Source organism: Neovison vison, chromosome 7 (genome assembly GCF_020171115.1).
Source record: "Neovison vison isolate M4711 chromosome 7, ASM_NN_V1, whole genome shotgun sequence".
NCBI lineage: Eukaryota > Metazoa > Chordata > Mammalia > Carnivora > Mustelidae > Neogale > Neogale vison.
In genome coordinates, this window is record NC_058097.1 from 200423414 (window position 1) to 200483435 (window position 60022).

Sequence of the window (60022 nt, forward strand, 5' to 3'; positions counted from 1 at the left end):
TGCTTAGTGCTGCCAGGGAGGGAAGTTGCTGGTCGGTAGTGACAGCCACCATTTATAGGGCAACACCTTTGAGCCCGGCACTGTGCTAAGCGGCTGACAACCCCACAACTGTGACAACAGGGTGCTACACAGATCATTCCTATTTCACTGAGGAAAAAACTTGATTCAGAGAGGTTAAGTAACTTGGTCAGGTCACAGAGCACCAGCAGCATGTGGAGGAACAAGACTTGGACCAAGTGTGTGGAACTCTTGGGGCCATTCTCTTCATGACTGCTCTATATAATGCTTGCAGTGGGGCAGGACCCGACGGGGAGGGCAGGACATGGGAGGGAAATATCCGTGTGTCTTCAGGGGAGTTTTAACATCGAGGTTGCGTGAGAGAACAGGGAGGAGACATCTGGTGGTTCTAGGACACTCCAGTTCCCAGCCGAGGGCTGCTGGGCGAGACCAGACCGGCCGCAGAAGGCTTTGGGCCTTGGGCCCAGGCCTCTCAGCCTCTAGAACACGGTAGTGCTGGCACTCTGGCTGTGGGGGAGGGAGGGAGTCCAGCCTACACACATTCCTGCTTGCCTTCCTGCTGGCTTGGGGGTCGGGGAGATCTGGGGAACCAGCCACTGCAAAGTGGGGCCCCCGGACCAGCCCAAGCCAGAGGCCACACAGGAGCAACTGCTTGGATGCTGTATAGCCGCATGCAGAGCTGACACAGGGCGATAGGCAGACTGGGACTGTGTTTTCAAGGACATAAAGCAACAAGATAAACAATAAATAGGCCATAGTTTACGCTAACAACAGATGAGTCACTGGGACAAGGGTGTGATCACAGGAGCGGCGCTGAGGTCACTGGCCAGGATCACGGCAGGACAGACTGACCATTCAGCAGGGAAGTCCTCCTGCGGGAGAAAAGGGGCCCTGCCTGGCTCCGAAGTTGGTGGGGGGAGGGGGGGACTCCAACCGGCAGGGAGAATGGGCATGTCCTTGGGGGAGAGGTAGCAGACGTCCATACACTAGGGAGCTGGCAGTAAATAGGGCAGGAAGGGGGACACAGAAGGGACATGACTGAGCTTTGTGGCCCAGCTTCAGGGTGGGGCAGTAGGTGATAAAGATCTGGAAGAATGAGGAAGGGTGACCCTTGGTGACCTCTCTACAGCCTCTTTGCCTAAGCAGAACAGTCATGGAAATTTCCACCTGCGTTCTTTTCCCAAAGCTGCTGTCAGCTCCACCTTCCTCCCAGGCTCTGCTGGGCCGCAGTTCTGCCTGTGTAGGCTGTGGCTGCAGGGGCCCGGGGAGCAGCCCTAGAGACTTGGTGACAGCCAGAGAAGACCTGTGTGGCTGTGAACTTGTCCAAACTTCAGGCACAGCGCCTCACGTTGCTACAGAACACCAGGCCGTCCCCACACTGACGAGCCCGGAGGCCCCAGATTCCTGTTCCTGGGAAGGCAAAGGGGGGAGTGACAGCGCCCACCATCACTGCAGCTCCAAGTGGCTGTCTCTCCCCCAGAGCACACGGTAGCCGGCTGCCCTAAGCCCTAAGTATTGGGGGCTTCTTCTTCTTCTCCATCTGAGAAATTATCTGGATGCTCTATTTTCTTGGGTGGGTGTAGCATCTTGTATATTTACTTCTAGAAGTTCCTAAGTGGAAGACTGAGTTCTGTGAAGAGGGCGGGGCAGACAGGGAAGACACTGGAATTTCCACCTCCCTCCACACTTTCCCCACACTGGGCCCAGGCTCCAGCCCCAGTGGGGTTCTTCCTGAACAACAACAGCTGGGCATGCAGGGCCCAGATAGAAGGGAGCCAAATGATGTATCGTGGTGTCCCACACCCTTGTCCACAGCTGGGGAGGGCCGCTCCCTCAAGGAGGTTGGCCCAGACCTGCCTCTGCCATGTCTGCGCATGAGTGAGCCTGACGCTCCTCGGGCCCCACTTTCAGACTCCAGAAGGGGCACCTCATCCTCCCCGTCAGCCCAGCTGTAAACCCCGGGAATAGCCCTGACCTTCAGAGAAGCAAAGGGAACATGTCAACACGCATCGGCCTCCAGGAAAATATCTGCTTGTGTTGTGACAGAGTCACGGGGGGTGCGGACAGGAGATGATTTGAATACGCTGGTCAGAGAGGCCCTTCCTGGGGAGTGACCTCTAGGCAGGGTGATGAGAATGAGTGTCATCTGAGGAGTCAGGGAGGCACCTCCCGAACAGATGTGCCGTCGAAAGTAAAGAACTTGAGTCTGGAAAGGGCCAGGGGAGCTGAGGAGCCAGAGAGAGGGAAACCAGTGTGGGGAACCCGGAGGACCCGAGGCAGACTTCTCTGTCTTCTTTGTCTTGTCCCGTGACCTCTGACTTGGGCTGTGACAGTGGACTCCAGGGCCCTCCCATCCGCCATCTCTCCCAGCTCAGCTGGGCACAGCCCACACGACTTCCCAGGGCACCGGCCGCTCCCAGTTCAGAGAGGCCCAAAGAGCAGAGTCCAGCCTCCTCCTCCAGGTCACTGAAGCCCTGCCAGCGCTCACTCCTGTCTCCCCTTGGTGCCCGCCCCCCTGATTTCTAGTGAGTTCCGGTGCCCTAATGAGCCTCAGGGCCTATTCTAGCTCCATCACTGGCTCCCCTGTCCCATGAGCGCCAGAGAAGGACCTGTAAGGCCATGGGCTTCTGCTTTCACCTGGCCTGTGCTGAAAAATACACCTCAGGAGAAGTTCCTGGGACAGGGTAACCTCTGCCGACCTTGTTCCACAGAACCTGTCTGTCTGGGGGGCAGGCCACAGCTGTGCGGAGGACGAAGGGCACACCCAGTGCGCGTGTGTGCGTGTGTGCGGGTACGGGCGGAAGGTGTGAAATGTTTAACAAGCATCGTGCTGGGTATGCGGTGCGGACCCAAACACCCGCCTGGGGCCTCAGGCCGGTGACTGCTTAGATCAGAGACCCAAGAACCAAGAATGTGGACAGACTCCTCATTCCTTCAGGCTGTTTCTGAAGGTCCATGGGACAGGCCCCAGGGGCTGAGTAAGCAGAGGTCCCAGCACAGATGAGGCTTGACTGGGGCCTCCCACGGTAGTGGGTCACACACACGGGAGCAACAGGGAGGCCCGAGCCTTCGGCCGCTGCTCCCCTCACTCTGGAGCCTGAGTGTTCAGCAGGCGCTCCCTGGAGAGAGACCAAAGGTGGCCTCTGGGTTTCTTCCCTGTGGCTTTGTCTGTCAGGAAGTTCCCGGAAGAGGAAAGTGGGTCCCGGTTTCTTCCTGCTGCCCACAACTGCACCGCACTCCGATGGGCATTCTTGTCTCTGTCAAATCCAGACGCCATTTGTCCCTCTCACAGCACGTTGTGTCTCATCCCTTCCTGCTTCCTCCTAACACCCCTCCCCTCCGCACTCGCACAGAGGAACTAACTGCTGGAAACCTCATGGGGTGACTGAGCTTATTTTTCACAAGTGACTCTGGCCGGGGTGTTCCAGGTCTGGGACCCCTTGGTCCTTCACAGCCCGTCCTGGGCTCGGCGATCAATCGGTCAGTCAGTTCAGCTCTCGCTGAACATGGGCCACACGTGCCCCTTCCCTACTCCGCTTGGGGTTTTAACTCCAAAAGAGATGTTTTCGGATGCATTCATGTAGTCATTGCTCAGGAGACACACATCGAGCTTCTGTTGTGTGTCAGGCACTAGTGGTGGCGAGGGAGACGTCCTGGGCCTCAGTTTCCTCTTTAGTCTCAGGGGCCGCAGCAGCGTCTCCCTCACAGGGAAATGGGGTGAGAACTAGAAGGTCATGGAAAGTGTGCAGCCCAGTGCTCAGTAAGAGTCACAGAACTAAAAGCCATGTGCTGTGGTTACCATCCTGCGGACGTATCCGGGACAACGGAGGGGCCACGGAGAGCACAGCAGACTGTTCTCGGCCCGGCAGAGGTGGTCCAAGGAAAATCTCCCCTGAAGATTAACTGGGACAAGAGGAGTGGCCAGAGGAAGGAGGACAGTGTCGGGAGAGAAGGTCTAGACACGCTGGGGGTGAAGCCCGTGAGGGGCCCCGCAGAGCTCTTAAATTGGGGAGATGAAGCTGAAGCAGCCCCCTCAGAGAGCCATGTTCTGCCCTTTGTTGTCGCTCTGTCCTCCAACAGCCCGTGGTGCTACAGCTGGTGGGCTTCCATTGCCAGGCCTTCCAGAAAGATCTGCAAACAGGCTGCCAGGCCGAGTGCCAAGGACATTATGTGGCGAATAAACTAAAGAAGGGAACGAGCAGCAGGGAGCTCATGGGCTGGGGGTGGGAGAAATGTCCTTCCAAGATACCTTCTCCTTTGTTCCCCTCAGAGAGAGGATTCTATCTCAAATAGAATCTTCTTCGTCTACGTCGTAGACGAGGGTACAGAGAGAAGATGGAGGCTTCTCTCAGGAAGACAGCAGGAGAGCGTTTCCCTTGCTTTTCTGTCTTCGGATGTTCAGTGCCTGAGAGGGAAGAGCCCCGGGCTGCCTCTTCTGACAGCTTTCTGGGGAAGGCCAATGACATGGCTGCCTGTAGTTTCGCTAACTTGTTTTTGCTGGAATTGCCCTCAGCTCTCTGCAGGGTAATAGTGTGTCTGGCGGGTGTCAGGAGTTGGTTTCAGACCTTCTCCTCTGTACGTTTCTAGCTGTTCAAAATCCCCTACAAAACAGCGACCTCTCTTCCCTCCGATGGAACCCTGAGCTGTGTCACCTCTGTGGGACCTTCCAGTGGCCAGAGCTGACCACTGTGCAAAACCCGCCAAACGTTTGCACCATTATTGTTCCAGAGATCAGTCCCGGGAAAGTGGGGGGTGGGGGGCAGCAGGAGGGGGCCGGGAACTGCAAATTCCTAGAATCTTTAGGGGAAAAAAAAAAAAAAGTTTTTTTTGGGGGGACTCCCCTTGTCTTTTCTTTTTGATTTGCATTTCCAGAGCAGTCTTGGGTAACGCAGTATTAGATAAAAATCACAGGATTAGATAAAATCGAACAAAAGAGGTGTAGGGGGAGTCTTACCCAGACTGAACCCTGGACCCCAGACCCAGAAATGAAGGCCATTGATAGCTTCTCTCTTGAGTAAGCGTCACAGGCCTTGCTTAAAAGGGGAGGAGGTGGAGTGGATTCCGGCATTCTCTGGAGATTTCTGGCATGACGTGAGTCTGGAGGAATAGATCAGGCCTTGCTGAGGACAGGCCTGGAGGCCTAACCTTAAATTTTTGCTCCTTTAGTCCTTTTCATTGCCCCGCCTCCTTGAAGGCACAGCCAGGAGGCCTCAAATCTTTCCAGCTCCCTTCCCACCTTTGTTTACTGCATTTTACAGAATTAGCATCATCCCTCCTTTCATCTAATCTCCTCATTTTACACTGGAGGAAACTGCCACTGCGAAGTTATTTGGGTGAGTGCCCAAGGTCACGCGGGTGTTTGTCAGTGGAGTGACTGCCACAAACAGACCAAGGGCTACCTATTTTTAGCCAGGGCTTTCATGAGCGCGGGGGCATGAAACCACTCGCTAAAATGGAGTTGCCCTCTTATATTTGAGTCCTTAGGCCCAGATGAAGGCTAGGTTTCAGATGGCGGTGATGCAGGATATGGAAGCATCAGTGGAGAGAGCAGCTGCCACCAGACGTTCTGACTAAAAGGAACAGGAATGCAGGCCAGAGAAGAGGTGCTTTGAAAATATGCAGTTTTGGGGTGCCTGGGTGGCTTTAGTCATTGGGCGTCTGCCTTCGACTGTGGTCATGATCCCAGGATCCTGGGATTAAGCCCCACATTGGGTGCCCTGTTCTGCAGGAAGCCGGCTTCTCCCTCTCCCACTCCCTGTGCTTGTGTGCCCTCTCTTGTGCACTCTTCTGTCCTCTCTCTGTGTCAAATAAATAAATAAAATCTTAAAAAAAAAAACTAAAAAAAGAAAAAATGCAGTTTTATGTTAAAGGAATCCTCAAGGAGTTGAGAAAAGGGCACATAATCAAATGTATTATTAATATCCTCACCAAGGAACATGGTGCTTTGGGGCCAACTTGTTTATTTATTATCATTATTTTTAAAGATCTTATTTTTTATCTGATATATAGAGAGACCACAAGGAGGTGGACCGGAGGGGCAGGCCGAGGGAGAGGGAAAAGCAGGCTCCCCATTGAGGAAGGAGCCCAGGACCCTGGGATCATGACCTGAGCCGAAGGCAGATGCTTAACCAACTGAGCTACCCAGGCGGTCCCAACTTGTTTAAATACGTTTTCCAGAAAAGAAGGGACTCACTATATAAAGAGGAGAAACGAATGTCAAACAAAAGCTAGGAGAGATGAAGTCAGTAAATGTTTGGGCCTACACAGTAAAAACAAGGGTTAACATCCGTATTCTCTTCCAAAATATCATTCACTTACTAACTAGTGCAATTTCTTTCTGGCCTTAACAACTCATCTCTTTCAGTACAACAGAGTCCTGAGTCCTGACCTTCATTCAAATCTCTATTTCTTTCCCCAAGCCCATGGAGAATTAACCAAAAAACACACGGCCATTTTAAACAGTATGAGGAAAAAGCTGCAATCTGTAAAGAGAATGGAAATGACTAGCTTTGCAACACTGACAGCTTTTTAAAGCACTTTAAAGTTCTTCATCTCTACAGTAGGAGACGCAGAGTGGATGGCACACGAGGTGGGGGGGGGGCTCCCCCACCCCTGGAGAAAACGGCAGCAGAGGCTGAAAGACACCCGGGGAGAGGGCGCAGCAGGGGAGGGAGGCAGCTCGAGGTCGACTTCGGGGGTTTCAAGAATAGATTCTGGTACTAATTAGCTGTGTCTGATTTTAGGCAGATCGCAAACTCCCCAGGCTCCCAGCTCCCCGTTTGTAAAATGAGGTGACCCAACTCAGTTTTCCTCCTTCCAGCGCTAAAATCCCACTAAAAATTTTCCAGTCCAGAGCAAACATCAAGCCTGTGTCTGGAGGGAACCGTCTGCATCTCAGTAATATTCCGTCCTTAAAAGTGGGGAAGAACGATTGAAGTCAAACAGCTCATGGCGGGGGTGGGGTGGGGTGGTGGGGTGGTGATGGGATGCGGGCGGGGAGGGGGGCGAAAAGGGAGGGCCAGTACCTGCTCCCCGATGCCTTCACAACCACTGTCATTTACAGGAGCCAAAGGGGTTTTGAAAAGTACCAAGTTTCTCCAATTCCCATGTCACTATTTAGCTGCCACTCTATCTTGTCATTAACCTCCCTTACCCTCTCCGAATTCACTGCCCTTTCGTAGGTTTCACAATAAAGCCCCTGGAAGCGAGAGAGGACGAGTGTCACCACCTGGTCGTGGGGTCCAGGCTTTAAACCATGGTGTCCCGCCACTCCTCACTGTCTCTGCTTGTTTCCCTTCCAAAAAGTGAGGCATCTGCGAGGTCAGTCTCGGGAGCCCCTCTTCCACCTCGCGCATTCTAGACTAGTAAGACCCGGGGCATGCAAGCACCCCAGGTGTGTTCCCGTAGAGCATTTGATAATTACAAGGGGATCCGGCACGAATTTTCAATTAATGGGGGACTTTGATACAATATGGAGGAATGACAAAGCACAGGAAAGGGGAAGAAAAGGCAGACCTGGGCTGTAAACGGGAGAGGGGAAGGAAAGGAGGGAGGGAGGGAGGCGAGAAGCCCCCGAAAGGGAAGAGCCGCCCGAGTTAGGTGAAAGAGCGGAGGGACAGCCACGAAGGCCGGGACCCAAACCCAGCTGCCCCATCCCCCCACGCCATTCCCTGGCACAGCACAGGGGTTGGGGGCGGGGTGCGCATGCGCGCTGGCGCTCTGCGCCAACCGCCACCGCTCGCGGAGGCGGCCAGGACCGGCTGGATCCGGTTAGAGCCAGCGGTGCCCGCCCGCGAGCCGGCGCCTCACAAAGGGAGGCGGCGGCTCACGGCCCGCGTATTCCTACGCCGGGCGGGTGTGGGGAATGCGCTTCTGGCGCACCCTTCCCCCATCCTTTGTTCCCGTCCTGCAGCTTCGGGCGTTTGGGGCCTCCGGGTAGGCGGCTTTCCGCAGCCCTCCCCGCGCCCCGGAGGGTCTGGACGCGGAGCAGAGTTTGGCCGAGTGGAGAGGGGGTGGATGCGCCCCCCTCCTCCAACCCACCTCGCCAGATTCCGCTTTAGCCCCGTGGAAACCCGGGTCGGGAAGCCCCCGGCGCCATTGTTTCTTAAGTCTTGCCGCCTCGCCCGGCAGTCAAGTTCCCCCTCCGCCGCCCCGAGAAACGAGGTTTTTCTCAGAAACCCTGTCATCCGGTGCTTAGTCAGCTTTCCCTGTAGTTGGGAGACTCCAGGGGGTGCTTTGGAAGCAAAACTCAAACTACAGAAGGGAAAAGCTTTGGGTTTGGAGAAGAGCTTGTGTTTCCCCTGCAACTCCAGTTTAAAACACCTCGGAGCCCAGCCAGAGATTATGAATACAGACCCTAAAAACACAAATTGTAGAAAAGCAAACCCATAAGGAGAGTTTCATGACTAATTCAGGAAATGTTGCAGGACAGGCTGCCTAAGGTCGTTGCGCCTTTGGAGGCAAAACCTTTGGCGTTTGGGGATCAAAGAGGACCCTTAAACTTGGTTTTGACAGATTTGGATTTTGAGAACTTTAATGAGAAGAATCTTAGTTTAGAAACGTTCACTATGGACAGAACAGAAAATGTAGGCATGGTCTGAAAAAGGCAACCAAAAATGTGGGGGTCTAGCTAGTATTTAGTGACTGCAAAGACGGAGACATTCAGCGCAGAAAGTAACTAACACAAGTCGTGCCCCCCCCCATGCGTCGTCAGGTCGCAGCAAGCCCCCAAGTTGGCCCTCCAGCTCCGATGCAGGGGACAGCCGTGCATGGTGGCTTCTTGAGCCATTTTCTAGAAGTGGATTTCCCCATTTAGTACAATTCTTGAGCAGATAACCCGGAACATTTGGGCTTCTCCTAGAACAGGAAAACCAGAACTTGTCCAGGATAACCTGAGAACCAGCTCCCAGGACCTGAGGCGGTTTGAGAGGGACAAACGGAGGCTTTGCCCAAGATGGCTGCGGTCTGTAGATCAGGCTGATGCTCGGTTATAGAATGGCAACGAAGGCCATTTTCACCTCCATTCAAAAAGCACTAATGAGTACCTCCTGCACTCCCGAGAAATTATAAAAGGTATTTGAAAAGCTACTGAAAAAAATTCCCAAGTAATGGCTGAGTTTAGGGGAGCGGTTTCCTCTACTTCAATGTGATTTTTGTTTTTGCTTAAATCTTCAGCTGACATCTGGCTACTTACTTTTGAATATTTCCGGGTACGCAGTCGGTAATCAGGCTGCCTGAACTGTCACGAAAAATCTAGAAAGCCTTGTAAAGCTTGATTCTATTTTTAACCCGTCCGAGGAACTACTTTTGCTTCCCTCACAAAGGCGGCGGAGGGTTATTGAGATCGCGGCGTGAGGCGACCACGGGCTATAAATACGCCTCTCCGGGACGCTGCGGCAGGCGTTCAGGCAGCGAGAGCAGGAGCGGCTGGGCAGGCAGGAGACACTGCTTGAGGAGACTGCAGATAAGTTTTTCTCTTAAATAAAAGCTAGGAATGACTAGGATTCTTTAGGAAATGTAAATAGCGATAATACTTGAGATACTGCTTAGTTTTAAATTCTTAACCTTTTAAAAACGTAAACGGAAAGTATGAAGATCTTAAAGAACAGTTTAAGAAATAAAAAGCTCTTTATAGAACCAGACGGAGGTTAGGAGGTGAAGCTTCTTAATGGAGTGGAGTAAGCCTAATTTTTTGAAAAATAGCTAAAAGGACGGCAAAGTCCGACATTCAGAGAATTCGTAAACCGAAGGGCAGCCTTTTAGGTTGAAGTTAAATGTAAATTATCTAAATAGAGCTTAAATGTTTCTTTAAAAAAGTTGTAGATGCTTAAAATTAAAAGTCTTTTAAAAAGGTTAACTTAAAGGCGTTATAAAAGCCCTTCATGGCGCCGCGAGCTCGGTTGCGTCCTTTGAAACGTACATGTTCGGGTCTGACTCGCTAAAAACTAGCGGCAGGATGTAAATTTGGAGATTAGAAAACTGGAGACCTCAGAAGACAGAAGTGCAGGAAGGTGAAGACTTACAGACAGAACTACAGGAAGGTGAAGAAATTTAGAGAAGATAGGAAAATTGGAAGAAAAACGCCTTTTAGAAGACAGAAAAAAATAGACCTTGAAGGCAGGAAGAAGAAGAGAAACTAGAAAAAGAAGGCACCTAAGGTCTCAGTTACAAGTTGAGAAATAAGGTGGAAAATACGGTCAGGGAAGGTATTTCCGGTAGAAAAAGGAGAAGAAGCTAGGACAGCTACTGAACACGAGATAGACGCACGAGGTAGACGTCAAAAAGAAGATAGAAAAGGTTTAAGCCAGAAAATTCGCTAAAGCACAAGGACAGGAAAACTACTAGTTTTTAAAATTCTTAGTGGAATTTCTGCTAAAAGCCCAGGAGTTCGATTTCTGGTGGTGCAGAAGCTAGTTTGGAGAAGAGGGGGGCAGCTACTGTAGCCCGGGACCGGCTTAGAAGATTATCCCGAAGCTAGAGGGAAGGTTAAGAAAACCGCTCTTGACAGCTTTTGCTACTAAAAGGACTGAAGTTACTTAAGAATTCAGGCAGAATATTTTTGGAGAGTTAAAAACGTGAGTTTAAATGCAGTAGCGTTTAGTGTTCTGGCGAATTTAAAGAGTCCTAACGAGCTAATTCAAGATCAAGAGTAACCAGCAGCTTAAGCTTTCCCCATTGGACTTGAGCTAAGAAGGTCTCCAATCCCGAGGACTAGCGTCAATCGGCAGCGGACCCAGGGACCGCGCAGACGTGGAAGCAGTGGTGTAGGAGGCGAGGAGCGGCAGACAGGATCCGGGCGCCGGTGTCGGAGAAGCTAGGACTGAGCAGCGAGCAGCAGTTCAGCAGTTCGTGGTGAAGATAGGAAGGAGAGCGGAGTCCGGGAGCCGGTGCGGTTTGGTGAAGGAAGGAAGGAAGGAAGGAAGCAAGCTAGGAAGACAGACGGAGCCCGGCCCGAGCGGAGGTGGAGCTAGGCGAGGAGCCCGCGCGGCGGCGCAGACGCTCGCGAGCAGCGGGGCGGCGGCAGGCGGAGGCGGAGGAGGAGGAGGAGGCAGGCTAGCGCGTCCCAGCGCCGCGCCCGGTGCGCCCGGCCGCAGGGAGAGCCAGTGGTGTGGGGAAACCCGAGAGGTCGGCTCGCGGGGTGTTGGAGCCGCAGTGTGGTAACCTTGCCTTCGCCTGCACGGTAACGGGGAGTTGCGGCCCGAAGCGCTGAGGGTCGGGGGGCAGTAGGCCGGTCGGGTGTTGCAGGTTTCTCTTTTTTTCAGGCTTGTTTTCTCCTCTTGTCTGAAGCTTAGGAGGGCAGACTCCCCTGGCCCGGAGGAATGGTAGCTGGCAAGTTCTTGGTCTTAACCAACTGGAGGGCAACCACAGGAATGCGATAGAACAAACGAGACAAGTTTCTGAGTCTTTACTTGTAGCTTGGGGTGTGAAGCCTTTCAGTGTGATGACTAGATGACCTGTTTCTTCCCTTACCCTATGAAGTTTACTAAATGCGGAGTTTGGGTGTGTAATTACGGGGGGGGGAAAGTTTTTTTTGTGGGCATTGGGGGGGCAAAATATGTTTTGAGTTCTTTTCCCCTTAGGTCTGTCTAGAGTCCCAAAGGCAAGTGACTCAAGGTAACAGAAAAAAAGAAAATCCAGTATCAGGATAATCAGAACACCACAGGTTTACAGTTTCTAGAAACTAGAGCACAGCAGCTCTCTCTTTTCAGTTCTGTGGCGGAGCTGTCCATTGGAGAAATGGCTGGTAGTTCTTCTTTTTTTCCACCCCTTTATCAGAATTTTGATATGTAACCTCTTAAATTTGTTACATTATTTTGGGGTGGCCTGTCCAGGGAAGAGGGTGGGGGAGAAAATTTTCTTTCTAAGATTTTCCACAGATGCTCTAGTACTATTGACAAACGGGGGTAGAGGAGGATGTACTGCTATGCTGTTGGCACGAACACCTTCAGGGATTGGAGCTGCTTTTTTCCTTGGAAGAGTATTTCCAGTTGAAGCTGAAATGGTACAGCACAGTGCAGCTTTGGTTCATAATCAGTCCTCTCAGGAGCACTTCAGAAGAGCTTGACTAGGCCAAATGTTGAAGTTAAGTTTTCAAGTAACGTGACCTTTACGATTTTATTAAAGGGGAGGGGAGAATTTTGGCAGTTGGCAGTGGCCTGTTAATGGTTGGGATTTGGGAGGGTGGGGGTTAGGTAATTGTTTAGTTTATGATTTCAGATAACTCATGCCAGAGAACTTAAATACTTAGGATGGAAAAACTAAAGAAATCTCAACTTCCAAGTTGGCAAGTAACTCCCAATCCTCCAGTTTTTGTTCTCCCCCAACTTTTTTAATTGGGCAGCTGGGGAAGTTCATGAAGATCCACAGGGTTCAGAGTGTAGGGCATGGGGGAAGAACAGTGAGGAGGACTGGGGGTTGGTTTAGCCCACTGGCTGACTTAGGCAATATTTTGGGAATTTTTAAAAAAATGGCTAAAGTTGTTTGGATATGGTAGTGTGCGGTTCTCTTTTGGAATTTTTTTTCAGGTGATTAATATAACTTAATACTACTATAGGAGCTTCAGAGCAAAGGAAGTGGCTTAATGATCCTGAAGGGATTTCTTCTGATGGTAGCTTTTATATTCTCAAGTAAGATTCTATTTTCAGTTGTGTATAAGCAAGCGTGTTTTTTTTTTAGTGTAGGAAAAGTATTTTTCCTTTGTATAACTGCAAACAAGATGTTAAGGTATGCTTCAAAATTACTGTAAATTGTTTAATTTCTGAAAAAGGGTGGGGTTTTGTGGATGAGGGAGGGGAAACCTTTTTTTTTTCTGTAGACTTTTTTCAGATAACAACTTCTGAGTCATAACCAGCCTGGCAGTATGATGGCCTAGATGGAGAGGGATCAATCAGCTCCTTGGTGAATGATAAGTAAAGGCAGAAAAGATTATATTTCATACCTCCATGGGGGAAAAAGCATAACCCTGAGATTCTTACTACTGATGAACGCAATTGTCTGCATATGAAAAAAAAAAAAGAAACTACCAATTTAAAGTTAATGGAAAAAAAAATAAAGTTAATGGAATCTACCATTTTAAAAGTTAATGGCCTATCAAGCTATACCCACAAAAAAGAAATGATGAGAAATAATAAAATGAATTATGAGAAAAACAACGAAGATCAAATGTCCATCTCAAAATACTGCTTTTACAAAAGCAGAATGAAATGAAATGAAACGAAAATAATACCAACATTAATCCTGGAATAAAAGAAGCTGAAATAATTCAGAGTGGGATCAAGTGGATTGAAAGGAGGCTGTGCTGTTTGCCAATCTTTCGTTTGCCTCAGACAGGTTTCTCTTCGTTATCAGAAGAGTTGCTTCATTTCATCTGGGAGCAGAAAACAGCAGGCAGCTGTTAACAGATAAGTTTAACTTGAATATGCAGTATTGCATGTTAGGAATAAGTATTTATGCTTAAGAGCTGTGGAGGTCTTCAGTGTTGAATGTGGCTGTTTTTCCTGACCCTTTCCTAAGGGATTCCAGGATCATGAGGGCTTTTCCCATCTAGCCTTTAACATTAAGCAGGACTTCGACCTGTGGCTTCCACGATGGGATAGCACCCCTCACTCGGGCAAGTAATCGTTAAAAGCCTTGAAAAGTAGTGCCTTAATATGTTTATAAATCTAAATTTGTTGAGCATTAAGTCCTACAAAAGGCTAGCGTACTGTGCTTTTAAAAATCTGATGATGTTAAGCTTGCTAAAATTGTGTCGTTATGTACGTTGTGCAGAAAACATTAAATCCTACAAAATAAAAACATTTTTTAATATAGAGAATATATGTTTTTAGAAAGCGGTCTCCTCATTTAAAGTGTTTGTTTGTAGTTAGTGTTGGGCAATCTTGGGGGGATTCTTCTCTAATCTTTCAGAAACTTTGTCTGCGAACACTCTTTAATGGACAAGATCAGGAATGAGCGGAAGAACGAATTTAACTTTAAGGCAGGAAAAATCTTTTATCCTTCGTAAAGTGATGAGCATTTAATAATTCCAGGCACATGGCAGTAGAGGCCCTCTAAATAAAGAATAAAATACCTCTTAGACAGGTGGGAGATAATGATCAGAATAACAGGTAACTGCACCTAACACGATTTCCAGAAAGTTAGGGATCTCTCAGTTCACAGTGGTAGCGTAATAAAATACTGTCCACATATCCAGAGTTTGCATGTTAACTTTAAATGCTAATAATCTCAGCTGGTGTTAAGCCAGTGTTTATACACAGCTGGCCTTTTCCTGTAGGTATTTGGGGGGGGGCATGTTGGTTTTTAAAGAATTTTCCTTTGCAGAGGCTTCATTTCATCCTTCATGAAGTTGTTCAGGACTTTGACTTGCATATAAGCGCTTGGCTCTGCCTTCTGTTCTCCTAGTGAGTGTGTGAGACCTTTCACTGTATCAGCATACAACTCAAGTAAACTTTTCCCCCTGATTTTGGAGGGAAGGGGGGAGGGGGGGCTTACTTGTTTTAGCTTTTTTTTTACAGACCGCACAGAGAATGCAGTTGTCTTGACCTCAGGTCTGTCTGTTCTGTTGGCAAGTAACGCAGTACTGTTCTGATCTGCTGCTATTAGAATGCATTGTGAAGCGACTGGAGTATGATTAAAAGTTGTTCCCCCAATGCTTGGAGTAGTGATTGTTGAAGGAAAATCCAGCTGAGTGAGAAAAGGCTGAGTGTTGAGGAAATTTCTGCAGCTTTAAGCATTCATGTTTGTGATTGAAGCCAAATACCTTTTGCTGTGCTTCTTAGGTAAAATGCTTTTTGTTCACTTCTGATAGGGGGGGTGGGGAGGGCACTGAAGCCTTTAGTCTTTTCCAGATGGAACCTTAAAATCAGTGACAAGACCTAAATTCCAAACAAGCAACAGTCTTCGAGAAATGTAACTGGCAAGTGGAAATGTTTATCAGTTCAGTGGTCTTAGTGCATTGTCTTTGTGTGTGGGTTTTTTCTCTCCCCTCCCTTGGTCTTAATTCTTATACGCAGGAACATTCAGAACAGCAGACGTATGCGAAGGGCCAGAGAAGCCAGACCAGTAAGGAAAAAAATAGCTTACTTACTTAAATAAACATTCCATTGTAAATGTGGGGATTGGGAACCACTAGTTCTTTCAGATGTATTCTTCAGACTATAGAAGGAGCTTCCAGTTGAATTCACCAGTGGACAAAATGAGGACAACAGGTGAACAAGTTTTTTTCTATATTTACATACCAAGCCAGATCCATTACAAATAATTTAGTGTTAAATAGACTTTCGGCTTTATGCTGGAATAAATAGCATGTGAGCAAGCTGTTTGTTGGCCTGGGGGTGGAGGGGTGAGGTGGGCGCTAAGCCTTTTTTTAAGATTTTTCAGGTACCCCTCCTTAAAGGCACCCGAAGGCTTAAAGTAGGACAACCACGGAGCCTTCCTGTGGCAAGAGAGACAACAAAGCGCTATTACACTAAGGTCAATAAGAATGGTGTCGGCCTCATAAACCCCATCTCTGTTAGAAGTGAGGACTTGCCTCAACAGCCTTGGCAGACATGCACTGAGGCTCTCTTCGGGGGTTGGAGCATCTGAAGGGATGTTCGAGTAACTTCTGTACCCCTGGGCTTGTCTGTCCTGCCCTTCAATTACACTGCTTTTACAGCAGCTCTCGAAAAGCGCAGACCTCAAGTGATGGTCGCAGGGGAGGGAAACGGGGAAAGCGGGCAACCACTTTTCCCTAGCTTTTCCAGAAGCCTGTTAAAATGCAAGGTCTCCCCTCAAGTGACTTCTCTGCCACATCGCCACTCCCTGCCTTTGGCCTAGCGCAGACCCTTCACCCCTCACCTCGATGCTGCCAGTAGCTTGGATCCTTGAGGGTATGATCCGTAATCGGTTTCCAGGTAACCGTGCTGCTGAGGTCTTCTGGTGGGGTCGCAGTACTAGAAAGGCCATGAATTTGCCTGTAAATGGTTATTAAAACCACAACTAAAACCTTTATGATTAAATATATGACACCATTATCCTGTGATTAAAACACCTAAGCCAGTAAGTGGAGAAAGGACGTTTGGAGACGGTGATGCTGGGTGGGAAAGTAACACCATAAAAACGGAAGAAGTAGGCGTTTGAGTGTGGAGGACTGTTGGGTTGGGGGGGTTTGCAAAAATTCTCTGCTAAGACTTTTACAGGTGAACATAACAGACTTGGCCAAGCTAGCATCTTAGCTGAAGCAGATTCTCCAGTGTTCTTCAGTAGGGTTGTAAAGGTTTTTCTTTTCCTGAGAAAACAAAGTTTTGTTTTCTCAGGTTTTGCTTTTTGGCCTTTTCTTAGCTTAAAAAAAAAAAAAGCAAAAGATGCTGGTGGTTGGCACTCCTGATTCCCAGGACAGGGTTCAAATCCCTGCGGTGTCTTTGCTTGACTAATCTGGTCTTAAGGCCTCTCTTCGTTTCCCTCTTCTCTTGAGGTGCTTGGCTTTGGGGTTTGGGGACAGGTGGAGAAGAAGATGCTGAAGTTGTCGGAAACCTAAATCCATTTGTGTTTATGTGGGAACCTAATGAGAACCGCTCGTTTCTGTATTTTCAGGCAGTCCTCGCGCATCTAGTGTTTGGAGAAGCCTTGCTGTTGCAAACTTAAAAATTTCATGTTAATAAAACTGAAAAGCTCTTCACTGGTGTGATTTCTTTTGTATATAAACCAAACCGGTCTATGAGTAGCTGAGGGAAGGTGGGGTGTTTTGCGGTGGGGGGGGGGCTGGTTCTGCACCTCCTTGCGAGTTACCATGACAATGGCAAGAGGAACTTGGGAAGTGGTACAGTGTTAGCAACTTAAGGGACTGGGGACTTTCTGCACAGAGAGAGTGGTCTGCTGTGTTCTGAGCAGTTGCTGAGTTGGGCCGGGGTATGAGCACCCCAGAGACCCCGTTGCTTCTAAAAAAGCCCTTGCAGGCCTAGGGGCACTTGGTCCCAGTAAAACAAGGTCTGTATGGTGGTTCTTGGGTTACCCCTGATGACATAACCTGTTCCCAGTTCGGGAAACAAGCTGGTCCTGTGGTCCTGTCGTTGGGCTGTTCGGATGCCCTCCGTGGCAACTAGGTTGAGAAGTGTGTGTGCACACTTGGCGGGCCGTGCACTCACGGACCCGCAGTGAGATACTGGTCTTAGCTGGCAGTTAACATCCCTGAAGTGTCCCTGCTTGTACTCCCAACCGGCCCCATTCCACCCAGCCGGACCTAGGAGAGGTGGGGAGCCCATCAAAACAAGGTGCCACACCCAGCAGAGCCTTCCCGTCCTGGGACACTTGAGGGCCACAGTTAGCCCTTAGCCCAGCGCAAGCACTTCAGTGAACAGCTCTCCGGACTGCTTTTTCCGCCTACGTTACAACTCAGGAAGGTGTTCCAGAGAAGCAGGCTTTGGGTCTCTGCCAAAGCAGTGGCGCTGGGATTTGATCCCTGGTCTGTCTCCCAACACTTCAACTGTTTCTTCGGCCCATGAACATCTGCCATGAAACCACGGTCCAGGTGGACGGCAGCACGCAGCCCCCGCCCTGCCCATCCTGTGCGGGCGGAGGGGCTTTCTCTTCCCTTCAATGATCTAACAGGCCGGGGATAGGGAGAGGCTGAGCCTGAGTAAGTCCCTCTTCTGAACTGCTGTCTTCATGTTGGGAGAAAGGTCTTCCGTGTTCTTCCGGAGTTGAAAGGCTCCCCGCAAGCACAAGACTTCACTGGAGAGCAAAGTAGTAAGAGAGACGCCTCGTAGGCAGTTGCTAGCGGCTGCGTGGTTCCTGGTGCTGGGCAGGTTTTAAATTGGCCAGGACTGGTAATGTAAAGGCCAGAGTCGGTGACAGGAAGGTAGAAAAGCTGCCCAGAAGGCGCTTCTTACCCTCTCTGAGCACGAAACGAATATGCAGAGGCCAACATGATGTTCCCCGAAAGGTTGTGTCCAAGTTAAGGGGCTGGGTCATGATCACAGGCAAACTGCAGGCATTTAGATCCAGCTGTACCAAGGAGTCTCCTACCAGGTATTTTGGACTTCATCATCTTGGCAATCCTATTATGGGCTAGAACACACCTGAGTTCAAGGGTAGCCTCTAGATTTCTCACCCTCACAATCTTCCCCTCAGGCCTCCCAGGCCCAGTGCTAGCTGGAGGGTGCAGGCAGCAGATTTCTGACTTCACTACAGGGGTGATGGTTAGGAGAGAGAGCTCTCGGGGTGGGGGGTAGAGCAGGGGAGGGGGACTGGGTTTGCTGACCAAGGTGTGGGAGTATCTCTATGGGTTGTCGATGCAGAAGCCCAGAAAGTCCAGAAAGTGTAGGCCAAATCCTGGGTCCTGGCTCTGGCAGGATGGCAAACTTAGGGTGTCACCTGCCCTCCCCAGTCCTTTGTTTTCCCACCAGTTAAATGGGTTAATGCCAAGTCATGGAACTGGAAGTGAGTGGGCTCTTGCTGCCATCTAGTGGATGAATGTAACATTGCAGACACTGTCCTTGAAATACTTCCTAACACACTTGTGTGTGTGTTCAACAAACATTTTTATTGCTTAATGGAGTAGTATTCCATTGTATGGATATTTGAGTTATTACCACTTTTTTGAAATCAGGAATCAAGCTTCTGTAAGCATTTGTATACAAGTCTGTGTGGATATATGCTTTCCTTTTTCTTGGTATGTTGTATGATAGGTGTATGCAGGAATTTTAAAAAAGGTTTTATTTATTTGAAAGAGAGAGGGAGAGAGAGAAGGAGGGAGGGGCAGAGGGAGAAAGAAGCAGACTCCCTGCTCAGCAAGGAGCCTGACATGGGACTCCATCCCAGGACCCTGAGATCAGGACCTCAGCCGAAGGCAGGTGCCCAACCAACTGAGCCACCCAGGTGAACTTAAATTGCACTTTTCTTTCTTTTTTAAAAAGCTCTTATTTATTTATTTGACAGACAGAGATCACAAGTAGGCAGAGAGGCAGGCAGAGAGAGAGGAGGAAGCAGGCTCCCCGCTGAGCAGAGAGCCAGATGCGGGGCTCGATCCCAGGACCCCAGGATCATGACCCGAGTCGAAGGCAGAGACTTTAACCCGCTGAGCACCCAGGTGCCCAAATTGCATTTTTGTAATGACTAATGATGTTGCTTACTTTCCAATTATACATCTTTTTTAAGTATTCAGAGTTTTTTTTTTGCCAAAGGTAGTTTATCTTTTTATTGTTGAGTTGTAAGAGTTTCTACACATACTAGATATGAGTCCTTTGTCTATGTATGTATGTTTTAAATATATTTCTCCCTCTATGTGCTTTGCCTTTTTATTTTTTGTCTTTAACCTGGGGTGGGAGGCTCTGCCTCCTCCTCCCAGCCCCCTACCTTCACCTCCTCTTGATTCCTTTGTCTCTTTTCATGGCCTTGAAACTCACACTGTTTCTAATCTTTTGATATCCCCTCGTGTTTAGAAGCAGGGCACTGAGAACCACAGCTATCTGAGGGCTCTGTACCCTCCGCCCAAGCACAAGAACCCCAGCACGTCCCTGACTGCTACCCAGCAGTCACCTTGCCAGCAACCACCTTGTCTTCCTATGTCCTCCCCACATGAGTGCTAATCATTGTCCTTTCCGCCTGACCCACTCTGGTCCCTTTCTCTGCTCTGGTCCCTTTGAATCATCTTCCTTCCTTCTGGGCTCAAGGCCCTTGCTCATAAGGCACACGTATCTTCTGGAAATTCTTTCAGTGAGGGTTTCCGAGGGGTCAATCCTTGGAGCATGTGTGAGAAACATGTATTCTACCCTCTGTTTTCATTCCTGCCTCTCCACCCCAGGTTCTGCACTGCCCACCGCCCCCGCCCTGGCCCAACCCCAGCTCCCCTCGCTGGACCACCACAACCCCTCCTGACGGCGCTCTAGAAGATTCTGTTATTCCTTCCAGTCTTTTCCCCAGGATGCAGCCTGATGGATGTTTCTAATGTGCACTCTGTGCCCCTGCCTCAATGGCCCCTGTCTTCTTCCAGGCTGTTAACCATCATAATCTGACCAAGGGGCCTTGAATATCTGTCCAACTCCTGCCTCCATCTTCCCTATCTCAAACCAAGGGTGCCTTCCCCTTCTCCCCACAGGAATCATTGGTTGGGAAAGATTGTTCTCTACAGACAAGCGTCATCAGGAAACCCAGAAGCAGAGAAGCTGGCACATTGTCAGACACCACAGTCTGCTGTGAGTAGATCCTCTGGGCCGAGTAGATCCAGCTGCCTGTGGGTCCTCTGGGCCGTACTAGGTGTGTACTTGTCAAGGTTCCATTGCACTTTGGCTTGACTCTTTGAGTCAGGAAGCGTGTTTCTTAAAATAAAAAAAATTCTAACCAGGTATAATTTATTTGTTTATTTATTTTTAAAAGATTTTATTTATTTATTTGCAGGCAGAGAGGCAGGCAGAGGGAGACGGGAAGCAGGCTCCCCGCTGAGCAGGGAGCGCAACGTGGGGCTCGATCCCAGGACCCTGAGATCATGACCTGAGCGAAAGGCAGTGGACAGGTAAATGGGTTCTGACAAATGTATGTCCCCACGTAATTACTACCAGAGTCGAGATATTTTAGAACTCTTTTTTTTTTAAAGATTTTATTTATTTATTTGACAGAGAGAGATCACAAGCAGGCAGAGAGGCAGGCAGAGAGAGAGGAGGAAGCAGGCTCCCCGCCGAGCAGAGAGCCTGATGCGGGGCTCGATCCCAGGACCCCGAGATCATGACCTGAGCCGAAGGCAGTGGCTTAACCCACTGAGCCACCCAGGCGCCCCTTATTATTATTTTTTTAAGTTGTAAGATTTCATTCATTTATTTGGGAGAGAGAGAACATGAAGAGGGGAAGGGGCAGAGAGAGAAGCAGACTCTCGGCTTGAGCGGGGGCCCAATGCGGGGTTTGATCTCAAGACCCCGGATCATGACCCAAGTCAAAGGCAGGCGCTTAATCGACTGAGACACACAGGCAACACTTCCATGTGAATTTAAAAACCAGCTCATCAATTTCTACAAAAGAGCCAGCTGGAATTTTGGTAAAGATTGTATTGATCTATAGATCCATTTGGGGGAATATCACCATCTTCATATCAGGTTCTCGATGTCTCAGTGTCAGATGTTTTCCCTTTGACTTAGACACTCTTCAGTGTCACTCAACAATGTTTTTGTACTTTTTGGAGTATAAATTTTGTATTTCTTTTGTCAAATTTATTCCCAAATATTTTATTCTTTTTTTTAATTTTTTTTTTAAAGATTTTATTTATTTATCAGAGAGAGAGAGGGAGAGAGCAAGCACAGGCAGACAGAATGGCAGGCAGAGGCAGAGGGAGAAGCAGGCTCCCTGCTGAGCAAGGAGCCCGATGTGGGACTCCATCCCAGGACGCTGGGATCATGACCTGAGCTGAAGGCAGCTGCTTAACCAACTGAGCCACCCAGGCGTCCCCCAAATATTTTATTCTTTTGATGCTATTGTAAATGGAATTGTTTTCTTTTCTTTTTATTTATTTATTTATTTGACAGAGAGAGAGAGACACACACACAGCGAGAGAGGGAACACAAGCAGGGGGAGTGGGAGAGGGAGAAGCAGGCTTCCCACCGAGCAGGGAGCCTGATGCAGGGCTCGATCCCAGGACCCTGGGATGATGACATGAGCGCAACCAACTGAGCCACCTAGGTGCCTCTTTTCTATTATCTTTATTTCTTTCTTTTTGAAAGAGTTTATTCATTCATTAGAGAGAGACAGAGACAGAGAGAGCACAAGCAGGGGGAACACCAGAGAGAGAGGAAAAGCAGACTCCTTGCTGAGCAGGGATCCTTATGCGGGGCTCAATCCCAGGACCTTGGGATCATGACCTGAGCCGAAGGCAGTTAGATGCTTAACCGTTTGAGCCACCCAGACGCCCCTGGAATTGTTTTCTTAATTTCTTAAAAAAAAATTTTTTTTTTAAAGATTTTGTTTATTTATTTGACAGAGAAAGGCAGGCAGAGAGAGAGAGGAAGGGAAGCAGGCTCCCTGCTGAGCAGAGAGCCCTATGTGGGGCTCGATCCCAGGACCCTGGCATCAGGACCTGAGCCCTAGGCAGAAGCTTGAACCCACTGAGCCACCCAGGTGCCCCCCCCTTAGGTTTTTTTATATACAAGATCATGTCTTCTGCAAATAGAGCTTTACTTCTTCCTTTCCAATATAGATGTTTTTTTTTCTTCTTGCTAATTTCCCTGACCCGTATCTCTAGTACAATGTTGAATGGAGGTGGTGAAGTGGACATCTTTGTTTTGATCCTGACCTTACAAGGAAAGTAGTCAGTCTTTCCCCTTAAGTGTGATACTAGCTGTGAGTTTTTCATAGACGCCCTCTTCAGGGCAAGGAAGTTGCATTCTATTCCTGTGTGTTGAGAGCTTTTTAAATTTTTATTATTTTTAATTTTTTAAAAAGATTTTATTGATTGACTGATTTATCTCAGAGAGAGAGAGAGAGAGAGAGCGCGAGCACAAGTTGGGGAGGGGGCAGCAGGCAGAGGGAGAAACACGCTCCCCAGTGACCAAGGAGCCCAACGTGGGACTCAATCCCAGGAACCGGGGGTTACAACTTGAGCCAAAGGCAAATGCACAACCGACTGATCCACCCAGGCGTCCCTATTGAGAATTTTTATTATAAAAGTGTGTTGGATTTTGTCAAATGCTTTTTGTGCATTTATCGAGATGATCATGTGTTTGTTTTTTATTCTATTAATATGAGTATTGTACTGGCACGGTGTGTTTATATTACATATTACATTAATTATCACATGTTAAACCGACTTTGCATCCTTAGGATAAATCCTACTTGGTCATGGTATGTAAGTCTTTTTAATGCTGCTAGATTTGGCTTACTGATTTGGTGATTTTTGCATTCATATTCATAGACGTTTTAGTTTATAGTTTTCTTGTGAAAGTTCATAGTTTGTTTTTTTTTTTCAAGATTTTATTTATTTGAGAGAGAGAGAGTGTGTGAGAAAGCACGAGATGGGGAGGATCAGAGGGAGAAGCAGGCTCCCCACCAAGCCGCGAGTCCGATGCGGGACTCAATGGTGGGACTTCAGGATCATGACCTGAGCTCAAGGCAGTCGCTTAACCAACTCAGCCACTCAGGCGCCCGTGAAAGTTTATAGCTTTGTCTGATTGTGGTAGAGGGTAATATTGGCCTAATATAATGGGTTGGGAAGTGTTCCCTCCTCTTCTATTTTGTGGAAATATTTGTGAAAAACTGGTATTATTTCTTCTTTAAACGTTTGGTGGCAGTCACCACTGAAGTCTTCTGGGCCAGGACTCTGGGCGGTGTTACTGATTTACTAATTCAATCTCGTTATGTGTTAGAGACGTAGCCAGACGGTCTGTTTCTTCTTGAGTCAGTTTTGGTAGTTTGTGTCTTTCTAGGAAGGTGTCCATTTTATCTAAGTTACCTAGTTTATCAGTGTTCAACTACTTATAGTATTTCTTTCTTTTTATTTTTTTTAAGATTTTATTTATTTATTTCACAGAGATCACAAGTAGGCAGAGCAGCAGGCGGGGGTCGGGGGAGCAGACTCCCTGCTGAGCAGAGAGGCCGATAGGGGGCTCGATCCCAGGACCCTGAGATCATGACCTGAGCCAAAGGCAGAGGATTAACCCACTGAGCCACCCAGGCACCCCTAGTTCTGTACTTTTATATTTACTGATGTTTATTTTTTGGCTTGCCAAGTGGCTTATCCTGAACGCCATTCCATGTATATTTGAGAAGAATGTATATTCTGCTGTGTTGGGTCTCTTTCATTTTCAAGGACTCTTCTAATTAAACTGGGCCCAGTTGGATAATCTAGGACAATCTATCTTAAGCTCAGCCTATTAGTAAACTTAATTCTATCTGCATCCTTTGTTCCCTTTTTTCATGAAATAGTCACAGGTTTTGTGGATTGGGATATGGTCATTTGGGGGTGGGGTGGGGTCATTATTCTGCTTACCACAACAGGAAAGATCCATAAGAAGCTTCTTTATTGAGTGTCATGTTTGCCAAAACAAAAACAAACCCCCCTAACCATTTTGGGGGAAGGCCTTAGTGTGGAGGCAAAGTAACTTTTGCCTTAAAGTTATTCTCACGTTTTGCAGACAATGAAGTGTCTTCTTTAATTCTCAATATTTGAGTTTTTAAAATTTTAGATTTTACTTATCTATTTGAGACAGGCAGAGAGTGAGGGAGCATGAAGAGGGGGAGCAGGAAATGGAGAGGGAGAAGCAGTCTCCCCCCTCCCCTCCACCATGAGCAGGGAGCCTGGGGGCTGGATCGAAGAAGCCTGGGATCATGACCTGAGCTGAAAGCAGCTCAGGTGCCCCAATTGTCAATATTTTAGACTTAGAACAAAGCACAATTTAAATCCTTTCTTCTTATTTTTAAAAAGATTTTATTTATTATTTTTTTTTAAATCTTTTTTTTTTTTAAAGACTTTATTTATTTATTTATTTGACCGGGGAGGTTGTGGGAGAGAGAGATCACAAGCAGGCAGAGAGGCAGGCAGAGGGAGAGGGGGAAGCAGGCTCCTGGTTGAGCAGAAAGCCTGATGGTGGGGCTCGATCCCAGGACCCTGGGATCATGACCTGAGCTGAAGGCAGAGGCTTAACGCACTGACTACCCAGGCACCCACAATTTAAATACTTTCTAAAATGAAATATGATTAACTGTCACATAAGACCCACCATTGTTTAACAGCAGTTTTTCTGTTTCATGACTTAAATATCGTAAAAGAAGTAGGAAGGGGCACCTGGGTGGCTCAGTGGGTTAAAGCCTCTGCCTTTGGCTCGGGTCATGATCTCAGGGTCCTGGGATCAAGCCCCACATCGGACTCTCTGCTCAGCAGGGAGCCTGCTTCCTCCTTTCTCTCTGCCTGCCTCTCTGTCTACTTGTGATCTCTGTCAAATAAATAAATAAATAAATAATCTTTAAAAAAAAAAAAAAAAAAGAAGAAGAAGTAGGAAGAACACAAATGACAAGTTCCCCACACAGACAGTTGTCAAGAAATAAAGGCTGGCGCGCTTGCGGGGCTCAGTCAGTTGAGTGTCCAGCCTTGGTCTCCGCTCAGGTCTTGATCTCAGGATTGTGAGTTTCAACCCTGCACTGGGCTCCATGCTGGGCAAGGGACCTACTTAAAAAAGAAAAGAAAAGAAAAGGAATAAAGCTTGAACCGTTAGCCAGTAGCTCTTGAAACCACTCAGTAGGTTGAGCAACGAATTATTTTCCCCTGAAGTCTTTGGGTCCCTTTTAGCTAAGCTTAAAGTTTCTATTTTATTGAAAGGAAAGATGCCACTGCAGGCAAGACAGTGGAAGGACTTTCCAAAGCACATACGTAAGTCATATGTTTACTATGTATATTTATGTGTGTATGTGTAAGTATATGCGTGCATATGTGTATATATATAATTTTCTGTTTATAAAAGTAATTCACACTCATAAAAACTTCAAACATCACATCACAGGAATACTATGTTGAGGGGCTCCTGGGTGGCTCAGTTGGTTAAGCATCTGCCTCCAGGTCTGGTCATGATCCCAGGATCCTGGGATGGAGCCCCAGGTCCCTCCCCCTGCTCAGCTGGGAGCCTGCTTCTCCCTATCCCTCTGCCTGCTGCTCCCCCTGCTTGTGCTCACTCTCTCTGTCAAACGAATAAATAAAAATCTTTAAAAAGTACTATGCTGAGTTGTATGAAATTTCAATATTTCACTATTTTTTGACCTACAAACAGCGATTTCTTACTGTTCAACCTAAAAATATAGCAGGGAGAATCCCCTGTAATCTGCACGCCCTGGAGGGAACCACTGGCAAGTGGTGTGTATTTCTCCAGACTGGAGAGTGTGTCTGTGCACGTTCATGGTCAGTGAACTTATCACCACGATGATGAAGCAAGGATGTTGCAACCTGCTTTCTAAACGCTTTGTAGAGCAAAGCAAATCCTCGGACTGCTTGTGCGGTTTCCCCTCTCTGCGGCCTCCATTTTCTTATCTTTGGACATGGAACCCCTGTTCTGTGCCAGTTAGTTATTGCCTCTCAGCTCCAAATTCATTGTATTTGTCTGCTCTGTGAAAAATGGATCTGGGCCCTTTAAATATTTTTCTTAATCACGTGGAACAACGCTAAACTTTGCCGGTAGAGGGCGCCGGCAGCCATTTCTTGCGGCAGAGGATTTGGTTCCTGGTAGTGATGGGCTTCTCTCCTCTGGCCGGTGCGGCAGGTCCAGCTTCTGCAGCTCAGCTCCGGCCACGGGTACAAGCTCTTTCCGCGCGCTGGGAGCCTGCAGCACCTACCATCAGCCTCTTCCCCCAGGCCCATCCTGGGAGCAGCGGAGGCACTCCCCAGCTCCCTAAGGCATGACTTTCCAGCAAGTTCCATGGGACCTGCGTGGGACTTGAGCAACTTCTCTACTATCCAATGGGTTACAGCTGTTCCCTTTCCAGCCAGGTCTGGAACTCAGACCCAGGGCTGGATGGAGGTCCTTGGCGGGGGCGGGGGGGATGATGGTGGGGGGTAGTGCTCTATCTCAGCCCTGGGGATGAAGGCTGCTCCTTATATCTGCTATTCCGATACTCTTTTTAGAGCCATCTTTACTACCACTTCCTCCTCCTCCTCCTCTTCTTCTTCTTTTAAAGATTTTATTTGTTTATTTGACAGACAGAGATTACAAGTAGACAGAGAGGGGAAGGGAAGCAAGCTCCCCGCTGAGCAGAGAGCCCAATGCGGGGCTGGATCCCAGGACCCTAGGACCATGACCTGAGCCGAAGGCAGAGGCTTTAACCCACTGAGCCACCCAGGTGCCCCAAGAGCTCTCTTTACTCCTTACCTTGGTACTCCAATCCCTGTCACAGTTAATAATTTTTTTTTTTTTAAGATTTTATTTATTTGACAGAGAGAGCACTAGAGGGAGAAGGTCAGAGGGAGAAGCAGACTCCCGCGGAGCTGGGAGCCCGATGCGATGCGGGACTCCATCCGGGAACTCCGGGATCATGACTTGAGCCGTGGCTTAAGGCAGTGGCTTAACCAACTGAGCCACCCAGGAGCCCCCAGTTAATAAGTCTTTATGTTAGACTTCTCCAGTCCAAATGACTTTGTGGTTTCTCTCGGACTCTAAGAGATCCCGCGTATCCTTATGAGGATCAGAAGGAGGGAGAGCGCTTAGCTCAGTGCCTGACAGGCAGGGAGGATGCAGAAAACAGCAGTGACGTCATCGTCCTCCTCCTGTCCTCGTCACCCGCTGGTCTCCACGCAGATGCCTACGGAACAGCCACTTCTTTATTAGCCATTGCCGTGGCTTCGCGGTGTGCCTGGAGTTTTGAATCCCTCCACTCCTGCAGCCTCCTCTCCGTTGCCCCGATTACCAGCGGCCCTCTGAGTCCCGCCCACCAAGCACCAGCTGCGCTAGGCACTGAAGCTGTTACCTACAGAAACTCACAAATTCTCATCCTGTGCCTATTGTATTAATTTCCACAAATTTAGTGGCCTAAAACCACGCTGATTTATTACCTTACGCTTCCGGGTACCCGAAATCTAAAATGAAGGGGTCAGCACAGCCGTGTCCCCTCTGAGGGCTGCAGGAGAGAGGCTGAGTTTCCAGCTTCTAGAAAGCGGCCTCCTTCCTTGGCTCACGACCCCTCCCTCACAACACACGTGCTCCTGCTGGCACACCTACTACTCACTGTGGTCCGCCTATGGCATCGGGCCTACGGGGATAATCCAGGATGACTCACCCATCTCCAGACCAGTGACTAGATTGCAACAGGGAAGCCTCTTTTACCGTGTAAGGCAACATATTCACAGAGTCCTGGGATTAAGAGGTGGACATATGTGAGCTTTGTTCAGCCTACCTTACCCGTGGAATAAATACTATTGCTCTACCCATTTCACAGATGAAAAAACTGAGGTGCAAGGAGAGTAAGTAACTTGCCCACGGTCGCACGACTCATAAGGAACAGAGCTGGGAAACAGGCAGTCTGACTCAGCTACACAGCGTTGTGTAAATCTTTGCATACCAGAATGAGGCTTTGTGTAGCATACATTTCTAGAAGCAGAATTACTGGGGTGAAGTTTAATCGGTGTTGCTGAGCTGTCCTTTGCTACAGCTGCATCATTTCATGTCTACCAGCAGCACTGAAAATCCAGATGCTTTGAGGGCAGAATAGGACTTGAATACACAAAACCAAAGGATTTTTACAACTTATCAACTTGGTGACTGAGAAATGTTTCTCTTTCGTGAAAGGAGAAGAACAATATTCTCTCATTCATAAAAAAAATTATAGTGGGAATAAGGAATTCTCAGTTTCCTGGGAAAAAAATAAAAAATTCTTGATTACCTTCATGTATTGCGAGACTGAAAACACGGTCCTAACCTTGACCGTGACTCCAGCCTGTCTCCTTCTGCCTCGCCTTGTCAGAGGCACCGTTTTTGAGAGTTTGATTTTCCCACCTTGGTGGATTGCTTTTGTCTCCAGTGACCTCTGAAGATCCCTAGTTAATAGATCACTTCCATCGCTTTCCAGTTTCCCCCTCTTTTATTTTGGATCTATGCCACAAAGCTTGTCTACAACTTCCTTTTCAATGCCTTCCATGTGCCTTGTTGGCGGCTGTTTATCTGGGGCCAAGTACCCTTGTTAACCGCAGAGGTGAATGTTTCATTACTCTGAGAGTCATCCGTTTACAGGCAAGGAATATGCGTGAAGTGACTTCCCAAGATCCTATAGACGTGGCATTCAACCCGAGGCACCTGCCTCCAGGTTCCCCCTGCTTGACATCCCACTATACCTGCTGGGGAGTGGCTGGCCCCCTGGTACCCCGCAGAATGCACGTGTGTCTGCCGCACCATTTCTCCAGGTCCTTGCGGGTCTTGGTGGGCTGCTTGGATTTGTCCCAGCTAGGCTGCCACTTTCTTTCTTTCTTTCTTTCTTTTTTTTTTTAAAATATTTTATTTATTTATTTAACAGAGAGAGAGAGAGAGAGAGATCACAAGTAGGCAGAGAGAAAGACAGAGAGAGAGAGAGAAGCAGGCTCCCCACTGAGCAGAGGGCCTGAGGCGGAGCTTGATCCCAGGACTCTGGGATCATGACCTGAGCCGAAGGCAGAGGCTTAACCCACTGAGCCACCCAGGAGCCCCTGGGCTTCCACTTTCTATGTGTGAGCATTTAGAGCTTGGGTTCCTCACCTGTAAGATGGGAAGAACACCAGTCCGCCCTCATAGGGCAGTGAACTTGTATTACCCCCGCTTTGCAGCTGATGATGTGGAGGCTCAATGTTAGGGCAAAGTGGGCACAAAGAGAACCGGGGAAAGGGATGCTGTCCTCTTCTGAAGACGGTAGCCCCTCCGTACTGAGTTCCACTGTAGAAGCAGGTTAGTTAACAGAGAATCTGTAAGGAAGCTCCCTTTCCTGATTCTTCATTTGTAAGTCTGCTTTTTGGTGTGATCTGCTCAGCCTGTGCTAGGCTTGGCTCCTACCTCCCTGCTGTCTCTCTGTGCACTGGGGACTCCCCGATCTCCCCCAGCCCAGTGGCCTTCCCTTTCTGCACCTGTTTCTTCTCCAGGAGAGGCCTCCATGCACTGCACAGACCAAACACTTGGTAGGGGCTAAGACAACATGCACTGACTGAATGCTAACACATGACCCCAATTTTCTTGAACCATCCCCTTCTACCATGACTCCAAAGTGTCCTCTCTATCATTTCACACTCACAAGCACACAGCTCAGGCTCTGGCTTACTTACCTCCCTGGTATGAAAAAAATTTCTAGGCTCTGTGTTTAGGCATTCAAGACTCCTACTTGCCATTCCCCACCCCCCACCCCCGTGACTTTAACTCCCCACCCTCCAATATTGCAAATTCCATATTCACAGTGTTGTCACTATCTTCCTAACAGAAGCTACACAGGAAAATCTCTAGTAGTTACTTCTATTCTGCTCTGAGCAGCCAACACCCTGTCCAACCCTCCCTCTGGGTGACCGACCCTCACAGGTGCTTGGACAAGGAAAGGGAGACAATGAGTGCTGTGCTGAGTGACTGTTCTCTGTCAGGTGGTACTGAACAGAGTACTGTTCATTCCAATTTACAGATAAGGGAAGCAAGGTTTCCAGAGGATAAGGTGGGTTCCCACAACCAGTGATAGGGCCTGAGCAGGAATTTGAACCCAGCTCTGCTGACCTTGGCATCCCCCACTCTCCAGTCTGCTCTCAAAGGCCTCCCAACTAACATATAATAGGTTCTAGGATTTCACCCACACTCCATAGAGGTGACTACAGGACTGTCCCCAACCCTGGGTCCTCTGAGACCCTACCTGAAGAGGGGGAGTCATTGCCAATCAGTCTCTCCTGGACACTGGACTCCATCCAGCTAAGGGGCTCCATCCACCAACATTGATGCCTCACTGGGTCCTGGAGTTGCCTACTGGCAGGTGGGAGAGAACATCTGGCTTGGGGACAATCGTCCTCCCTAAGCCTCTGTCTACCCCACTTATCTCCTTCACGTCTGTCTACGACTTACTTCCTCTTCCGTCCCGCTAGCTCTCCTCTTCTATGCCTCGGTTTGTCCATCACCTCTTCCTTCTCAAGTTCTCATCCCCATAATAACGCAGGGAGGTAGACTCTACTACCACCCACATTTTAGATGAAGGACACAGAGGCTCAGAGAGTTTGGGTGACCTGCCAGGCCCATACAGTAACTGGTAGGTAACCGGTGGCGCCTGTCCAGCAGGTGCTTGGCCAGGTTGCCAGGAAGCTGGTCTCTGCGCCGCCGGCCCCGCCCCCGATCCCGCCCTCGCCCCGCCCCCATATGCTCCGCCCACCGACCCAGGCCCCGCCCTCGCCCCGCCCCGCCCCGCCCCGCTCGGCGGCCGGAGGATTCGGAGGAGAGGCGTCCCCAGCCTGCGGCGGCGGTGGGGACAATGTGGTTCTTTGCCCGGGACCCGGTCCGGGACTTCCCGTTCGAGCTCAGCCCGGACCCTCCCGAGGGCGGCCCGCCCGGGCCCTGGGTCCTGCACCGCGGCCGCAAGAAGGTGAGCGCCGCCCCGCTCCACAGGCCGCGGCCGACCTCGGCCTCGCCTAGTCAGCGCCGCCGGCCCCGCCGCGTCGCGCCCCGCCTGACGTGGCTGCGGAGCCTCCGGGGCGACGGGCCGGGGGAGGGGGCCGGGCAGTGCCGACGTGGCGGGCGGAAGGACCGAGGGACGACAGGCGGACGGAACCGGGGTCACGTGGGCCCGGCTCCGTGTCCGAGGGCTGACCTGGGGAGAGGCCGGCGGTGACCCTTTCCTCCCCGCACTGAGCAGCTCTGCGACCCTCTCGGAGCTGGAGTGGTCGCTGGGGCCCGGCCCACATCCCTCAGGTCCCTCTGCCCTCCCCTCAGGCCACAGGCAGCCCTGTGTCCATCTTCGTGTACGATGTGAAGCCCGGTGCGGACGAGCAGACCCAGGTGGCCAAAGCTGCCTTCAAGCGCCTCAAAACTCTCCGGCACCCCAACATTCTGGCCTACATCGATGGGCTGGAGGTACCTGCCTCCCAGGCTGCCCCATCTCCGCCCCCGCTTTCTCCCAGTCTCCCCGTCGTGTCTTCTGCCCCTCAGTTTCCACCCCTTCTGCCTGGGCACCCCCACATTTGATTCCCCTCCTCCACCTGTCTCCCTGGGCCTCTCATCTCCCCTTCCTCTCCTGCCGTGTCCCCCCTTCAGACAGACAAATGCCTCCATGTAGTGACAGAGGCAGTGACCCCACTGAAAATGTACCTCAAGGAGCGAGCCGAGGCCGGTGGCCTGAAGGAGCTGGAGCTCTCCTGGGGGCTACACCAGATTGTGGTGAGGTGGGGGGCAGTGGTGATGAGAGCGGGGTGGGGGCCTCGGGTTGCGGGGGTGTGATCGCTCCTTCTGCCCCCAGAAAGCCCTCAGCTTCCTGGTCAATGACTGCAGCCTCATCCACAACAACGTCTGCATGGCCGCTGTGTTCGTGGACCGCGCCGGCGAGTGGAAGCTGGGGGGCCTGGACTACATGTACTCGTCCCAGGGCAATGGTGGGGGGCCCCCCCGCAAGGGGGTCCCCGAACTTGAGCAGTATGACCCCCCGGAGTTGGCTGATGGCAGTGGCAGAGCACTCAGAGAGAAATGGTGGGTGACTGGCCCCGGCGTGTCCCAGCCTGCCCTATTCTGGAAGCTCGTGCAGCCTCGGGACCCCTCAGCTAGCTGGCACGCCCCCCGTCCCCTGCTGCCCAGCTGGGGAGGGAACTGGGGTCCTCCGGGAGGTAGGGCAGTTTAAACACAGGCTTTGAGTGTGTTTTGGTGGTTCTGAGGTTGAAAGGTGTGTCACTTGCTTTCCTGAGCCTCACTTTCTTTATCTGTCCAATGGGACTAATGAACCTGCACCCTGCTTCTCAGGGTTCTCCCTTCCTGATGGGAGGGTCAGCTGAGGGACATAGCTCAGCGTCTGCCATGCAGTGAGGGTCTGGTGCCCAAGGCAGGTAGGAGGCCTGTGCTAGCAGGTGGCAGGGCCTTGAGCAGCTCTGGTCACTGCCCTGCTTCAGGTCAGCTGACATGTGGCGCTTGGGCTGCCTCATCTGGGAAGTCTTCAATGGGTCCCTACCTCGGGCGGCTGCCCTGCGCAATCCTGGGAAGGTGAGTGTCTGACCGAGTCCCAGCTCCTGTCTGCCGGCTGGCCAGCCCTGCCCTGACACTGACCCTTCTCCCATAGATCCCCAAATCGCTGGTGCCCCATTACTGCGAGCTAGTCGGCGCCAACCCCAAGGTGCGTCCCAATCCAGCCCGCTTCCTGCAGAACTGCCGGGCGCCGGGGGGCTTCATGAACAACCGCTTTGTGGAGACCAACCTCTTCTTGGAAGAGATCCAGGTGAGCCCCCCCCAGTCCCCCTGGCCCCCCTCCCCAGGTTTGTTCCTGTGTTCTTCACCCCGGCCCACCCTCCCCACTTTCCACAAAGTGGAATTAGACCCTGGGAGACAAGGAGGGATTATGGAGCCAGGCTCTCTGGGCCTGAGTCCTGGCTCCAACTCTTGCTGTGTGACTTGTCTGGCTACTAATGACAGTCCCTACTTCAGGGGACTCTCACTGGCGGAGAGCGACAGAAAATACATAAAAGGAAATGTGTACTCCCCCGGACAGTGGTAAATACCAGGAAGGGAAATAGTGGGTCAGGGTGCTCGGGGAAGGCCTCTCTCAGGGCTGACATCTGAGCTGAGACCCGAAGACTGGGAGACACGGGGATGGTGACTGGGGAAGAATGTTCCAGGCAGGGGGAACAGCAAATGGAAAAGTGTGAGGAAGGGATTCTTGGCTTAATCTCCTTGAACCTCAGTTTCCATATCTGTATAATGGGGGCAATAGTAGTCTCTGCGGGCTCATAGGTTGTTGCAGGGAATGAAGGAGAAAGGCTCGGCCTGGATACCTTCTCTGACCTGGCTGTGACGGGGGCACACAGAAAGGTGACTGAGAATCTGGAGTTGGGGAGGAGTGACAGACATTGGCACAGACCTTGATGGAGCAGGGGCCGAGGACTCTTCCGAGCATGGGGAACCGGGGCTGTGTCTTGAGGCAGAAGCGCTGGAAACACTGAGCCCTGTGCCTCCTGGGCCATTTGGGGGCAGCAGGAACTTTGTTATGGGACATTCTCCTCTCCTCACGGGGCTGACTGGGCCAGGCTGCCCTGCTTAAAATGTGCTCCACAGGCGATGGCTGTTTCTGGCCAGTCCCAGGAGACTGTGGGAGGGCAGCGCCTAGAGGCCCCTCTTCCTGTCACTGGGCAGACTAGGGGAGAGAGCCCAGCTAGGCAGCCTGGAGTGTGGTTGAGTCTTCCTCTGGGCCCCGGTGCCCCAGGAGCGCTGTCAGAGCACGAAGCCTGCCTCCCGCGCTCACCTGAGTTGCTCCGGCGCCAGCCAGGTCCTCCTCATCCCCAGCCAGAGGTCAGCTCTTCCGGGCCAGGCAGCAGCTTGGGAAACGAGGTTACAGTAGTGAGCACAGGAACTTTGGAAGCAGCCTGGACTATGTCATACTCCCTGCCCCATCACTCCTGGCTGGTGACCTTGAACCTCAGCCTCCTTGTCTGTATTTGAGGGGGTGAGCACCTCTTCCTTGGGGGCAGCACCGCGGAGGGACCAGACCCCTGACACACACTTTCCCCTGACTGCTTTTTAGCTGTGTGGCTTTGGGCCAATTCCTTGCCCTCTCTGAGCATCAGCTTCCTTGGTGGAGTAAATGCGGATTATGTTAGCACCTGTCTCATAAAGTTGCGGGGGGATGATTTAAGCTGCATAAAGGTTTCAGTATATAACTCTGGCTGGCCTGTAGTCTGTCCTCAGGGAATGTGAATTGTGCAGATGATGGCCTTAGAGGGAGGTTGGCGGGATCATTGAGCTGGCAGCCTGGTCTGTCCTGCTTCAGTGGGGGGACCAGGTCTGGGAGTCAGCTGTACCCGATCCCTGCCTTCCCCACAGCTTGCCAGGAACGCCCGCCCAGCTGGGGCCCGGGCGATGGGCTAAGCCCCCTCCTCTGTCTGAGCCTTCGTGTCCTCCTCTGTGTGCAGGGGTTAATGGTCCTCACACCTTGGGTTATGGTGAGGAGGAGAGGCAAGGCCGACAAATGGCCTGCGGTCCCCAGCGGCTGCTTTCCCAGCAGCAGGTCCATGGGTGATGGCAATGACGGTGGTGTGTCAGGCCGCGAGCCGACAGGTTTCCCGCGCACGACAGCTTTGTGAGGTGGTGTAGTTGTTAGCGCGTCTCACAGATGGAGGACTCACCCAAGGTCACGCGGGATTTGAAGGCAGCCCCGCTGGGCTCCCGCAGCCACGCGCTTCAGTTGTCTTTCAGGCAGGGTTGGGGGACGACCCCCTGTCCTTGCCCGTAGCTGAGGAATGGCGTGACTAGGCTGATGTCCTACCTGTATCCTGTCCTTGTTCCCCCAGATCAAAGAGCCAGCTGAGAAGCAAAAGTTCTTCCAAGAGCTGAGCAAGAGCCTAGACTCGTTCCCCGAGGACTTCTGCCGGCACAAGGTGCTGCCCCAGCTGCTGACCGCCTTCGAGTTCGGCAGTGCAGGAGCGGTCGTCCTCACACCCCTCTTCAAGGTGGGTGGGGGCGGTGGGGCCCAGACCCTGGCTGGGGGGGGGTGTCTGAGTGGCAAAAGAGAGGGCTCTGGGGGGAGGGACGGACTGGTTAGGGCAAACCCACACTCCCATTCATACACACACTCATACACACACACAGCCGCCCGCGTGCTTGAGGAGCTCACCGCCGAGAGCCCCTCGGTTCAGCTCTCCAGGGCCACCTGATCGGCCGTCCGGGAGGCTGCAGGGACTTCTCGTCCTTGGGGGGAGGAAACCCTGTGCCTCTAAATTCTTCTCCCGCAGACCCCTTACTCAGAGCCTATAGACCTTTTTCCGTTTCCCCAAGACAGCGGCCTTGGTCTGACTTGTGCACCCGGTTTCCAGGGCCCAGGAGATCGCCGGCTCACCACCCCACTTTGTATCCTCCCTCCTGACCTCTTGGCACCCTGTTCTTTTGGCAACTAGCGGGTGGATCCTCTCCGCCTTCCCCAGACCCCCGCCTGCCCTTACCTGGACACCTGCCGTTCCCCACTCTGTCCACTTTTCCACGAAGGGGGAAGACAGCAAGCAAATCCCATATGGCTGGCAATCTCCAGAAGTGATAGAATTAGAGTTAGAATTCTGTGTGCACGTGTGTCCATGTAGTGTACTGGGGCCTGATTGTCCGGAGGGGCACAGACCTTTCATCGGCCTCCTGAGAGGCTGCCTTGACCCAAAAAGGGGTTACGGGCAGGGCTGCCAGAGAGGACGGGCAGAAGGGCCGCTGGGGAAGGGCCCTCCTACTCCCACATCACCCCATCCCCTTCCTGGGAAATAAGCAGGGAACCCAAGGAAAATGAATGAGCCCAGTAAGGTCACCCCACTTCCACGGAGGCAGCTGAGCCCCATCTCCTGCTCTTTCCCGAAGGTGGGCAAGTTTCTCAACGCGGAGGAGTACCAGCAGAAGATCATCCCTGTTGTGGTCAAGATGTTCTCATCCACTGACCGAGCCATGCGCATCCGCCTCCTACAGCAGGTGGGGGCTGTGGTTAGACCCTGTCCCCCTCTACCCAACCCAGACCCCACCTTTGCTGTTGGGGAGACCCCCTGCCTCACCTCCAGTCCCAGGCCGGTGGCAGGAGGTGGAACCCTGGAAACTTTTCCCCAAACACACACTAGGGCTGGTAATCCTAGGCTCTTAGGAAATCGAGACCATCACGGGGCTCATCCGCAGCTTCGAGAAGGCACAGCCCTCCCAGACTGCCGGCCTTCCCACTGCAACCCAATCTCTTGGCTTGGTCACCTGAGCCATTTAGAGTGGGGATAGTGTCTCTCCTGCCAACCCCAAGGCAGTCGGGAGCATCAGACATGATCTCTGGGATCATGGCCAGCCCTCCCTGAGCCACTCTCCGGATGGGGGCGATAATCCCTTTTACAGAAGAGGCAGTGGAGGCTCTAAGAAGGGGCGTGGTGCAGGGCCACAGGCCGGACCCTCCCGCTCCCAGTCCTTGGTTCTTCCCAGCACCGTCCTAGCCTCTCATCACTGCATGCGGTCCTAAGGCCAGAGAAAGGCCAGCTGTGAGGTAGAGGGTTCAGGAGACTCACCTGGCTGATCAGTGCCTGTGTAGGGGAAATAACCAAGCCACAAAATGGGCCGGTGGCTGTGGTCAGGCAAGGAGGGGCTGACTATGTTCTCACCAACCCCCCCCCCACCAACACTGGGCCACAGATGGAACAGTTTATTCAGTACCTGGATGAGCCAACAGTCAACACGCAGATCTTTCCCCACGTCGTACACGGCTTCTTGGACACCAACCCTGCCATCCGAGAGCAGACAGTCAAGGTAAGTGTGCCCTGGTTTTCCGAGGCTCGGAGGGGGCTCACACGAGGACAGAGGTCTTGGTTTGGGCCTTTGCGTCTAAGAAGGTTAGGGGAGGGGCAGGCACCATCCTGCATATAGGCCCAGGCCCCGGGTGCAGCTCAGTAGCTGGTGGGAGGGCAGCATGGGCATGGCCTGTATCCTCCGTGCAGTAGACACTGGCTGAGGCTCTCTCAGTGCCCAACCTTGTGGCCCGTGCTTGGATGCAGGGTCTGTCTCATGGAGCTGCTTTTTGAGGTGATGGAGAGTGGGCTTGCCAGACAGGAAACAGAATTAGAAAAGATATGTTAGGGGGAGCCTGGGTGGCTCAGTAGGTTGACTGACTCCTGATCTCAGCTCAGGTCATGATCTCAGGGTCCTGGGATCGAGCCCTGAGCGGGTCTCTGCGCTCAGCATGGCGTCTGCTTCTCCCTCTCCCTCTATTCTTCCTCCTGCTCAAGTGCACGCATGACTGCTCTCTTTCTAAAATAAATACAAACTTAAAGAAAAAAAAGAAAAGAAAAACTGTGTTGGAAAGTCACAGAGTGTGAAGAGAAAGGTTTGCAGTTTTGAGAACAGCAGTCAGGGAAGCCTTTGCTAGGGAGTTGTCACTAAAGGAAAGGAGGCAAAGGGTCGGGCTGCGGGGAGATGGCGAGGAAGCGTGCTCTGTGCAGAGGGACTGTGCCCAGAGATCTGGAGGCCAGCGCGTGCCTGGAATGGAGGATAGCAGCAGGAGGGTTGTCGTGGCTGCAGGGGCAGAGAGGTGGCGTCTGAGAGGTCATGGGGGCTCAGATCTGAAAAGCAGTAGCGGGTGGACAGAAGGCGCCACATTCCAAAGGGGGCGGGCAGACGGTATGTGCCCGTGGGTGGCTGTGAAGCCAAGTATGGCTCCGAGGTTTCTGGCCTGGGCAGCTGGAAGGTTAAGTTGCCGTTTACCAAAAAGACTGGGAGCGGCAGTTTTGCGGGAAGAGGTCGGTCTGCTCTTGGCCACGTCTGTTAGGCAGGTGCAGGTGTCTGTTCGGCCGCTGGTTATACATGTGTATAGTTTAAGGAAGAAGCCTGAGCCGGAGGTGCGCACCTGGGCATTGTCCACTACTCAGGGCATTCAAAGCCACGAAGGGGTAAGGTCACCTAGGGTCACCTAGGGCCTGGGGAGCCGCCCTGGGGCTCTGAACAGTGAGCTCTCGGGCACAGGAGACCGAGAAGGAGTGGTCAGTGAGGTCTGAGGAGAACCAGGAGAGGGTGGGGGCCTGGAGGACCAGAGATGGAAGTCTCTAGGAGGGAGAGCTTGGGGATGTCACAGCGCTGAGGGGTCGGGTTTGGTTTGATGGAGAATTGGCCGTTGGACTTAGCAACACAGAGGTCCCTGGTGATCTCCCCTCCAGCCAATTAGTAGAGTGTGGTGGAGGTATTTCTGTGGACAGCTGAGTCGAACGCACGCAAGAGAGAGCAGAAGGAGAAAGACGAGAGACAGGAGTGTGAGCAAACCTCAGAGGTTGTGGGGTGAAGGGGACAGAAGAGTGTTCCGGTTGTCAGCGTTCCGGGTAGGGGCCAGGACCTGCTGGCGAGGCAGGTTTGGGAGGGCCTCGGCCGGTCCTGTCGGAGCCCAGTGTCCCTGTCGGCCTCCACACCCTCCCAGGAGGCCACTCCTCCCCGTGGCGCTTTGCTGGCTGTGGCCCCCAATTTCCACCCCTCCCTGACCCCCGCAGTCCATGCTGCTCTTGGCCCCGAAGCTGAACGAGGCCAACCTCAACGTGGAGCTGATGAAGCACTTCGCGCGGCTGCAGGCCAAGGACGAGCAGGGCCCCATTCGCTGCAACACCACCGTCTGCCTGGGCAAGATCGGCTCCTACCTCAGTGCCAGTGTGAGTGCCCAGCCTGCCGCCTGGGGCTTCTGTCGCTGCCTTGGGGCCTGGCGTCCTCCGGGGCCAGGCCTCCTTGTATGGTCATGCTCCTAGCCCCAGCGTTGGTGAGCCGATGGTGCTGGATCTGGGAGCGGAACTCCGGCTTGCTTGGCCCCGAGGCCATGGGCAGCCCCTCGCCAGGGTTTGCAAATGCAGACACATAGCAGGAATGAATGAGTGAATGAATGAATGAATGATGTCAGTGCATAGGTCGGGAGAGAGGCACAGGCCCCAGCCCCAAGGCTGCTGCTGCTCTAGCCCCCGCTGTCCTGAGGCAACAGGAACCCACCCATCTGGGAGGAGAAGCCAAGATAGAGTTTTCAGTAAAAAGTCTCCCCATTTGTCGGTGATCAGCTCACGTTTTTCTGACTTGGGGGTGGGAGCATCCGTGGATGGCTCTGCTCTGGGAAGCAGGTCTGGCAGTCCTGGGTCCCAGTATGGACCCTGCACTCAGGAGTGTTCTCCCCCCGGCCCTCCCCAGACCAGGCACAGGGTCCTCACCTCTGCCTTCAGCCGGGCCACTAAGGACCCATTCGCACCTTCCCGGGTGGCGGGCGTCCTGGGCTTTGCGGCCACCCACAACCTCTACTCGATGAACGACTGTGCCCACAAGATCCTGCCTGTGCTCTGCGGCCTCACTGTGGATCCCGAGAAATCTGTGCGAGACCAGGTGAGGCACAGCTGGGCCTGGGCTCGAGCTGGGGCTCCGGGGATTAGCTGGGCCCTGGCTGGCCCCGTGGGCTCGCAGGAACCCTGGAGGCCCCAGCTCTGCCCCTTCCTCCCCCACAGGCCTTCAAGGCCATTCGAAGCTTCCTGTCCAAACTGGAGTCTGTGTCCGAGGACCCCACCCAGCTGGCTGAAGCGGGTGAGTGGCCCACACTCATGTTCTCTTTCCCTCCCACCACATCTTTGACCGTCACCTTTCATGGCGCCCTTGCCCCTCACTGGAGCATCTGGAAGTTAGAACCGCAGGGAGCAGACCCGACACCACGGCTCCCCGCCACCCCCATCCCGCCCACGGGAGAGCACAGGCCTGGAGAAGGGGGGGCCACTACAAGTTGCTCCATGTTAGTTCCTGCCTTCCTGTCACCTTCCCCATAGAGAGCCTGGGGTGACTGTCCCTGTCTCTGCCTTCTGTCACTGCCCAGAGAAGGATGTCCACGCAGCATCCAGCCCCGGCATGGGAGGGGCGGCAGCCAGCTGGGCAGGCTGGGCTGTGACAGGGGTCTCCTCGCTCACCTCCAAGCTGATCCGTGCACACCCAGCAGCCGCCCCGGCTGAGACCAACGTCCCCCAGAGACCCACGCCCGAGGGTGAGTGTCCCAAAGTGGCCGCGTCGGTGATTCAGAGGGCTCAGGGGTGCCGGCACCCAGGAGCTATTCTGTCTGGCTTCCCCTGGCGTGGCGGTGGGGATGCGGGGACAGGGCAGAGTCTAGTCCCCTCATGAGCCTTCCCTCCCTGCACCTCCCCCCACCCCCCACCCCCCACCAACCTCTCCCTGTCTTGAAACCTTTCTGGGTCCCAGTGTATGGGAGCTCAGTGAGCCTCTGCTCCTCAGGACTTCCTGCCCCGGCCCCCACCCTCGTCCCTGCCGCGCCCGCAACCCCGGGCGCCTGGGAGACGCAGGAGGAGGGCACAGACCCGGCCGAGGACAGCGGTGCTGCCGACAGATGGGACGAGGAAGACTGGGGCAGCTTGGAGGTGAGTGGGGCTCAGGGGTCTCCCTAGGCGACTCCCGGGTGGCCTTGGCCGGAGTCCCGCCTGTCCGCATCTGCACGGCGCCCTGGAGTAGCTCTGGTGGGTAAGAGATGGCAGTGGACACCCACTCAGCTCCAAGGGCTCCGGGAAGCAGGGCTGGGAATGGGAGTCCAGGCGGGCGGTTTGGGGGGGCAGCCCCTTGGTCTTCCTCACTCTCTCTGGTCCCCGTCCTTTGCCCACTGGCTCCACTGGTTCAGCGAGGAGCGGCCATTCCCAGGCCCATGGAGAGGGGGTTGCTGAGGATGGAGTGAGGCTACGCTGAAGGGAATGGGGCAGGCCTCTGGGCCCGATTTCTCCACCTGCTGCCAGCAGCGTCTGGCCTGGGGCTGTGGGGAGGGGTGTGGACCAGCTCGACCTTACTCCCCAGCCTCAGAGTGATGGCACGTGCCCTCTGGATGGGAAACAAGGCTTGAGGAGCAAATGAGATGGAATGCAAAAGAAGAAAGGGTAGAGCCCATGGCTGGGAAGGGGCTAGCAGGCTTCCTGGCCCTTCGGGTGCGGGCTGGCGTGTCTATGGCCGTCCTCTCCTTCCCACACTGCAGCAGGAGGCCGAATCGGTGTTGGTCCAGCAGGAAGACTGGAGTACTGGGGGCCAGGCTAGCCGTGCTGGGCAGGTAAGCAGAGTGGGACACGGGTGTTTCTGTGGGGTGGGGCCAGCTCCCCCCACCCCATCGGGCACGACCCCCCCACCTTCTGCAGACCAGCAGCCTGGATGTCAAATCCCCCGAGTCAGACTGGAGCAGCTGGGACGCGGAAGGCTCATGGGAGCAGGGCTGGCAGGACCCAAGTCCCCCAGAGCCGCCCCCTGAGGGCACACGGCTGGCCAGTGAATATAACTGGGGTGGCCCGGAGCCCAGCGACAAAGGTGATCCCTTTGCTGCCCTGTCGGCACGACGGGAGACTGGTGCGCAGGTACGTGGCACCCATCTGGGGGAGGGTACAGACTGGGGTCAACCTCCGCTGGGAGTCCATGCCCACTCCCGCCACGCTTTCGTTTCAGCTGAGACCTGATTCGTGGGGCGATGACAACTGGGAGGGTCTGGAGACAGAGAGCCGTAAGTGCTTCCCCTGGGACAGCTGGTGGACTAGGGCTATTGACTTTGGGGCAGGTGCAGGCTGGGCAGCTGAGCCCCCTGTGCTCCTGAAGCCCTCAGCCCACCTCCTCCTGCTCCCAGGGCAAGGGAAGGCCGAGCTGGCCCGGAAGAAGCGTGAGGAGCGTAGGCGGGAGATGGAGGCCAAACGCGCGGAGAAGAAGGCAGCCAAAGGCCCCATGAAGCTGGGCACCCGGAAGCTGGACTGAACTGCAGGTGCGGGCGCTTGTAGCCGCGGAGAGCGGGCCCCGCGGATGTATTTATTGTACAAACCATGCAGCCCGGCCAGTCTGGCCAGGCACATCTCACGTGTACATAATCAGAGCCACAATAAATTCTATTTCACACCCCGGTGCTGGGCTCAGTGTAGCCCCTCCCAGGAGGCTCGGGTCTGGCGCAGCCCTGTGGAGTCCACGCCCACCACAGACATGAACATCAATTTGCTTGGAAAACCAAGAGTAAAGAGGCACGATCTGATTTATCGGTTGCCAGGAAATGCCCTTTGGGAGGAAGGCCGCCAGTGCCAGAGACCCAGTCTCTTCCTGTAAACTGGGCGGCGCTGCTGGGTGCAGGGAGGGGTCCGAGGGCCCTGGAGAGTTCCTGGGTCCGAGCCCCGAGTTGGGGCAGGCAGCAGAGGCTGAGCTCGCCCAGAGGCTCAGGCGGAAACCCCACGCTGATGGCCGAGGTCGGGGCTCCGCGTCAGCGACGGCGCTGGGGCACGCAGGCCCCGTGCGGGCGGCTGCGCGCGAAGCCAGCTTTGCAGACGCAGCGGAAGGAGCCGCTTGTGTTCACGCAGCGCTCGCTCTTGCACAGCAGCCCGCGCTGGTTCAGCTCCCGGCACTCGTCGATGTCTGGGGGTGGGGGCGACAGGTGCATCTTCACCGGGACGCCAGAGTACGAAGCCCCCTTAGCTTGCACACCTCCCTCTGGCCTGGCCGCGCCCCCACCCCGCCCCTGGCTCACCCACACAGCGTGCGCGAGAGGCATCGAGCTGGAAGCCTCCAGGACACTCGCACACGGCGCCACCGGGCCGGGGCACGCAGCGGCCACTCACGCAGCGGCACTCGTCCGAATCCTCCTCTGAGCTGTCCTCCTCTGCGCAGGCCGGGAGAATGTTGACATTAACCTCCACTTCCACCACCTGCAGCCGGACTGGAACCCCGGCGACACCACGCCTTGCCTTCCTGCTATACTCACCTCGAGGGGGCTTCCCCAGCAGCAGGGGACTTGCGTCCCAGAAAGAATTGCTCTCACTCTGCGACGTCGGGCACTGGGACCCTGGGAGGGACAGGGGCGGTCAGCGACATGGATGCACCCAGGTCCAGCCCCAACCGCTCAGGGGGTGGCCGGTTTGGCTCACCGGAGCGCGGTGGGCAGGGGCGGCACTGCGCTCCCCAGCCGCGGCCCTGGCGACAGCAGCAGTCGTCGAAGGTGAGGGTTGGCCCGGCTAGGGGCCCCGCGCACATGCCGTCTTCTCCACGCTGGGCCCAGCACACGTCCCGCCGCTCTGGGGCACGCTCTGCGGAGGGAGACCCGGCATCAGCTAGGCGCCCCAAAGCGGGGGTGGGGGGCAATCGCCCCCCCCCCGTTCCCACCCACCCTCGCAGGGGCCGCGACCCCGGGGCTCCACACAGCGGACCGGGCCCTCGGACTGGCCCAGGACAACTCTCGCCCTCACCGGCTGGGCTCTCCGGGAGCTGGCAATCGCGGCCGGAGGGCCCGGGCACCCAGGGCGGGCGGCACTCGCAGCGGTAGGAGCCCGGCAGGTTGACGCAGCGACCAGGGCGGCAGGCTGCCGGGTCCTGGCACTCGTCTACGTCTACGGGTAGTGAGGGCATGTGCGGGCGTGGCGGTCACGGCTCGGCCCGGTCCCCGCTCCCCTCCTGTTTCCCCAGCCAGCAGGCCCGGGCCTCACCCATCTCCTCTGGGCTCAGACACTGGCGCTGCGCTGGGCTGTACTCGGCGGGGGGCGTGCAGGCACAGCGGTAGCCGCCGCGCGTGTTCTCACACACTCCGTTCCGGCAGTTGGACTCGTCCAGGCACTCGTCCACGTCTGCGGGGAGGAAAAGCGCCAGTGGAGGGAAATGGCCCGAAGTAGGGTGGTTGTGTGTGTGTCCCGGCCGCGGGGATCGCCCGCACTCACCCACGCACTCCAGGAGGTTCCCGTCGTAGTAGAAGCCTTGCTTGCAGTAGCACTCGTAGCCCGGCTGCGTATTCACGCACTTGCCCTCCTTGCAGATCTCCGCCCCAAACAATATGCACTCGTCGATGTCTGCGGAGCGACAAGCCGCGGCCGCCCCCTGGTCTTTACCTGCCATGGCCGCCCCCTGGTCTTTACCTGCCGGGCGGCTCGGACCCGCAGCCAGGGAAGTGGGGGCGGGGCTCACCTCGGGAGCCGAGCGAACTCAGCGGGAGAGGATTTTCCAGACCCGGACTTGGGCGTGCTAGGGGCAGGGCAGACGCTGAAGATATGGGCGGGGCTTACCCCAGGGCCCGCCACAGACCTAGCGGGCACGGGCGGGGTCGGGGCTGTCCGAACCTCGGTGGGCGGGGCGGGGCTGCCCGGTGGGCGGAGCCGTGTCGGGGCTTACCACGGTGGGCTGGGATGCCGTAGTTGACAATGTTGTTGTCTTGGGTGTAGCCCTTCCCGTCTGGGCAGAGACTGTGGAACTCAGCTGCGGGGAGAGCGCGGCCGTGGGGAAGAAAGGAGGCACGACTGAGCGCGCGCGCACTAGCCGCTGGGCTCAGGTCGGAGCTCTCCGCCGCATTTCCCACCGACCCAGGAAGGGGCCGTCTCCCCCAGCACATTCCCCAAAATGAAGAAACTGAGACTCCTGACCTGAGCTGTAGACTGGGCAGGGATAGATCTCACAGTGGTCTCCCCAGCCAGCTCCCAGCGAACAGCAGCATTCCTGCTGGGTGACATTGGTGGCCAGTACACTGTCACAGAACACCGTGTCATCGAAGTTAAGGTAGCACTCCTTCTTGTGGTGGGGCGGCTCCACCTCTGAGGGGAGAGGAGGGAAGCTCAGGGTCCTGCAAACAATCCTGCCAACCCACGCTCCCCACCAATCTCGTTCCTCTGCTCCCTCACCTTCCCTGGCTGCCCTCAGCCACCCTGTCAGAGCCAAGTTCCAACCTCAAAGTGGCATTCAGGGCCCTCCTGCAAGGTCCAGCCCCCCTACCCCCATCCCCAGACTCTCAGGCAAAAGGGATTTCTCCTTGTTCCCCTGATTCCAGAGGCTGGGACAAGCACCCATCTCTGAACCCAGGCCACTCACCCTCACAGCCGTGGTGGTCCTGGGTGGGCGTGAAGCCCTCATCACAGATGCAAGCGTAGGAGCCCTGCAGGTTCTCACAGGCCCCGTGAGGAAGGCACAGGCCAGGGTCCTGGCTGCATTCATCTATGTCTGTGGCCAGCAAGAGAAGCAGGAAGAGTTGCTCCAAGGAAACTAGCCCCTCCTTCCCTGCGGGGTGTGCCTCCAGGGACTCACACAAGCTCAGAACCCAAACTTCCACTTTGATCTCAAAGTGCACACAACCCGATGTCCACTCGGGCCTGTCTGTGCGTGTGACTAGAGGTGAGCACATTCACTGTCTTCTGCCATTCACATGGCAGGTTTTAGGTGCCACGGCTGTCACCAGCAACAAATGGAGTCCTAACTCTTAGCCCCACATCTGGGGACTTTTGGTTTGGCCTCCTGATACATTTCAGTTTCATCCTTTATTCTAAATACTGGCACCCCCAAATCTATGTTCACGGCACTCTCCCCTAAAAACACAACTGACTCCTCCCAGATCTCTGTGCTTTGCACACCCTGTTCTTCAGGCCTGGAATACCATGCCCGCTTCTCTCTGCATGGGGACTTTATTTATGCCTTAGGGAACCATCTTTAGGGGCGCCTGGGTGGCTCAGTGATTAAGCATCTGCCTTCAGCTCAGGTCGTGATCCCAGGGTCCTGGGATCGAGCCCCATGTCGGGGTCTCTGCTCGCCAGGGAGCCTGTTTCCTTCTCTCTCTCCGCCTGCTTGTTACTTGTGATCTCTGTCAAATAAATAAATAAAAATCTTTTAAAAAAATTAAAAAAAAAAGAAACCATCTTTTTGCTCCAAGTTCTAGTTCAATAGTCCTCTCTCTGTAGCCAATTAATCACTTATGCAGACCTCTTCTGGCACCCTGTGGTAGGAATCAACTCACATGTCAGCCTCCCCTAGTGGGGACCCTGGGTTGTCGCTCCCTACCTGGCACATAGTGCAGAAGCTGGCAGATAACCGGTTCTCAGTAAATTGCTGTCTACCACACATATGGCGAGCGGGCACCCAGTAGGCACCCTGTAATTACTTTCATTACTTTTGCTACTGTAGGTGAAGGTGTTGAAGGGGGAGTGAATGTGGATGGTTGGATGGATGGAAAGACAGATCGACAGGGAGTCTAGATTCCTGCCATTCCCTGCCAGCCCTGCTTGGTGACTCTCAGCCAATCCCCCCATACCTTGGCACTTCCTGCCGCCTACCAGCCGATGTCCCTGGGGACAGAGACATCGGTAGGAGCCATTGGTGTTGATGCAGTCACCCCCAATGCAGGCTGCGGGGAAGTCACACTCATCGATGTCTGCAGAGGGTCAGAGAGGTGGGGAACCTCAGGGGCTCACCCAGCTCCGAAAGCCTAGCCCGAGGCTGTGAAGGCTTCCCCCAGAGCCCCGGGTCGGGCCCACACCCCAGACCCGATGTTGGATCTGGAGGGGATGCTGGACAGGGGAGTGCCTGGCTTGGAGCCCAGCCCGGGGCAGCCCTGGGGTAGGGAGGAACAGGCTAACTCCCAGCCCTCTGCCCCGCTTACCCTCGCATCGGCTCCGGTCTCTTGACAGATGGTAGCCAGAGAGGCACTGACACTGGAAGGAGCCTGGTGTGTTGGTGCAGATGCCGTTGTCACACACATCCCCCGCCTCACACTCATCCACATCTGTGGGGCACAAGGGGTGTCAGAGGGCCAGCGTGGGATGGTCTCAGGCCTCTGCTACCCTTTTCCCACTCGCGCCTAAGACGTGGAGTTGAGGCCAATAATGCTTAAGGGAAGCAGAGGCCCCTCACCCCCTCCGTGCAGCACACCATGCTCTGGGGAGCGGGCCAGGTGCTGCCAGGGAGCCTGGGCCATGGCCGATTCCAAAGAGCTCAAGCCTCAACCTTCATCGTCCTCACCAAACAAGGGCACCCTCCCCATCCCCTCTTCCCATACTGCCCTGATCTCCCTTGCCCCAGCTGCTCTCCCCTTTCCCCCATCTACCATGGCTCCCTTTCTGCCCCCGTAAATAAGCTCCTGTCTTTGTCCTTCTGGCAGAATAATGTCTTCTGCTTGCTGCAGTAAAGGAACTTGAACTTGGCCTTCCCCTGAGAGCATGCTTCTTTGCAGTCCTTTCTGGCAGAAGCTGGTTCTTGACCACAGGTCAGAGCCCTTGCAAGCCACTCTGCCTCTGAGGTGCACCGGGCCCCCCTGCCAGCCTCCCCCTTCTCTCCTGCTGTCAGCACTCACCTCCCTAGTCCCCCCTCCTCTATCTTGCTCCCCACCCTAGGACTTTTCAGCATCCAAATGGTCAGCCAGGCCCAGCCTCTGACCTTACACCCTGGATCAGTTTCTGTGACCTTCACTTTGGTGGCAGCCACTCAAAGGACAACGGCCTGGGAGCTGCCCCACCGTGGGTATCTCAGATGCTGTTGCTTTCCCACTGCCTTTGCTGCTTTCGAGGCCCCCAGCCCACCCTCTCTCCCGGGGGCCCATGACCCCTCTCCTTCCTCTGCGCCGGTCTGGGAGGCCATGCCTGCCCCTGGCCTCCAGATCCTGGGTGCTGGCACCCACTAGGCTGAGCACCCTGGGTCACAGCCACTCCCTCTGGCCTCGGGCCCTGCCTGATCCTCAGCTGGCACCACCCTATCCCTCCTCCTCAGACTGGACTTCTGGAAAGTCCCTAGGCAGCTCCCACACCCTTGGGCAGTCCCAACCCTCTACCGGTCATTACAAGTCCCCCACTGGACTCAGGCCCTTTATGGCTCATTGAGAAAATTAAGGGTAATCTTTACCCTCCCAAAAATCATTACATCCGTTAGGGCAAGAGATGTCCCTTCTGTCTGTGGCTCCTCCCCCTGCTGCCCTTGTCATTCCTGGCATCTCCTCAGCCTACATCCCTAAACCCCATCGGGCAGAGCCCCAGGTCTCACTCTTCCCCACTCACCGCCTGCCTCTCCTGGCCCCCTCACACCACAATAGCCACCCTACCGAGGTCACCAGGGACTTTCTTATCTCACCACTCAGTTCTTACTTTTCAAGGACCTCTCAGTTACGTTTGGCTCATCGTCTTCTACCCTGGTTTCTCAGCTGGGACTCCCTGAGCCTCCTTCCATCCCTCCCCGCCCATCTCCCACTCCTGCTCCCCTACCTTCCACTGATGTGGCTTTGCCCACAAGGCTCTGCTGAGGCTCCCCTGGCTGGACCCACCCTCCTTGGCTGGGCAGGTGCACCCCAAGGTTCCACGGCCCCCTGCAGTCCACAGTTCCCGTGTGTGTGTGTGTCTGGCCCAAAGCTTCCAATCTGTACGGCCCACCCTCTGCCAGCATCTCCAGCCTAGAGGCCCACAGGGACAGCCACCCAACTGGTCCAGCATGAAACTTGGGGTCTTCCTTCTCCAATCTGCACCACCCCAGAAACCCTGTCCCAGTGAACAGCACAACCACAGTTACCCAGGCCAGAAAGCTGGAGGGTCCCTCGCTTCCCCCCCCCTCACCCGGACATCCAGTGAATAAGCTCAGGGAACGTGCTTTAACATTTCCCTACTACCACACCATCCCCAGACCATCCCAGGGCCGCTACTCCCATCACTGCCATCACCATCTGTGCCCTGGGGCTCCAGGGGACCTCCGGCTACTCGCCACACTCAGCAGCAGGAAGCTTTCCAAAGCAAATGGTGACTCTTGTCACTCTTCCCCTTAAAAGCCAGACCTCCTGGGCAGGGCAGGGGGTGGGTGGGTGAGTGGGGCCCTGCCCCTCGCCCTCTGCTTACACCTTACAGTTGGCAGCACATTCCGAACTGGTTTGCACTTCTGAGTCTGCTGATGCTGCCTTTCTTTGCTGAGCTAATTCCTACTGGTCCTTTAAGATGATTCAGGCCTGGCACCCACCTTCCAGCTGGGCCCACAGCCCTGCACTCTCCGGTCGGTGTGTTCCTAAGTTTGTCGAATCCCAGCCCGCCTCTTGGTGCATAAGAAACAGTGCAGCGGGGCTACTAGCGCCCCTCCCCCGTCTTTTATGCCCCCCCCCCCCGCACCTTAAATTTAAGTAACGTGCTTTGTAGAAGCAAAGAAACCAGAAGCCTTGGGTCCCTAAGACCCTTCCTACATAGAAATTCTGGTGGCCTTTTATCGGCCAGGTTCCTCGAGAAACGAGTATGAATGGGTCCGTGACTGAGGGGTGGATCAGCTACCTCCTGCCCCCCGTGGGACGGACGGGGTTGCCGGGTCCCCAGCTTCCACGCGTGAGTGGGTGCGGGGGCGTTGGAGGGAGGAGGGCTGGGGCTCACCCTGGCAGCTGCGGCCATCGGGCGCGGGTGCGTAGCCCTGGGCGCACGTGCAGCGGAAGGAGCCTGGGAGGTTCTCGCACCAGCCGGGGGAGCAGGGGCTGCCCTCGGCACACTCGTTCACGTCTGCAGCGGCGAAGGCTCGCCTCGGTAGCCGCCCCACAGCACACGGCGCGGTACCGGGGTGGGGGTCTCCTCGGCGCAGGACAGGGGAGGCCCCACCGGCCAGGCGCCTCTCACAGCCGTCAGCCCCACCCCTGCCCTCACCGGATCCCGAATCGCGGGTCGGCTCCCGCATGGGCCCCCGCCCATTTGCGGTCCAACCTTCCCTTCCCGCCCCGCATCCGGGACTCAGCCGCCGCCCCCCCACCCCTGCTCTCACCGCGGCAGGCCCCGCCCCCCTGGCTGCGGTAGCCGGGCTGACAGGCAATGCACTTGAAGCTCCCGGGTTTGTTCTCGCATTTGCTGTCCGGGCAGGAGCTAGGGTCTCGGCACTCGTCGATGTCTGCGTGGGGTGGGGGGGAGCGGAGAAGGAGGGAGATGCGTTCGAGGACAACGTGGCGGGCCAGGCGTTCAGTGTCCTCAGCAGGGCCTCCTTCGGTTACAGATCCGCAAGCCGAACCCGCCCTCGGGGCTCCCGAAGCCCAACCTCGGGGAGGCCCAGGGTCCGGGGGCCCTGCTCCTAGCCCAGGTCGAGAACAACTGAGGACCCCTGGGGCCTGGATGGGGCCTCCCCCACCTTCGCACACGGGCGGTCGTGAGGCCTTGAGCCGGTAGCCGGGGTAGCAGTTGCACTTGTAGTGGCCGGGGAAGTTGAGGCAGAAGCCGCCGTCGCCGCACAGGTGGGGCTTGGCGCACTCGTTCAGGTCTGAGCGGGAGGCGGGGAGCGCGAGGAGCGTACCGGGGGCGGCGGAGGCGGTTAGTCTGCGCGCCGGAGGGGAGACCCCCCATCCCCCCATCCCCCACCCCGTCCCCCCATCCCCCCTTCCCGCGCCGCCGCGCCGCGCTCACCCACGCACGAGCGCCCCCCGGCGCCGACGTGCAGGCGGTAGCCGCGGTTGCAGTGGCAGTTGTAGGAGCCGCCGGTGTTCATGCAGACGCCCCTCCCCGCGCCGCACGGCTCCGCCTCGCACTCGTTCACGTCTGAGAAGGGCGCGCGGGCGGGGAGACGTCACAGGGGCGTTGGGACCCACGGCCGCCCCCGGGCCACCCACCCGCCCGCGCTCACCCACGCAGTAGCGGTGCTGCGGGTGCGACCGGTAGCCCGGGTTGCAATGGCAGGAGTAGTCCGAGGGGCCCGGGACGCACTCCCCGTGGCCACAGATGTTCTGGTTCAGGCGACACTCGTCTGTCTCTGGGGGCGGTGGGGGGGGTGATGGTCGATGAGGGGGCTGAGTAGGAAACACTTACTTTCTGCCACGTTCCCCCTCCCCCCGCCCCTCCATTATCCCAATACCCCTACCAATGGGCTCTGAGACACCGCCCTCCAGTCACCTCAATATTTAAAACCCTGCATTGGTAGACACTCCCTTATCCTCTAGCCCAGTGACCCCAACACCCTTGCCTCAGGGCCCCCCATTCTACAATGGTTGATTTCCTCCCCCTCCCAAGGCAGGCAGGAACTCATTTCCTGGGAATCTGCTTGCCTCCTGGTTGTGCCTAAGCGGTCAGACCTAGAACCCCCTTCACCACTGTCTTTGTCACCAGTCTTGAACTCCCTGCCTCCCACCACTCCCTCCTTTAGGTCCCCAACACCCCCACCCCCACCCCAGCAGCAGCCCGGACCTGATCTGGAGCTCCGCCCCACCCTAAACAGGCAGGCTGTTCTTTTCTCCTAGAGTATCTCTCCCTGGAACTCCTTAACACACCCCCCTCCCAGAAGCCTCCCCAGGTGCCTCTTCCCCCACCTTCCCACAGCTCCCAGGGCTGTCTTCGCATTGTCCCAGCCTGGACAAGCCTCCAGGACGGCCACCTTCCCCCTGGGTCCTCAACCCCAGAGCACATCCAGCCTCCTAGATTTCAGTCGGGCTGGTGGCTCCCTTGCAGCTTAGGGAGTCCACACAGACTGGGACTAGGACCTGGCTCCAGGTTGTGACAAGGGGTGGGGGGCAAGCCGCTGAACCATGAAGCTAAGCGCACACACTTTCACAGTTTGAAAAGGTGAAATGATACTTAGTATGTAAAACCCTCTAGTCAGTGCCTGGCACAAGGCAACTGCTCAGCCATAGCTAGCAATTATCATGATGCCCCAAACCCCACAGACACTTCCCACAGCCTTTGGGATCAAACCCAAGCCTTTTAACAAGGCTCTGTGCATTGGCCTGCCTGGGTTCAACAACACTTGGTCCGCGTGTGGTTTTCCCTCCTCCACCAGTATTTCGTGCCCTTTGCCTGGGCTTCACTTGGAGTGTCCCTTTTCCCAACCTGCACACTCCTTCCTTCCCCACTTCGTGTTCATTTCTAACACTCTCTAAAGCCCAGCCCAGGAAGCCACCTTTCGTTGCCAGGCTACATATTATCACAACCACCAGACTTCTTTCCTTCTCTGATTAATTTTTGTATGACATTTACGAGACATACTCGATTTTTAGTCACTAATCTGTTGCTTGTTGACTCTGCAAGAACAGAGATTTTCTGGCTTTAGTTTGCTACTGTATCCCCAGCACCTAAACTGTGCCTGGCCCATAGTAGGTGCTCAATAAATATTTGTTGAATCAATGAATGAATGAATAAAGTGTCTTAAGACTGGACAGAGCTCCACAATACCCAGAATGGGGTCTCTGTTGCACACCATGGCTTCCCCAGGGCCCAGTGCAGGGCCCGGTACCCAGTAAGCCCAGGATAAGTGTTAATGCTCAGGAACGACTGGGTGGGGATGGGTAAGGGAGGAGTAAGATGAAGCCAGGCACGTGGCTTCTCCCAGTTGTGGCCTCCAGGGCAGGTCTTACCTGTGACCTGAGTAGGAGCGATCTCTACCGCACTGCGGGATGGCGGCAGGTCTGGCAGGAACCAGCGCACAGTGGGTGGCGAGGGCCGGGAGATCAACTCTGTAGGCGGCAGTGTACACCCATCAGGGGGTGTGGGGGATGGGAAAGGCACCCCCCTCCGGGCGCACCGGCTTCACAATCCCCTGATGGCCAGGCTGTCCACCACCCCTGGGGACAGCCCTTGAGGACTGGTCCCTGCAGTGAGTAGCTCACCCGGGTAGGGCCTGGCAGGAGACGTGGTGGCAGTCGGGTGGCTCTGGGCTGCTGACTGCTCCTCGACCGGTGGCTATGAGTAACAGCAGCATGAGCCCACTGTCGCCTTCGCTTCCCTGCCCCTCCCACCCAGCCTTTCATACTCACTGAGGCCGTGCTCACCCCTAAAAGGGAAGAAGATGGGGCATTAGTGCAGGGCTGGCGGAAGCCGGGGGAGCGGGGGGAAGGAATTAAGACTGGGACGGGCAGTTGGTTTGTGGTCAGGGTCTGAGAGTTCGACGATCGTGTCTCTGGGTCAAGTGTCAAGAGTTAGATCCTGGGGTCAGGGAGTGTGTGCATCACGGGTCAGGGGAACAGGTATAGGGTGCAATGGTTGGTCAAGGGCCTTGGATTATAGCTAGGGTCCAAGTCCTTGGGTTGGGAGTCAGAAGGCCAGCTCTAAGGACACCATTTGGGCTGGTTCAATGCCCTAGTCTGGAAATCAAAGGGGTTCCAGGGTCAGATCTGGAGAGCGATGGTCAGATTCTGCTGATCAGGGGATAGATCCTGGGGTTACAACCTTGGGTAGGGATGAGATGGCCAATTCTGGGGGTCTGTGGTTAGGTCAAGGATTAGGAGTTGAGGATTAGACTCTGGGCATCGGGAGTCAAGGGGTCAGGTGTAGGCGTCCCACATCTGTCAGGGAACGGAAAGGCTCAGGCCAGACCTCTTTCTTCCTCCGTGTCCTCAGGTGGTGGCGCCCGGCTGGGGCTCTCCGGGAGCTGCTGGGGCTTGGGTGGCCCGTCGGGGTGCAGGAAAAGGGAAAAGTCACTTTCGCCCTGAATGGTGAGCGTCTGGTGGGAAGTGAGGATGTGGTACCCCTTCCCGGCTGGACAGATCTCCTTGAAGGCAGCTGCAGCCAGAGCAAGGGGCAGAGAAGTGAGTGTTTCCCAGACGGGCGCGTGGACAGCCCCTCAGCCCCATGCGCCGCAGCTCACCGGTGCCGTCGGCGGGGCAGCGCTGGCACCTTGCGCCCCAGGCCTTGCCCACGCTGCAGCAGCAGAGCTGGCGGGTGAGGCGCGTGGCCAGTGGGTGCTGGCACTGGTGCTCAGGGCTCACCAGGCGGAAACACAGGCTCTTCTCCTCTGGCTTGTCCGCTGCAGGGGGCCACGGGTGGGCATGGGCATCTGCACTTGAACGCGGCCCGTGTCCCTCCTCCCAGCTTCTTCAGATCTGGCCTCTTGGGCTCAGACAACCCTTGATCCTCAGGTGGCCTCTGACCTCAGGCGACCCTGAGTTCATGTGATCCGTGAACCTGTGTTTCTCTGACCTCACATGACCCCTGAAATCTCTGTGACCAATGGCCCCACTGACCCCTGACTTGGCTGCTCTAGACTTCATCCCTCCTACCCATCAAGCCCATGATCTCATACGACCCTCACTCTATATAGTCCTTGACCCCGTGTAACCTCCAACCAGCTCCTGTGACTCCTGACCCCACTGATCCCTCATCCTATCAGCTCTGGGCCTTACTCCTCCTGCAATCAACCCTTGACCCCACTCTGACCTCTGATCCTTGCTGCTTGGGGACTTGCCTCTCCTGCCCGTGCCTTGTGACCTCCCAGGGACCTGAGCCCCCCTCGTTCTCACCTATGCACTGTGTTCGGGAGGGGCCCAAGCTATGGCCAGGTGGGCAGACGCAGCGATAGGAGCCCGGGTTGTTGAGGCAGTCCCCGTGGCGACACATGCCTGGCATCGCGCACTCGTTGATGTCTGCGGTAAGCGGAAGTGTGACCCTCTAGTGTGCGGTCCCAAGGTGACAGCCAGCTTCTCCAAGAACCTCACCCACCTTGGGGCCTCCCCCAGTGACAAGGGGCTTCAGACTCTACTGGTGGGCCATACCCTGGCAGTGGGTGCTGTTGAGTCTCTTGTAGCCCTGGGGGCAGTCAGCGCCCACCTCCCCACGTAGAGGTCCTGGTTTTTGCACCCCTGTGTCTGCAGAGAGAGGACAGCGTGGCAGGGGAGGACACTGGGGGGGTCCTGTGGGAAGGGAAAGGAGGGCACATCGGGGGAGCACAGCGGGAGGCTGAGGGGAATTTGGTGGGCAGCGAGAGGCTCAGGCCTGGCGGGTCTGACCCCTGCAGGGGAGGAAGGGGTGGGCGTGGGTCCAGCCTGCGGTGGCACGGACCCCTGCAGCTCACTCACACTGCAGCTGGGGGCACTTATGGCACTTGCTCTGGCCCCAGGCGGTGCCGATGCTCCCGCAGCAGTCTTCCTGCTTGGTGAGGCCCGGGAGGGGATTGCTGCCGCACTAGGGGAAGTTGGGATGAGGGGATCACAGAGCGCCCAGCCCCACCTGGCCTTCCTCCTGGGGCCTTTTCCTCCCCTGTCAGCCCACGGACCCCTGTTTTGCACAATCCCCCTTGGAATGGGGATAGGGCAACCCTGAGACCGAAGGGCCGGTCCAGCTGGACTGTGGATTCACTCACGGGCTGCTTGGGCAGTGTGTCCTGGAAGCAGCGGCCCAGGGGCTTCTGGGTGGGTGGCCGGGGGTGCTGGGGCTTGGGGTGCGGCAGCAGGTGCTGCGAGGGGGCGGGGCCCTCGGCATTCGGCCCCTCGATGCGGTGCACTTGGACCGATGCCTCGGGCGGATGGTGGACGCGCACGTTCACCACGGGGGGCGGGGCCTGCACTGGGGGCGGGGCAGGGTGGCTTCAGGGCTGCCCCCGACCACAGGTAGTCGTGCAGGTTGGGGGATGGGAGTGGGCGGGGCTCCTCGAGGTCCCACCGCCCAAGTGCCCGCCCACTTCGGCCTCCCCGGGTCTGCCTCGTGGTCCGGTACCTTCTGCTGAGATCTGTCCCGGCCCGAGGGGCACCAGGAAGGCTGCATGCTGGGCAGGGGGCCCCTCCCCGGGCCCGGGCGGATCCGCGATCACCTGGACCGCGTAGATGGCGTGCTTGCTGGCCACAGACTCGCTCTCTGGAGCCAGGGGCGACAGCGCGCCTGTGGACAGGGTCCCGGCCCGGCCCAGCCCAGGGCCTGAGCCGCCGGTGCCCCCGCCAGCTCCTCCAGCGGGCACCTGGCAGAAGCGACCGGTGAAGTCCGGGGGACACAGGCACTGGTTTCGGGAGGAGCACTGGCCACCGTTCATGCAGGGCAGAGGGCACACCACTGAGGAGGGGACGTGCATCAGGGACCAGGCCCAGTCTCCCACACACATCCTGTCTCTTTCCCTCCTCCAAACTTCCTTGCCACCCACTGACTCTGTCCCCCTTGGGAAGCTCGGTTTTGGAACCCGCAGAAGCTGATCTCTAGGTCCTCCAACATCCTTCTACCCATGTAGGCTTCTGGAGTCTGAAGTCCTGGACTTAAAATCCTCGCTAAAAGGCCATGCGGTGGTTGGTGGCTGAGCACTTTGCTCCCCCTCCCTGTGCCTCAGTGTTCCCGTCTGTAGGGATGTTTGTCGTGTCTATTGAATGAGGTTATGCCTGTACAGATAGTTAGCACAGTGCCTGGCCCACGGAGGGTCTTTAATAAGCAGTATTGAATAATGATGGTGATCACGGTGCCGGAACAGCCGTTTTCTCCTCTGGCTTTCCCCTCCAGACTCTCCTGGGAATATGATCTCTATCTGGCACTTTCGCCTCTTCCAAATTCCCTCCCATTCAGACCTCAGCCCTCTCTGAGCTCTCCCCTCACCCCCAATCTCCCTTTGTCCGGCCAACCTGGGCCCACACCTCACCACTATCAGTGATGCCCTTGGGCACCTCAACCCTGGGGAGATGTGCCTCATGCTTCCCCCACTCCTCCTCGTACGTTGGACTACCACCGGGAAATCCCTGACTGCCTAGATCATTCTACTGAGCCTCAGAGGTCCCATCTCTCCCGGTCCCACTCTACCCAGTTCCGGCCTCTGTACAGTCTCATGAATCCACCTCCCCTCGTCCTCATGCCCTCTGCCCCTCCCATGCCTTGAGCCTTGCCACCAATGCTCCTTGCTGGCTTCCTGCCTGTCCACAGCCCAGCACCACCAGAGAAACCCGCCTCCGGCAAAGCCCTGGCATGTCACACCCCTGCCTGCTGCTTGCTTCCCTGCCCAAACATTTAAGGCTCTCCATGGCCCAGAATGAATCTTCTATAAGCCGATCCCCCGCTGCTCTTTCCTTGTCCCTCCACCTCTCCACATTCAAATATTTCCAGCCTCAGCTTCTCCTCCAGGAAGGGAGCCTTTCCTCGCCTTACACTTGACTTGTTATATTTATGTCTGTCTCCCACACTGTAAAGGGTGATTTGGAGGGGCTGTGTCTGCCTCGGTTCTGGGACCCAGAGGAGGTTCGGGGGGCATAAATGAAGGAGTGACTGAGAGGCTGGGACCTATGTCTTTCTGTGACACGCACTCACAACCCACATCCAGCCTTGGGGCCCTGAGCTCACACACCAGACCCAGCCTCTCTCCTACCTGCCCCTCCCCCCACCCAGCTGCCCTCACTTCCCAGAAGGGAAAGGTGGGGATGATGCTCTTCTGGACACCTGCAGGGCCTCAGAGGGACAACCCACAGCCATGGCCACCAGGGCCTGGGTAAGAGTGCCCCAGGCCAGCTCACCCTGCCAGGACTCTCAGCGCAGGAGGGGTGTGTCCCCGGCTGGGGGAGGCAGGATCCTCTCCTTCCTGCCTCCCAGTGAGTCACCCATAGCGGTGAGGGTGACCTCTCAATGACACCCGCCCACTGTGGCCTGGGCACCGAGCCTGGGGATGTGGGCAACACAGATGGAGACAGCAGCCTGGGCAGGATGGCCAGGGGGTCTGGGAGGCTGGGCCCACATACACTCACATGCATGGTCATTTTCTTTCTCTCTCTCTCTCTCATACACACACACACACACATTCATTCTGGCACCAACACAAGCTCACAGAAACACTCCCATAATGACTGGAGACATGCACCCAAGACAACACAAAGAAACATGTAATTAATCAGAGAGTGTCACTGTAAAGCCCATGCATGTACACAAGCATGTGCACGCGCACACACACACACACACACACACACACATCTCATGAGAACTAAGAACCACATCAGGGAGGTTCCTCAGGTCTGTGAGTTGGTATGTGAGTAGGAATGTGTAAGAGGGGCCGTCTTGCTGGTGCCATCCTGGGCCCAGCCTAATTACCCTGTCCAGGAGGGTAATTACTGCCAGGACACCTCCCCCAGCCTGGCCCACAGGGCCCTAGCGGGAGGCAAGCCGGACTCCAGGCCTAGCCCTTTGAAGAGAGATGCTGGGGAAGGGGTAGGCTCCAAGTGGAACTGGGGAGTCATGAGGGCTTGTTGGGGAGGGGAGACTCTGAGGCAGAGCTCTTGAGAGCTTATGGGGAAGGCAAAGAAGGGACAGCAGGATAAAGAGGGACTGAGGACCCAAACCAGCCCCCGCCTCCAGGCCTGCCTCCTCTCTAGGCCTAAGCACCCTCCCAGAACTTGCCAATATCTAACCTCTTCACCCCCAGCCCTGGCCTTGGCTCCTCCTGGAGCATGCAGGTGTCTACCCCTGGCAGTCCCTGCTGTAGACATTTTGAAAGGACTTTTCCTATTTCTTCCAGCAAATCTGTTTCTTAGGGGAATATCTACCCCTTCTCTTTGACCTCCGGGCCCCAGCTGACATCCTGCAAAAGCCCCTGTGTGCTGAACCTGACTCTCAGAACCCAGAGACTTCCCAGAGGCCTGTGTCATCCGGGACCCCAGCAGGACCCCAGCAGGACCCCACATCTGAGGCCTCAACCCTAATGCAAAGCGGTGAAGTTCTGGTCCACGTAGCCCTGCCGCTGCTGCCTGCCCCAGGACTCCAGCCTCCCAAGCCCCTCGTGTCCCTGGAGCCCCAGGAGCCCCAGGCCCCCAGAGCTCAGCTTTCTGCACTCCCCCGGCCCCCAGCGTCATATACCCTACTCCGCCCTGTCTCCCCTATTTGTCGGGGTTTCTGCCTTCCCGCTCCCCCGGCCCGTGCCCCCGGCCCTCACCCACGCGGAAGCCGGAGCCCGTGAGCGTATCGGTGCTGTGGCCGTTCTCTCCGATGAGCGTCATGTTGGAGCCCTGCTGACAACTGTCCCGACACTGGCCCTTGAGACAGGTCCGCTTGCAGATCACCGGCGCAAAGACCACCTTGAAGCGCTCGCGGGCCAGCGCCCCGCCCCCGCCGGCGCCCCGCTCGCCCGCCGGCCCCCCCTCGGCCCCGCCGCCCGGGCCCAGCGGCAGCAGCAGCAGCAGCAGCGCCAGCAGCCCCGCCGCCCCCGCCCCGCGCATCTCAGGGGCCAGGCCGCCAGCAGCCCCGCGGGGCCCGGGCATCCGGGGCCGCAGGACCCGGGGGGCGCGCCCGGGCCGGGGCTACGGTCGCGGCGCCCGGGCGCGGGGAGGGGGGAGGAGTTGGGGTAGCAAGCCGGGAGCCCCGGGAGAGGGGAGAGAGGGCAGCTGGGGAAAGGAACGGAGGAAGCGCGCAGGCAGGGGACGGCAGGCGCGGGCGGGGGGCCCGGTGCGAGGCAAAGAGATGGAGGCTGGACTGCGGGGAGCCCAGAAACTTCCAGAGCCCCGGGAAGGAGCCCCGCCACGAGCCGGAGCCGGGGCCGGGGATTGGGGCGGGGGGACGCCTGCGAAGGCCCCAAACTGAGGCGGCCGCGCGGAGGCCGAGCGAGTTGAGGCGGAGAGGAGGAGCGAGGGGAGAGGAAGGCCGGGCGGCCGGCCCGCTCCGCGCCTCCCCCGGCCGGGCTGGGCTCCCGCGGCCGCCGGGAAGCAGGGAGCGCGCGGGGCGGACGCAGGGAGAAGTGAGCAGTTGTTTTCCCTGGCTGCGGCGCGGCGGCGGCGGCGAGGGGGGCTGGGACGCTGGCCCGGGGCCAGGGAGACAGTTTTTTTTTTTTTTTCTGTTTCAAGCGTCGCCGCGGCCGCCCGGAGGAGCGAGGGCGTGCGGGCGGGCGGAGGCCGGGGGCGGTCCCCGCCCCAGATGCCCGCCCCGCCGGAACCCGCCGCTGCCGCCGCCGCCGCGCTGGGCGCTTTCCAGGGGGCCCTCACCTGGGACGCCGGGCGGCCCGCCGGATTCCTCCGGGCGGGGCGGCGAGGCCGCGTCGGAGCGGGAAACCGAGGCCGGGGGAGGGCCCCGGGGCGGCCAGGTGGGGCTGGAACCCTGGCCTCTCAGCCCTTTCCCAGCCTCCCTTGCGCAGGCGGGGGGCTCACCACCCCAGAGTCACTTCTCATTAGTGCCGGTCCACTCCCCTCGGAGGATAGGCTCAAGGAGAGGGCACCCTTTGGCCAGGGGCTCCGTGAGGGGTCCAGAAGAGGGCAGAAAGAACAAAGCTGGAGAGCCGACTTCCCTGCCAAACCCCCCCCCCCAAATGGCTTCCTGGTGCCCACCCTGCCCCCACCCCCCTTCGCCTTGTCTGGCCGGGCTGGCGGGGCTGGCTCTGGGCCTCAGACACTCTGGAATCGCCAAGGTCTGAGCTCAGGGCCTGGCCCCCTTCCCAGGCTAACAGCCGGGAGGTGGGGGGTGCTGCTTGAGGGCCCAGGGGGCTGGGGAGAGGCACAGCAGGGCCCCAGGGCAGGGGTTGGCAGGGGCTGGGGAGGGGCCTTGAGCTTGGTAAAGCTGGAGAGGAGCCAG

The 60022-nt window shown here is 55.3% G+C and overlaps 2 protein-coding genes across 5 annotated transcripts; one reads left to right on the top strand and one right to left on the bottom strand.

Annotated features, from left to right (window-relative positions):
* The first annotated feature begins 30853 nt into the window (after window positions 1-30853).
* Window positions 30854-41996, top strand: SCYL1 (SCY1 like pseudokinase 1). The gene is made up of 18 exons (XM_044259670.1): window positions 30854-31017; window positions 31365-31505; window positions 31686-31808; window positions 31888-32114; window positions 32528-32618; window positions 32695-32850; window positions 34916-35074; window positions 35961-36068; window positions 36762-36875; window positions 38600-38755; window positions 39276-39464; window positions 39584-39659; window positions 39943-40107; window positions 40353-40495; window positions 41095-41166; window positions 41252-41464; window positions 41553-41607; window positions 41728-41996. The coding sequence occupies exons 1-18, from the start codon at window positions 30907-30909 to the stop codon at window positions 41850-41852; spliced, it is 2424 nt and encodes an 807-aa protein (XP_044115605.1). The 5' UTR covers window positions 30854-30906; the 3' UTR covers window positions 41853-41996.
* Window positions 41865-58750, bottom strand: LTBP3 (latent transforming growth factor beta binding protein 3). Of its 4 annotated transcripts, XM_044259666.1 has the most exons (28): window positions 58398-58750; window positions 55229-55558; window positions 54876-55078; window positions 54592-54697; window positions 54289-54381; window positions 54037-54159; window positions 53385-53543; window positions 53114-53299; window positions 52555-52571; window positions 52408-52480; window positions 52156-52254; window positions 50436-50561; window positions 50219-50350; window positions 49947-50075; window positions 49590-49712; window positions 49211-49333; window positions 46483-46605; window positions 46135-46254; window positions 44925-45053; window positions 44483-44650; window positions 44235-44318; window positions 43787-43915; window positions 43559-43696; window positions 43322-43462; window positions 43004-43162; window positions 42841-42921; window positions 42607-42738; window positions 41865-42494 (listed from the first exon to the last, which is right to left on the bottom strand). In XM_044259666.1, the coding sequence occupies exons 1-28, from the start codon at window positions 58720-58722 to the stop codon at window positions 42343-42345; spliced, it is 3903 nt and encodes a 1300-aa protein (XP_044115601.1). In that variant the 5' UTR covers window positions 58723-58750; the 3' UTR covers window positions 41865-42342. The 4 variants fall into 4 exon arrangements, with proteins under 4 accessions (XP_044115601.1, XP_044115603.1, XP_044115604.1 ...); XM_044259668.1 differs by lacking the exon at window positions 46135-46254; XM_044259669.1 differs by lacking the exon at window positions 43322-43462.
* Between the last annotated feature and the right edge of the window lie 1272 nt (window positions 58751-60022).

Coding starts and splice junctions, on each gene's coding strand:
- LTBP3 (XM_044259666.1), bottom strand. CDS start 58,722: ATGCCCGGGCCCCGCGGGGCTGCTGGCGGCCTGGCCCCTGAGATGCGC. Junction 54,698..54,875: donor ACACACTGCCCAAGCAGCCC/GTGAGTGAATCC, acceptor AACTTCCCCTAG/TGCGGCAGCAATCCCCTCCC. Junction 52,255..52,407: donor TCCTGCCAGGCCCTACCCGG/GTGAGCTACTCA, acceptor TGCCGCCTACAG/AGTTGATCTCCCGGCCCTCG.
- SCYL1 (XM_044259670.1), top strand. CDS start 30,907: ATGTGGTTCTTTGCCCGGGACCCGGTCCGGGACTTCCCGTTCGAGCTC. Junction 32,115..32,527: donor AGAGCACTCAGAGAGAAATG/GTGGGTGACTGG, acceptor GCCCTGCTTCAG/GTCAGCTGACATGTGGCGCT. Junction 38,756..39,275: donor GCTCCTACCTCAGTGCCAGT/GTGAGTGCCCAG, acceptor GGCCCTCCCCAG/ACCAGGCACAGGGTCCTCAC.